We start from the raw sequence: 56,063 nt of genomic DNA on the forward strand, positions 1-56,063 counted from the left end.
TGCTTTGTTAGTAAATTATAGGAATGCCGAGGATTTGTGAGGGTTTATTTTATATCCTGCAACTTTGCTAAAGTTTTTTTTTATTATTTCAAGTAGTTATTTACTTGATTCCCTAGGATTCTCTAAGCAAATCATTATATCATCTGCAAAGAGTGATAACTTAGTTTCTTCTTTGCCTATTCTAATTCATTCAGTTTCTTTTTCTTCTCTTATTGCTAAAGCTAACATTTCTAGTACCAAATTGAATAATAGGGGTAATAATGGAGATCCTTGTTTCACCCCTGATCTTATTGGGAATGCATCTAGCTTATCCACATTACATATAATGCTTGCTGATGGTTTTAGGTAGATAGTCCTTATCATTTTAAGGAAGACTCCATTTATTCCTATGCTTTCTAGTGTTTTTAATAAGAATGGATGTTGTATTTCACCAAAGGCTTTTTCTGTATCTATTGAGATAATCATATGGTTTCTGCTAGTTTTGTTGTTGATATGATCAATTATGCTGATAGTGGTATTTAATTGGGGATTTTCAATTTGTTTTTTTTCTAGCTTTTTCAGTTGCTTGCCCAATTCATTGATCTCCTTTTTCTCTATTTTATTCATGTAAGCATTCAGAGATATAAAACTTCCCCTAAGAACTGCTTTTGCTGCATCCCATAAGTTTTGGTATGTTGTCTCATTACTGTCATTCTCTTGAATGAAGCTATTGATTATTTCTATGATTTGTTGTTTAACCCACTCATTCCTTAGGATTAGATTATTTAGTTTCTAATTAATTCTTAGTCTATCTTTCTATGGTCCTTTATTACAAATAATTTTATTGTATCAGATCTGAAAAAGATGCACTGACTATTTCTGCTTTTCTGCACTGGATTGTGCTCTAGTACATACATGGTCATTTTTGTCTATGTGCCATGTACCACTGATAACAAAGTTTATTCCTTTCTATCCCCATTCAGTTTTAGGAAGTTTTTCTTACACTGAAGTTCAATTTTCCTTTCTGCAGTTTCTCTTAATTTAGACCAATATGACTTTTGCTAATTTTGGCTACCAGGTCAAGCTTACTGAGCTTTCCTGACACATGGTCTGTGAATAATAAATTTCTATTGATTTCTTGTTTGACTGGTTAAAGCATAATCCAGTCCCATAAACATCCCTTACATACTTATTATGTGCAAGGCACTGGAGAAGCAAAGACGAGTTAAAAACATTCCTCAAGCAGCACATTCCTTCTGCTTGCAGATACTTCCAGGGGTTAGGGTTCAGAGATTGGGACTGGCTATGTGATTTCATTGGCATAGCATTTTCCCAGTGTATAGCCTTATATCGTTCTGAGGGCACTGATATTTGAAGTGACTAATATGTATCAGGTGGAGCACTTGATCTAATGCCTTCGTGGCTCTGAGGCCATCTCTCTACTTACTGTACCATAGTTCTTACTCTGTCTACTATGACAAAGAGCACAAAACAACTTCAGGGACAGCAAATTTACACTGAAATATAATAGAATCAGGAAAAGCTTCTTTTGGGAGATGGCATCTGAGCTGAATCTTAAAGGAAGATAGTGATTCTAAGAGTGGAGCCAAGGATGCAGCATATACCAAATATGGATGAGGAAGTAAGGTTATGCAGTGGATGGAGCATGGAGTCTAGATTCAGGAAGAACTCAATTCCAATCCAGCCCAAGATACTGAATAGCTTTGTGACCCTGTGTAAATCCCTTGGCTGCCTCAGTTTTTTCTACTTTAAAATGAAAATAATAATAGCAGCTACTCCCTGGTGTTGTTGAGGGGATCAAATAAGATAATCTTTTTGATTATTAAATGAATATTGTTTAATGTAAAATGCTTAACACTTAGAAATTAGCAAAGCCTCAATTAAATTAGATTTCATTTGTTTAAAGATGGTTAATTCCATGAATTGTACAGTAGATTGTTTTTTTACTGTTGCTTAATGCAAGTCCGATGGTAATGCATTAAGAACGGTATCAGCCACTGTATTCTTGGCTCCTCCTCTGGACTCTAAGGGGAAAAATCCCCAAACATTCATAAAATAAAATATTCTCCCCCTTCCTCCCTCCCAAAGACTCCCAACAGTAGTTACAAATCCATTTTTACAGTCGACTTGATAGACAGGCCTAGTTGTGGGTGGTTTCCAGAGCTCAATAAGAGGTAATCTTCTTACGTTTGGTTTAAAATTGTAGCAGGTGAGAAGTCCCAGTTTCAGGAGGCCAAGGGATCAGTGAATAGTCACTAGATATACACAGCAAGTGTTTGTAAACACTAGAAATGTACATTTATATTAGGAAGGCAGAATTTATGATTTCAAAGAGAATCTCATATGTGCCTGAAAGGTTCGGAACTGCAGGATACAAGGAATTCTCTAGGCAGAAGGCAAGAGAACTAAAGCATGTATTTACACTCCACAGTAACAGGCCCACAAACCAGTGTCCCCATTTTGATATTTTGATCAAAAGCTTCCAGGCCCAATAAGTCCGCCTCACAAGGGTAACCAGGAGGCCACAGAGAAGCCAGATAGTATAAGGCAAAATCGTATACATGCTTCTCCTCTATGGTAAGAAGATTACCCACTGGCCTCCAGTCCTTGCTCAGCACTCCTCACTCCGCACATGGGTCAGCTCTGCTACCGGCAGCTCAGCTTCGGCTGTAGGTGTCTCTGGCTCCAACCGGAAAAGGAAAAGGGGTCTTCAAGCTGTCCTCTCCCCTCTTATAGAGTTTTCTATATCCTCAAGCACCGCCTGAATGATCAGAGCCGATTGGTTCTTGACTTGGCCCCTCCCCCTAGTGTAGACCAGGTTAACTCCCAATAGGGCGTGGCTCTGGAGTTAACATCTCCCCTCAGCCAGCCCCATGACTCATCACACAGGAAGTTCTCCACTTCCCCGGAAGAGAAGCAGCAGCAACCAGCAGGCTCAATGAGGTAAGCTGAGTCACTCAAGGAAAACAAATACCACTCTGGCCACAACATTAGACAAAGTACCTTCTCAAGTCAGGCACTACTTAAAAAGGAGGATGAGGTAACGTGAATTCCAAACTCCCAACAGCTGCCAGTAGCTCAGTTCCAGTTAGGTTCTGGATTTAAGGTTTGCTGTAGCCAGATTCGTTGGCTTTTAATATTGCAACCACATCTTTAACTGAGTGGTAGATCACATTCTTCACCTGTAGCTTATCTTCATGGCTAGTGTGTGTCTGAGACAGACAGCAAAATTCCTGAGTGAGCCAGAAGCAGTGTTTGATACACTCTGGAGAAACAAAATCTTTGGCCACTTTTATGCAGCTGTATAAGTTATGAACCTGATGTGGGGCACCTGCTGGGATGAAGACCACATCCTCCAGAAACTGCACGATGGCCCAGCCCTGAACTCTGTACTCTTGGTGAAGACACTTTCTGAGTGGGCGGTCCAAATACCAGCTTTGGTCATGAATAGGGTCATAATCAGCAGGGTTTTCTTGACCTTGTTCTTCTGAGACCTTCTTAAGGAAGGATCAGATCTTCTCTGTGTCTTTAGAAGCAAAAATGTGCCAAAGAGCTCCTGGTTTCTCCTTTCCTTCAATAAACCGCTTTATTGTAAGTTCATCACAGTCTCCATCTTGGATAGTTTTAAGTACTTCATCTTCCTGATCAAGCTGTCCGGTAGGGATGCCCACATAGACCATTACATTAGATGCATCAGATATATCTAAATGAAGATTTGTTCTTCCATACTTCCTATCTTCTGGTGTGATTAACCCATAAGCATTATACATCTTGGGACCCAGATCTGGACGAACAGAGTAATTTGGTAACCTGGAAGCCAAATTCAGTTTGCCATCTCTCTTGGTATACTCGGGCAATGGGATGTTTGTCATCAAATCTTCAAACTGAGGAGGCATCATATCTCTGAAATCTTCTCCTGGAGGCCAGTCCATCAGTTTTAGTACCATTGGTTTGTCATCATTTTTCAGGCGACTCAGGATATCTTCAAATCCATCCCAGAAATCTCCTACAGTGGCTCCTGTAATGATCTCATTAGTTCTTCAGTTGACTAGATCCACTTCCTGCTCTCCAAACTCCTTGCAGAAGGAGTCAGATTTCCACAGCTCTGTGTTCAGTCTGTGATGCACTCCAGACACCACTACGGGTTGTCCCTGCTTCCAACACTCCCTGAAGACATTCCAGTTATTCTCATGGTTAGGATCCAGTAGACACAGCAAGCGGTTGTCACACAGCCAGTAGTGAGGAGTATCAAATCCCAAAATGCTGGGCTTAATAACCAATCCCTGAAGGTTTCTTAGGGATGTCACTTGAAGTCTTATTTTGAACCAATGAAGCAAAGATGTCATCCAAGATTTTTGGTGTGTTCTTGAGGCCACTTTCAGTCTTCTCTCCAGAAGAGTTCAGCAGATTCCAGAGAAAACCAGAGCTGTTGTTGCTGACAGGTGTTAATATTGTGCTGTTAAAGGTGTGTAGAACAGTAGGAAGTTTAGTCAAGGTGGGCAAAGACTGGAGAGGTCTGTTTTCATTTTTTAAAGTTGGCATTGTGCTTGGTTTCTCCTTATTTTCTTTGTTAACATTTCCACTGGTTAAGTCAGCTAGTCAGTTTAAAGGCGAAGAACTAACTGGACAGAGAGGCTTGGTGCCACAGCTTGGCTTTGCAGCAGGGTCACAGCTCTCATTTGCTGGGTCTAACACACAGTTATTTCACTGGAGAGCTGTTCCTAGATTAAGCTTTTCTCCAGCTAAAGAATTCTGTCTTGTGTCCTCCTTCGGGGCTGGCTTTGAGAGGAGCTTGATTTGCTGATTTGAACAAGGGCAGTTCGCCCTTTATTTATTCCTCACTTTGCTCTTACAGAGTGAACGATATCTCCCACATCATACAGAGCTTTCCCAGGAATGATCTGTGTGGGCGTAAGGTTTTCCGGTTTGTGGATTTGACTCTTCACACACTTAAGCCAGGAGAACGTCTTGTATGCACTACCTTGCTGGACATTTTTTTTCTTCATCCTGAAGCAGTCTACACACACCCCACACCCACAGCAAGGGCATACGCAGCTCAAGTTAAAGATTGTAGTGTCACACACATCACACATTTCTCAAACGCCTCGAACGGCACGCTTCCAAGCAACTTGTCTGTGTGGTTCAATGGTTGACCTCGCCTCCTTTTAGGATATCACCATTTGACAGAAGTGGTCTCCAATGTTGGTGAGGATATATCTTGCAGTATCCAAATCAGTACCCGCCACATTTTTGGCCAAAGGCAACCACAGGCCAATGGCTTGCATATCATACTTGTTTGGGGTCAAGAAACCTTCTACTCACAACACACCATGTTTACTAAATTGTAACCTCCTGAAGTGAAAGAATCTGCAAAAGACAGGGGAGTCCTTGTCCTTTCGGTAGCTATCCAGATGGCACTCATGGCACTTGGACAGATTTGCAGTAATAGCTGCACAGGCACCATTCTGTACAAAGGCCTCACCACTCTGCAGCAGTTTCTTGACCTTGGCTGGGTTCATCAACATCGATTTCTGAGAGGTGACACTCTGGACTTTGCTGCCACTTCCTGCATGCCAGCTGTCATTTTCATGCCTCACACTGGGGGCAGTCTCTTTCAAAGTCCCCCAGAAGGAAGGGCACACAAAGGAAGAGTTTTCAGGATTCTTGCCCTCAGCACTATTAGGCAGGCTGTTCAGAGGTGCTTGGGCTGCAGGCTTGTTGGCTGGGGCAGCACAAACATCTGATGTGGAAGGTTTACAATCCACGTGCTTCTGTAATTCAGAAGTCTCTGTCTCCTCCAATCCTTCCTGGGAAGGCTCCTGTGGCTGCTGGGTGAGTGGCGGTAAGTCCTTCCACAGGAACATCCATGGGAGATTTGACTAAGGATTCAACTGTGTTTTTCTTTTCACTTTCATTATAATTTTGTGTACTGAGCAAAGGAAGTTGGTCCAGAATCTTCAATTGAGTATAGTTCCCTTTGGGTTCACTCAGGTTTTTAAGTCCCCTGTTTCAGCTGTAGTGGGCTGCTGACAAAGTGCCTCCAGATCTGAGCTCTATCTTGGTATCTCTGTCTTTATGTTTAGACAGGAAGAAAATCCTTTGGGTAAACTCTGTGCATGATCTCCTTGAGGAGATTTAGCTCTGACATCTGGTGGAGAATTAGCTGCTTCAGGAGTGCTTTGCCTGAGGTTCTTACTAGCTGGAGTTGTGGCAGTGCATGCAGGGAGCACCTCCCGAAGGCCTGTTGTGGGAACAGGTCGCACAGGACCCGGACTGGAAGATGCCTCAGAGCAAGATCTTGGCTGCTTTGACACAAGACGACCTTTGTTCTCAGTGGGCTTTCGTTTTACTGCGCTCACTCTTTTAGCTTTTCCACAATTCCCAAGACTGTCATGTACAACTTCAAAATGAATCAGTGCTGGATCAACAATTTTTAGAGCTGGAATCTCTTCACAATGCACTTCGAGTGTTTTTGAGGTTGGATTGCCATTTACAATAGTTGCTGAAAACCACTGGGTAGATGGATCCAAAATATAAATTTTTACTTCTGAACCAACTAAGTTTTTGTTACCTTGTAATAAATGGCTTTCATCTAAATGTTTCACAATCAAGGCTTGAAATTCTTTACTGATATTCTGATGATCCATCAGAGAAAGTCAAAGACCATTTACATCCTGCATAGGTTTCAGAAGTTTTTTAGAAATGAATACTCTGCTGTCTTCTCCAAGAAAACAAATAGAAGTAATGGATCCCAAACCAGCCTTGTCCAATAGTATAGTATTGCAGGCCACTGCACAATCCCGGCAGACTTCTGCTCAGCCAAAACCAGGTTATGTTCTACTAAAAATGCCTTCCTTTGAAGACTACATACTTCGATCCATCTTCTCTTCTTCCATGATTCTCCATCAAATTCCACACATACCTTCAGATTCTTCTTGGTCACATCGATGTGGGACATGGCCTGGATGGTGCCCGATACCCAGGGCCACTCGTCCACGAGCTCTACCTCGAAGCTGTGGCCACTGCCCTCGCACTGCTTGGAGGCCGACACGCTCAGGAATCGCTTCCCGACCAGCACTGGCCAACTTTCTCCAACTGTGACCACCAGGTCTGCAGTGAGCGGGCACGTGTGGGGGGCAGGCTCCACGTGGGCTCAGCCGCCGCCACCCTTTAAAGGATACCAGAAAAACTAGGGGAGCTGGTTATCAAAGAAGATGATAATGACTGGAAGATATATAGAAAAATTGGTAATATTCACAAACAAATGACTTAATGGATTGATGTTTGTAATCCTTTACTTCATTCAAGGTCCAACTTAAATGATTGTTTGTGCATTGAGTGATCCCTGATACTCACCCTCTTTCCCAAGATAAAAAATTATTCTGCCTCAAATTCTCCTAGAAAACTTTTTCTGAATTTCTCTTTTGTTCTGATCTCATTTTACTTGTCTAAATGCCTATTTGTGTACATCTAATATTCATCCATACTATAATTGAGACAATGTTTCTTTTTTTTTGTACCTACAGCTGTGCCTTTTACTTACTTTTAGCACAGGACATAGAATGAACCCAATCACTACCAGTTTATAGAGAACTGTGACCACCAAAACACTATAGGTTCAATCACAGGGTCCCTAGACAGAAAGTTTTTGGAATTACAATGTAATAATGGGAAGTAAAGACTTTCTATTTGGGCTAGAAGCATAAAAGCTAGATGCTTTTTCCATGTCCTTGCACCTGGGTCCAGAAGTCTCAGAGCTCTTTGCTTAAGGACTTGGCTACAATTCCTCAATCCCCAGAGAGCTCTGGTAAAGAGAATGCTCTTGAGGATTTAAGGAAGGAGAGCAACTTCAGTATAAATATTGCGTTCTTAAGGCTGGACAGACATAGAACTGAGTTGGATGCTGGGCTACAGAATCTGAGACTTGGCTATAGCCAAGGCTGGTGAGTTGACTCTTATCAAGGGTATGAATCAACTATAGGATCCTGGAGAGGGAGGCTGCTAGGTGGAACATGGATCTTTGGGTGAAACAATGCTGCTGATCTCTTGACCCCAAGATTTTCTCCCCAAAAAGGAAAGGAGAACTTCATGGGATATTGAGAATCTAAAAGCTTCTTTGGCCTGAAATAACCATTGACCCTTCTCCTCACTCCTTTTGAAGCATAAAGGGATGAAGCATCAAGTAGCAATGGTTTGGGGAGGGGAGAGTCAAGCATGACCAGGGATAGATATTTCTGTAGCTCTCAAATTCTTTCACATTACAATTATTTAAATATAATAACACCTCACCTTTTTACAGATATGCAAAGCATGCTCTTATAGCAACTTTGTAAAATAGGTAATTTATTATTATTATACCCATTTTTAATATGAGGAAACTGATACAAGAAAATGTTAAGTGATCTAATATCATACAAAGAGTGCCAGTGTTGTAGCAGCGTGGGGTGAATGTTGGTTATAATGTATTGGGGATTAGGTGGTGGATTATATTAAATCCTGAGTTCTTAACCTGCACCTTTTCTCAGAATAATGTCCACTATAACATACATGAAATAGACCCTATGGTAGGAAAAAAAATCCTTACATTTTATATGTGTCTATTCTACTGACCATGAGATTATGTTAATGTCAGAGGACCAAAAGGCAAAAGAGAAGAAACTCATCCTATTTCTGTAAAATGGTTGTAGAGAGGATAATTAGTAAAGTATATTTTTCACTCAACTCTTTGGAACCTCTTCATCTTGCCCCTGGGAAATTCATTTGGAAATTTCATCATCCTGCATAATAGATGCATAAACCCTGCATCAGCTTTGGTACATGTATCTCATCAGTACTTCTGCCTCTTTGATTGTAGCTTGGAGTAATGAGCTCCAAAACCTTCATTTAAGGCGAGGACCCAATCCAACCATCTCTTTATTTCCAAACTGGATATGCTCCTTTGACTTCTCCATCATGGCCCCATGCCCAGATGCCTTCTTCCCTTTCCTCTTGATTTTCAGTTTCCTTTTGTGCATTGTCTTCCCCATTATATTGCAAGATCCCTGAGATCAGGGATTGTCTTTATCTTACTCATATCCCCAGAACTTAGCACAGTGTCTGTCACATAGGAGGCACTTAATAAATTTTTCTTGGTTGACTGTGTCCCTGAAGGACAAAACCTAGAGGAGATTTTTGCACACTGGAAGGGAGAAGAAACATGACAAAGTATGGCATAATTATTTACCACATTTGATCTATGCAAAATTTATTCATAAATATAAGACTATGTGTTGCCAAACTATATAGTTTGTCTCTTGAAGTTCTGAACTGTAAAAAATATGGCAAAAAGTTATGACATAACAAGGTATAGTTGTAAAGACATTTGGATTTGGAATAAGTTCTAGAGCAGATACCAATTTACCTTACTTACTACATGTATGACCTAGGACAAGTCATTACATCTTTCTGGGCTTTAGTTCTTCTGTAAAATGTTGCTACGTGACTTCTAAGGTTCTTTCCAACTCTACTAGCCTATGGCTGTTAGAATTAGAAAGCTGTGAAAGAAATATTCATGGCATTAGTCTAGCTAGTTTTTCTCCCCTTCTCTAAGAATCTCAGAATTTTAGAGTTAAAAGCCAAATAAACAAACATTTACCAATTGCATATGATGTGCTCAGCATTTTGATAAGCACTGAGAACACAAATGCAAAAGCAAGTCAATTTTACCTTAGTAGCTTCTTTTGTATACATCCCTCCCTTTCTCTCCTCTACCACCATCTTGATATAGGCCTTCATCACTGTACACCTGGATTATTGCTATAACCTGCTGATTGATCTGCCTACCAGAAATCTCTGCACACCCCAATCCATCCTCTACTTTGTTGATAATGTGATTGTCTTAAAATGAATATAAGAATATATGTCACTCTTCTTCTTCGCATCAAGCCACTTGATAAACTCCAATCGTTCCATATATGTTTCAGGATTAAATACAAAATCCTCTGTTGGCATTCATAATAACCTCTCCTTCATATTTTTTAAATCTTCTTACACCTTATATCCCCCCATGTACTCTGTGATCCAGTAGCACTGGACTCTTTGTGGTTCCTTGGACAAGATACTTTATCTCCTGACTCCAGGCATTTTCACTGGCTGTTTCTCATATCTGGAATGCTTTTCTTCTTCATCTCCACCTTCTGGCTTTCCAGTCTTCCTTTAAGTGGCAGGTAAATTCCTTCTTCCACAGAAGACTGTCCTGATCTCTTTCAATTCTAGTATTTTCCATATGTTGGTTACCTTTAATTTGTCCTCTCTATAACTTGTTGGTACATAGTTGTTTTAATGTAGTCTCTTCCTTAAGATGGTGAACTCTTTGAGAACAGGCACTATCTTTTGCCTTTCTTTGCATCCTCAGTACTTAGCATAGTGCCTGGGACAGAATAGGTGCTTAATAAATGCTTCTTGACTAACTGGTTTCAGGGAGCTTACATTCTAATGAAAGAAGGCAACATATAGAAGGAAGTTAAAAAGCAGAAGACCCAGGGAAGTAGGGAGAAAGATACATGGATAGGGGCAGGTGGTGAAGTTCAGTGTCAGTAGGGGAGCCAGTAAAGGAGAAAGGGATTTGCAAATGCACCTGGTTGAACTACTCATACAATCATTTATTTATTCATGTATTTGTTTATTCATTTATTTGAGAATTATGAAACTCAGGCACACATAAAACACAGAATTTATCAAAGGTCGTATAGTTAGTTAATGGTAGAACATAAATAGAACCCAGCTCTCCTTATTCTAATTACATCATTCTATTAGCTTAGTGTAAATATTCTCCTCCAGGAGCCAACAGCCAACCAGTTAATACTCTTTTTAATTCACTCTTAAGCTTGTTGAAAGTGACAGTAGAGGATGGGGAGTTGAAGGAATAATCTTCTATCCTTTAGGTTCCCAGGAAAGAATGGAGTTCATAATGTATTCTTTGTTTCTGCTTATTTCCATTACTGGGAAGACAGATGTGTTCATTCAGGACACCTTCCTGGGAGTTAAAGCCTCCTTGTAATGAGTGTAGCCACTGGAAGACCCTGGCAGGATGTCCTTTCTCAATGACACTGTATCCCATCCTTCCTCCCTCTTGCTGCTGGGCATTCCTGGGCTAGAAGCCATGCACATCTGGATTGGCTTCCCTTTCTGTGCTTTGTATCTGGTTGCAGTATTGGGTAATATCACCATCCTGTTTGTGATCAAGACTGAGCAGAGTCTGCACCAGGCCATGTTCTACTTATTGGCTATGTTGTCTGTGGTTGATCTGGGCTTATCTACAGCCACAATACCCAAAATGCTTGGTATCTTCTGGCTCCATTTAAGGGACATAAGCTTTAAGGGCTGTGTTACTCAGATGTTCTTTATCCACATGTTTACAGGAATGGAGACATATATCCTTGTGGCCATGGCTTTTGATCGTTATGTTGCCATTTGCAACCCGCTCCGGTATAGCACCATCCTCACCAATAAAACCATTGGCATCATTGCATGGATGGCAGTAGTAAAAAATTTTGTTTTGGTTGTTCCATTGGTGTTTCTGATTTTTAGGCTTTCTTTTTGTGAACACCAGTATGTCATTCCCCATACTTACTGTGAACACATGGGAATTGCCCGACTGGCCTGTGTTAACATCAGGGTAAATGTGATTTTTGGATTGTTTCTTATTTGTATGATGCTTTTGGATGTGGTTCTAATTGCTGTTTCCTATGTGAAGATTCTTCATGCTGTCTTTAGGCTCCCCTCCCGAGAAGCTCGACTGAAAGCTCTCAACACCTGTGGCTCCCATGTAAGTGTCATCTTAGCCTTCTTCACTCCAGCATTTTTCTCTTTCATGACTCATCGCTTTGGACACAATGTCCCTCATTATATCCACATCCTCCTTGCCAATTTGTATGTGATCATACCACCTGCACTCAATCCTATTATCTATGGAGTCAGGACTAAGCAGATCCGGGAGAGGGTTGTAACAACATTCTTCATATGGAAAGATCAAGGTTAATCAGCTCAGCCCTTTGAGAGCCCTCTTTCACCCTCAAGAGAGAAGAAATGCATGTGTATCTTCTCTAATGAAAGAAATATATTCTTGAAAAGTTAGTCACAAAGTAAATTTATATTAATTAATAATTTCATATAATTCCATAAACCATAAAATGAAATTGAAAATTTGTTTCAACAGAAATTGTACCATTCCCCTCAAATGAATAAAAGTTACATGGGAGAATATAAAAAACTTTTCTCCTATAAATGTGATTTTAAAAATTATGATAGAACATTGATAATGCTCAAGTCCCTAAGTACAAATAATCTAAAATTTAAAATGATACATTTGAAATTAATTTGGAGCTAAGATGGTAGATTAAAGCCTAATTGTATTTAAAATTTCATAAATTATGATATGATGATGATGATGATGATGATGATCTTAAAATCATTACCACCATCACTACCACCACCACCATCATCTCTTTGGAAGGATCCCATGAATCAAGGCCTGACAATGATTTGAATTTATAATACTGTGGTGAAAATATAAAGTATTGTAGTTATTCTCAACCATATGTTTGTGAAGTTCTATTTTTATTTCTGATTGTGAGGAGATTACTTCAGATGCAGGCTCATTCTAATCAATTGGAATATTGAGATATCTTAATTTCTCTGAAAGGTTACAGAAGAGAGAATGTCTGGAGACAGTAACTGTTCCATGTGGAAAAATAAATGGAGAATGAATTTCATAGTAATATAGTCAATGACAGTTATTCACAGTCCTTTGGACTTTGCCTTTAGAATTAGCATTCCAATTATTCACGACCTTTTTGACAGGCTTACTAGAATGGCAAATGAGGGAAATGTTATAGACTTATTATATCAACATTTCAGATAGACATGTAACAAAATTCTTAGATTATTTCTGTTGACAATCAGAGAAATTTGGGATAAGGATAGTACAGCTAAGAGATAAAACGAATAGTTTTGATTACATAAAACTAAAAGGCAATCAATGTTTTTGTAAAAACAAATCCAACACAGCTCTGATAAAAGGAGACAAATCAGAAAAAAATCATTACATCAAATTACTATGATAAAGGTCTCCTTTTTATGCTGTGTAGGAAATTAATTCAAATTTATAAGAACAAGTGTCATTTTCTAATTGAAAAATGATCAAAAATATTAATAGGTAGTTTTCTTTGGAAGAAACCCAAGCTATCAATAGTTTTATCCAAAAAATACCTTAATTTCTGGAGCCAAGATGGTGGAGTGAGGCAGGAACTTTTCTAAACTCTCCCAAATTCCCCTCTAAGCAAACTTGGGATAATTCATCAAAACCAGTTTTGGAGCAGTGAAGCAGTTTTCCAGCCTAGGGCATCTTGAAAGGTCAGCAGAAAAGTTCTGTCTCACTGGGGTGGGAGGGTAGTGTGGTCCAGTGCAGGTGAAGCCTGAGCAAGCCAGTGGCAGGCCACACTCTGGGGAACAGCAGAGAGGCCCTGGGCTGTAGGGCAAGCCAGCAGGTAAGCCTGAATTCCAATTCAAACCACCAATAAATCCTTGCCCCACAGAGCAGGTCAGCAGTGGGGCCCTAAGGCCTGGTTCAAGGAGCAAGGCCCCAAAGCTCAGCATAAGAAACTTGGGACAGTGCTCTCCAATCCAGGAGAAGAGCCCAAAATAAACATTAAGTGAAAAGTCATGAAATAGGCTAGAAAACGAGCAAACAAGACAAAACAAGACAAAAAGAACCTGACCATAGAAAATTACTTTGGTGACAGGGAAAGTCAAGGCATAAACTTAGAAAAGGACAACAATGTCAAAATGGCAGTGTGCAAAACCTTAAAAAAATGGAATTGATGTCAGGTCCAAAAAATAACTCCTGGAAGAACTCAAAAAGAATTTTCATAATCAAATAAGAGAAGTAGAAGAAAAATTGTTAAAAAGAAACGAGAGGAATATAAGAGAATATTGAAAAAAGCGTCAACAGCTTAGTAAAGGAAACACACACAAAAAAAGAAAAAAGGATACTTAAAAATTCACCAAAGGAAACAACTCCTTAAAAGTAGAACTGGCCAAATGGAAAAAGATGTTCAAAAACTAGCTGAAGAAAATAATTCTTTAAAAAGTAAAATTGGCACAGTTTTGGGATAAGAACTCACTACTGATAATAATGGCTGGGAAAACTAGAAAACAATAGGATGCAAACTAGTTATAGACCAACATCTCACACTGAGTACCAAGATAATATCAAAATGGGCACAAAATTTGGACATAAAGGGTGACACCATAAGTAAATTAGAGCAAGGAGTAGTCCATCTGTCAGATATATGGGGGGGGGGAGAATTCATGACCAAACAAGAGATAGAGAGAACTAAAAAATATATAAAATACATAATTTTGATCATACTAAATTAAAAAGATTTTGTAAAACAAAACCAATACAACTAAGGTTAAAAGGAAAGCCGAAAGCTGGAAAACAATCTTGACAGTAATTGTCTCTGATAAGGGCAAATATAAAGAGAACTGAGTCAAATGTATAAGAATACAAGCCATTCCCCAATTGACAAATAGTAAAAGTGTATGAACAGGCAGTTTTCAGATGAAGAAATCAAAGCTATCTATAGGCATATAAAAAGTGCTCCAAATCACTTTCAATTAGGGAAATACAAATTAAAACAACTCTGATACCACCTCACACCTATCAGATTGGCTAATATGACAGAAAAGGGAAATGACAAATGTTGGAGAGGATGTGGAAAAATCTGGACACTGGTGGATTGCTGATTAAGTTATGAACTTATCAAACCATTCTGGAGAGTAATTTGAAATTGACCAAACTGTGCATACCCTTTGATCTGGCAAAGCCACTACTAGGTCTATATCCCAAAGAGATCATAAAAAAGAAAATAAAAGGATCTACCTGTGTAAAAATATTTATAGCAGCCATTTTCATGGTGGTAAAATATTGGAAACTGAGGGGATGCCCATTAATTGGGAAATGGCTGAACAAGCTGTGGTATATAAATGTAATTGAATACTATTGTGCAATAAGAAATGATGAACAGGCAGATTTCAGAAAAAAACTGAAAGACATGTAAGATCTGATGCAAAGTGAAATGAGCAGAATCAGGGAAACACTGTACACAGTATCAGCAACATTGTATGATGATCAACTATGAATGACTCAGCTCTTCTCAGCAATGCAATGATACAAGACAAATACAAAGGACTCACAAAGAAAAATGCGATCCACATCCAAATAAAGAACTGATGGACTCTGAATGGAAATCAAAGCATACTTTTTCATTTACTTTTTTGTTTCTTGTGTTCTCTTTTATCTGTTTCTTCTTTCACAACTGTGACTAATATGGAAATGTTTTGCATGATAACACATGTATAAACTATATCAAACTGCCTACCATTTTCAGAAAAGAGGAGGGGAGGGAGGAAGGGAGGAAAATTTGGAACTCAAAATCTTGTAAAAATGAATGCTAAAAATTTTTCTTGATATGTAACTGAGGAAAATAAAATACTATTTAACTTAAAAATAAAGTACAAAAAAGCAAAAAAGTATATTTGAGCAAGTGGAAGCTAATGACTTCATGAGACATCAAGAAATGATAAAACAAAATCAAAAGAATGAAAAAGTAGAAAAAATGTGAAATTTCTCATTGGAAAAACTGAGCAGAAAAATAGATGGAGGAGAGATAAGTTAAGAATTATTGGACTACCCAAAAGTCATAATAAAAAAAGAGCATGGACATCCTATGTCAAGAAATTATCAAGGAAAACTGCCTTAATATCCTAGGACTGAGAGTAAAATAGAAATTGAAAGAATCTGCCAATAACATCCTGAAAGAGATCTCTAAATTATAACTGTTAGGAATACTATAGACAAATTCCAGAGCTCTCAGGCCAAGGAGAAAATACGGCAAGTACCAAAAAAAATAATTCAAATATTGTGGAGCTGCTGTCAGGATTTAGAGGCTTCTCCATTAAGATCAGAAGGCTTGGAAAATTATATTCTAGAAGGCAAAGGAGGTAGGATTAAAATCAAGAATCATTTACCCTACAAAACTCCTTTAATATTAGAAAAACTATGGATATAATTGATCATATCAATAACAAAGCCAAGCGGAATCATATAATTATCTCAATAGATGCAGAAAAAGCCATTGACAAGATACAGTACCAATTCCTACTAAAACACTAGAGATCATAGGAATCAATGGACATTTCCTTTAAATAATAAGTAGTATCAATCTAAAACCATCAGAAAGCATTATCTGTAATGAAGATAATCTTGAAGCCTTCCAAGTAAGATCAGAGATGAAGAAAGGATGTCTATTACCACCACTCTTATTCAATATTATACTAGAAATCTAGCTACAGCAATGAGAAGGAAAAGAAACTGAAGGGATTAGACTAGGCAATGAGGAAACAAAACTATCATCCTTTGCAGATGATATAATAATATACTTAGAGAATCCTAGAGAATCAACTAAAATACTAGTTGAAATAATTAACAACTTTAGTAAAGTTGCAGGATATGCAGTAAACTCACATAAATCATCAGCATTTTTATGTATTACCAACAGAGTCCAGCAGCAAGAGATAGAGAAATTCCATTAAAAATAACTGTAGACAATACAAAATACTTGGGAGTCTACCTGACCAGACAAATGCAGGAAATATATGAACACAATTATAAAGCACTTTTCACACAATGAAATCAGATCTAAACAAATGGAAAAATATTAATTGCTCATGGGTAGGCTGAGCCAATATAATAAAAAGTAAAATTCTACCTAAATTAATCTACTTATTTAGTGACATACCAATAAATCTACCTAAAAATTAGTTTATAGGGCTAAAATAAATAATAACAAAATTCACCTGGAAGAACAACAGGTCAAGAATATCAAGAAAATAAATGAAAAAAATGTGAAGGAAGATGGCTTAGGAATACAGATCTCAAACTGTATTATAAAATAGTTGTCATCAAAACAATCTAGTACTGTTGCAGAAATAGAGTGGTGGATCAGTGGAATAGATTAGGTACACAATACATTGTAGTAAATGACCATAGTAATTTAGTATTTGTTAAACCTAAAGATCCAAGCTTTGGGGACAAAAACTCACAATTTGACAAAAATGCTTGGAAAATTGGAAAATAATATGGCAGGAGCTGGATAAAGATGAACGTATCACACCATATATTAAGATAAGATCAAAATGGACATATGATTCAGACACAAACAGTGATAACATAAGCAAATTAGGGGAGCAAGAAATTTTACTTGCCAGATCTATGTATGAGGGAAGAATTTAGGACCAAACAAGAGATAGAGATTGTTACAAAATACAAAATGGACAATTTCTATTATAAAAAATTATAAAGTTTTGGCACAAACAAAACCAATGCAACCAAGATTAGGAGGAAAGCAAATTACTGTGGGGAAAATTTACAGCAAATACCTTGTATAAAGTCCTCATTTCTCAAAATATATGGAGAACTGAGTCAAATTTGTAAGAATACAAGTCATTCCCCCGTTGATAAATGGATTTGTTGCTCTTCTCATCAAAATTAGAATTGTGCCCAATCAGACTAAAGTGGCTTCTTTTTCTCCAAGAATAATTACAGGATCACAAGTCTAGAGCCAGAAAGTCCCAAGGAAGGTAATTGACTTGACCAATGGATGATAAACCTCAAAAGTGGAATTTGAACCCAAGTTCTCAGACTGTAGAGCTACTCTTCTTTTCCACTCTACTCTCAAAGGGATCTCATCTACTCAGAGTCAGAGGCAGATTTGGCAAATGGTGGTGATTGCTGATACATTTCCAAGGCACACCCAAGCACCTTTTTGTTTAGATCGTTGTTGTTTAGTCGTTTTTCAGTGGGGTCTGATTCTTTGTAAACCCATTTGCAGTTTTCTTGACAAAGATACTAGAGTGGTTTTCCATTTCCTTCTCCATTTCCTCCATTTTCCATTTCCTTCTTTATAGTTGAGGAAACTGAGGCAAACAGTGTTAAGTGACTCACCCAGGGTCACAAAGATAGTAAGTGTTTAGGCCAGATTTGAACTGTCTTCAGGCCCAGTGCTTTATGTACTGTGCCGCCTAGCTGTCTAGATGACTTTTGCTAATTAATAAAGAGATCTGCTCTCTTCCTGAAAGACATGTCGAAGATGTAGTAAAAAAAAATTCCTGGGCTTGTTAAGGCTGACTTTCACTTCTCACTTCTAATGAATCAAATGAAGACAGATGAGATCTCATGAAAAACTTACCAAGACCAACAGTAGCAGGAACAGTTACACAGTGCAAGAAATTATGAAGTCCTGGCAAGAAAGTGAAGACCTTCAGATCACAAGTGGTTCTAATCAATGTTGCTAAATGAAGGTAGCAGCTTCATAGGAGATAGATAGTTTTCTTTAATGATCAATTGGCTAGGAACATGGTTCTGAAAATCATATTTGGATTTCTATGTCCCACATTAAAATAGACAACCTATAGCCTTTTAATGAATGATAGAGTACAACGAATGAAGATTGGTAAAAATGGATTTGCCTGAGAGAATTTCCTTAAGGAGGTGGTCATAAGAATACAGTCAGATCTTCTCTTAATAACAGAAATGCTATTTACCTCAGTCCTTAACTTTCTCTTATTTTAGAATGTCCTCAGATCCCCACTTTCCTTGGTAATGTCTAAACTGATTGATAATATCTTGTAATAACTGTAATTGCTAGCATTTATACAATGCTTTAATGTTTGCAAAGCCCTTTGCAGACATTATTTCATTTTAACCTCACAAACCACCCTGGGAGGTAGGTACTATTCTTATTCCTATTTTACAGATGAGGAAACCAAGGCAGGAAGTGATTAAGTGACTTGCCCAGGGTTATACAATTGGTAAGTGTGAAGTTGTAGTTAAATTTAAGTCTTCCTGCCTCCGAGTCCAGTTTTTTATTCTTTTCCTCCTTTGGTTTAACCATCACCATCATCAAAACTCACTTTTCTATGATCTTTTTGGATTCATAAACCACTTCCCTCCAAGTAGTCCTACAAGACAATGTAGGACTCAGTGGTAGGATTCAAATGAATTAACAACCGATTCCCCATGGAACCAAACCAAGGCACTGGCCCTGCCTCTGCTAACAACCAGTTTGTGGAACTAAACCTAAAATTAGATACTGGTTCTGCCAAACCAGTGCAAATTGGTTGAATCCCACCACCGGTGTTAGTACATAATTATAAGCATTAGGAAATTGAGACCAAGAGAAGATACATGAAGGAAATTACTATAGAGATAGTGGTAAATGACAAATTTTTGATTGGATCTCTCCTTGCTTAGTCTTTCTTCTATATTATAATACTAAGGCAGAGGTAATAACTTTAAGGAAAAATTAGGTACCAAAGAAGTATGTGATTTCTCAAGCCATCAACAAGCATTTATTAAATTCCTACTATGTACATCCAGCACCGTGCTCAGCAGTGGGAATACAAGGAAAGGAAAAATAAAGATACTCCCTGCCTTCAAGGACATCATGATTTAATGGGAGGAAATCAAGTAAACAACTATGTACAGAAAAGTTTTTGTACAAACAAACCAATGCAACAAATATTAGGAGGGAAGCAGAAAATTGGGAGAAAATCTTTACAACCAGTGTCTCTGATAAATGTCTCATCTCTAAAATATACAGGGAACTGAGCCAAATTTGTAGGAATACAAGTCATTCCTCAATTGAGAAATGGTCAAAGGATATGAACAGGCAGTTTTCAGAGGAAGAAACTAAAGATGTCTATAGGCATATGAAAAAATCCTCTGAATCACTATTGATTAGAGAAATGCAAATCAAAACACCTCTTAGGTACCACAACTCTCCTGTCAGATTGGATAACATGACAAAACAGGAAAACAATAAATGCCAGAGAGGATGTGGGAAAATTGGAACACTGTTACATTGTTGGTGGAGTTGTGAACCAATCCAGTCATTCTGGAGAGCAATGTTGAACTATGCCCAAAGGGCATAAAAAAGTGCATATCCTTTGGCCCAGCAATACCACTTCTCGGGCTGTATCCCAAAGAGATCACACAAGTGGGAAAGGGACCCATGTGTACAAAAATATTTATAGCAGCTCTTTTTGTGGTAGCAAAGAATTGGAAATCAAGGGGATGCCCATCAATTGGAGAATTGCTAAACAAGTTGTGGTATATGAAGGTAATGGAATACTATTGTGCTATAAGAAATGGGGACGATACAGACTTCATAATAACCTGGAAAGACCTACTTGATATTATGCTGAGTGAGCAGAGCAGAATCAGGAGAACATTGTACACAACCACAGATATATTGATTCTGTGATGAGTAACTTCGATAGACTTGGCCCTCAGCAATACAAGGTTCAAAGACAATTCCAAAGGACTCATGATGGAAAGAGCTAGCTACATCCAGAGAAAGAACTGCGGAGTCTGAATGCAAACTGAGGCAAACTTTTTGCTCTCTTTTTTATTTCTCTTCTTTTTTGGTTTTGTTTCTTCTTTCTCATGATTCATTCCACTGGTCATAATTCTTTACAACTTGACTATTGTGTAAATAAGTTTAATGTGAAGGTATATGTAGAAGATATATTGGATTCGATGCCATCTTGGGGGGGAGGGGGAAAGGGAGGGAGGGGAGGAAAATCTGGACCTCAAAAACATGCAGAACTGAGTGTTGTAAACTAAAAATAAAAAACATCTTAATTAAAAAATATAGACAGGATAAATTAGAGATAATCTTGGAGATTTATTAAATTTAAGAAGGACTGGGAAAGGCTTCTTTCAGAAGGTAGGACTTCAAGTGAAAGGACTTGACAACTGATTGGATATAGGGAATGAGAGAAAGGAAGGAGTACAAGAAGAAACTGAGATTGTGAGCCTATATGACTGGAGGCTCATCATGTGCTACATAGTAATAGGGAAATTAGGAAGAGTGGAGGAGGGTGCAAGATAATAAGTTCAATTTTGGACATATTGAGAAAGCTAGGTGGCTCAGTGAAGATCGCTCTACCTTAAGTCAGTATGGTCTGGGTTCAAATTCTGCCTCAAAAATTTACTAGTTATGTGACACATCCTCTGTCTGCCTCATTTTCCTCAGCTGTAAAATGGAAATAATAACAACCTCTGCTGCCCTGGGAGGTTGTGAAGATAAAGTGGGATGATATTTATGAAATGCTGTGCAAATCTTAAGGCATTATATAAATGCTAGCTATGAGATGCCCAATAAGCAGTTGAAGATCTGAGACTAGAGGTGAAGAGATAGCATAAAACAGGAAAAATCAGAGAATTAATTTTTATAGATATGATAAGCTCACCAAGTGAAGTAGTAGAGAAGGAGAAGAGAAGTGGGTCCAGAACATAGCCACAAGGAACACTTTTAGTTACCAGGGGAAAACTAGGCTGAAGATGCATCAGAGGAGATGGAAAAGGTAGGAGGAGAAGCAAGAGAGAGAGTAGTGTCATGAAAACCTAAAAGAGAGTATCAAGAAGAGATTGAAATTTCTTATTTCACAGAGAAAAGAAAAGCGACATTGTTGACTGGGAGATTTAGGAAAGGTTTCATCTTGGAGGTGACAATTGACATGGGATTTAAAGAATGGGTAGTGTTTTAATATAATGAAATGATATCTGTAGGAGATGATTCAAAGCACAGAGAAAAGCATGTAAAAGAGGGTGGTATTTGAAAAAAAAGTGATGAAGGCCTGCCATTCTGAACCCTTACTGAAAATCAGGCCTCAGGAAGAACTGATCTATGGATGAAAGAGGCCTGCATAGCAGAAGGATGTGCCAGGATTACAAGGTCACAAATTCTGAAGGATGGATGTTTCAGGCAGCTCTGATCTGTTTGGACTCCACAGAACATCATGCCCTACCCAGGATAAGGTGATCACCTCAAATCTTTTCATCTAGCAGATTGATTAAATTTTGGATACTCAATAATTTCTCAACTCTCTCATCGTCCTCTCTCCTCTGATTGGAGAGCAAAGAGTAGGGAACACTAACTTCTTCCCAAGGTTTCCTTTATAGAGGGCTAGGATCTGAACTTACCCACTTACTCTACACTTTCCATGAGCAGTTCTGCTTGGTTTAGTCTCCACAGATCATCATGCCTCAGGTTTCCTCTCTCCCCATAATTTCCAGTTTCCATTTGTGTATTGCTTTGGACTATTAATTTTTTAAAGCTTTTATTCTCAACTTAAAAAATAAAACAAGCATTTCTATAACATAGTAGAATAGAAAAAAGATGCTTATACATTGAAACTGCAAATCTCTTATGTATAATTGCTATTCCTTTTAAATATGTAACAAAATTATCACATAACTTTTTTTCTTTCTTTCTTCCCTTCCACATTCCCATCCTATAGATGACTACCGGTAGATACAAATATGTACACACATGTAAAATCATTCTATACATACTTCTATTTATCATTTCTTTCTCTGGATGCAGATAGCATCTTCCTTCCTAGATCCTTTATAATTAATTTGACTATTTATAATAGTCAAAATGACTTAGTCACTCAAAGTTTTTCTTAAAATTATTTTACTGTTATATTATACAATGTCCTCTTAGTTCTGCTCATTTTACTCTTCTTTTTTTCCACGTAAGTCTATCCATGTTTTTCCAAGATCATCGAGCTTACCACTTCCTATGGCACAGTAGTATTCCATCACAATCATATATCCCAAGTTTGTTCAGCTATTCCCCAATTGACAGACTTCCTTGGAATTTCCAGTTCTTTGCCACCACAAACAGAGCTGTTATAAATATTTTATAACATATAAACTCTTTTCTTTTTTTCCCCTAATCATCTTGGGAAACAGACCTAGTAGTGGTATTGTTAAGGAAAGGGCCTAATTCTAGATTGCCTCCAAAATGGTTGGATCAGTTTATAATTCCACCAACAGTGAACTTGTGTCCCAATTTTTCCACATCCTCTTCAACATTTGCCACTTTCAATAATTTTAGCCAATCTGATAGGTGTAAGATGATGTCTCTCAGTTGTTGTAATTTGCATTTTTCTAATCAATAATGATTTGGAGCATTTTATATGACTACAAATTGTTTTTATTTCTTCATTGGAAAACTACCTATTCATATTTTTTGACTGTATGTCAACTGGGGAATGACTTGTATTCTTATAGGTTTGACAATGTTCTTTATATATTTGAGATTTATCCGAGAAACTGTCCATAAAAGTCCCACCCCTCCCAAATTTTCTACTTTCCTTATGATCTTAACTATATTTGTACAACAACTTTTTAACTTAATGTAATTGAGAATATCCATTTTGACCTCACCCTTCTATCTCTTGTTTATTCATAAATTGTTCACTTATCTGTAAGTCTTATAGGTAATATGTTCCATGCCTTTCAAATCTTTTTGTATTGTCTCTCTTTATATCTAGGTCGTGGTGTATCCATTTTGACCTATCTTGGGCAATGGTGTAAAATATTGTTCTATGTCCAATTTCTACCATATTGCTTTCCATCTTTCCCAACATTTTTTACCAAATAATGAATTCTTATCCCCAAAACTTAAGTCTTCATATTTTTCAAACACAAGGTTGCTAGTTAATTGCTGCTACAAATTTTGTTCCAATGTTCTACTCTGTTCCACTGATCTACCTTTCTATTTCTTAGCCAGTACCAGATAGTTTGGATAATTACTGCCTTAAAATGGTTTAAGATCTGGTACTGCTAAACCTCCTTCCTTTACATTTTTTCATTAGTTCCTTTGATATTCTTGACTTTTTGTTCTTCCAAATGGATTTTGTTATTATTTTTTCTAACTCAGTAAAATAATTCTTTGGTAATTTAACTGGGATGGCATTAAATGTATAAATTAGGTTAGGTAAAATTATCATTTTTATTACATTAGTTTTCTCTATCCATGAACAATTAATATTTAAATCTGATTTTATTGTATAAAAGTTTTTTCATAATTTTGTTCATATAGTTCCTGGGCTTATTTCGGCATGTGTAATCCCAGGTATTTTATACTGTATAGAACTATTTTAAATGGGGTATCTCTTACTATCTCTTCTTGCAGGGTTTTGTTGGTGACATATAGGAATGCTGATGCTTTATAAGGATTTACTTTGTGTCCTGCTAATTGCTAAAATTATTAATTTTTTAAACTATTATATTTTATGGTCTTTGAGGGCAGGGACTGTCTTTCCTATTTGCATCTCCAGAGCTTAACACAGTGTCTGACTGTATTTAATAAATGTTTATTTAATAAATGTTTATTTAATTGAATTGGTGTGCAGTTAGGGTTGTGTGGAACACTAAGCACATGTACCAGATCTGTCATCTCTTTCCAGTATCTGTGAGAAGAATGTCCTTTGCAATTTTGCTTCTTGACTTAGCTTTCTGGCTTCAAGTAGAAACTGGACAAACAAGCCATTTCCCTCATTTAATTGACTCTGGATCCTTAAAAGTCCTGTTTTCCACCATCTCCTTGTTGACCTGTGGTACAGACCATCTTGTAAGTCTTAGGTAATCTGTCCTGCCTCCGGTGTTTGTCTAAGAGAGTTGATGAAGCTATGTAAGTAAGCTATTTTCTTACTCTATATATCTACAGTACCTCAGTTAACCATGTTACTCCTCTTCCTTGGTCTCTCTTGAAGCTTCCCTGTCCTTTGTCATTTTCTCTGATTTCAGACATAATTGTATCCTCTCTTATTTGCTTCCCTTTGACAGAATTTATACTACACTTCAAATGCTTTAGATGTGTCATCTCATTGGCTCCTTGTAACAACCCTGTGAAAGAGTTGCTATTATTACCCCTGTTTTATAGAAGGGGATACTAAGACTGAGAGTTTAAGTAAGTTTATCAGGGTCACAGAGCTAGTAAATGTGTAAGGAAAAATTTGTACTTAAATATTCCCGACTAAAAGTCTAGCACTCTATCTACTATACCAGCTGTTGCAACAATCTGCTAGCAGCTGCTGTAGGGGTGTAAGACCCACCAACAACCAGCACACAGAAAGCTGCCAACACAGGTTCTTTTGATCTGCTTTACTAAGGAAAGCAACATTAAGGGGTTAACAATCTTACTTTAATCCAGCATACAAATATCATTCATTTAGTTCAGGGGAAAAAGCTAGCAACCTGAACTTCAGAGCAAATACAAATTACCAACATCAACAGACAGACCTTGTCTGATTCAAATCTCAATGCATAGTTACCAGGGTTTAACAAAGTCCAAACGTCTGGGTTTACAAGCTGGAGGGCTCTTAACTACAGCTGCCTGGAGTCTCCACATCAGCACACCTTCAAGAGTGAGAACTCTAAGCAAATATCTCTGTTCTCTCTTTTTATGCCACCTTTAGCCATCATCAAAAGTCATCTGAGGGACCAGAACTTAGGTTCTTACTATTGGCTCTGGTCTTAGCAACTCCCCTTAGGACTCTGAGGGCTTCATGCCCACATAGGCTTAGCACCTAATAGATAGGGGTTTGGGCCTGGGGCTTAGCACCTAATAAGACTCAATCAAAGACACCCAACTTAATTGATATTACCCCAGCATATAGTTAAATACCTTGGATTCATGTCTCATAATGGTAGATCAAAAGGTGAATGTGATCTATCTGTATTAAAATGGGCCTAATGTTTTAAATGAGGGGAGTAGTCTATCTTGATCATACCATTTATAAGGTATTATGTTGGGAAACAAACATTAGGATGTATTCACAAAACTGACTTTGCACATTGTAGAGGGAGGAGGGTATTGTAAAAATTTAGGGACTGTGGTAGGGAACCTACTCCTATTCTTCCCATATTTGAAGGGTTGTCATATGGTAAAAGACAGATTATCCTAGTTGGTCCTGGGGCGGCTGCTCTAGGATCAACGAGTGAAAGTCGCAGAGAGACATCTTTTCATCACATGTAAGTAAAACTTCCTAAAAGAATTATCAAAAAGTGTAATAGGTTATATGGAGGGGTAGTAAATTCTCCCTTCCTAGAAGGGCCTGACATAATTTCTAGCACATATCGGAGAGCTTTGGTATGGTTCATGACCACATGTCCAGAGTTCTATTTTGTTCAAATTTGAGTATATAATTTTCTGGAGTAACCAATTTTAAAAAATGTTGTTTTCTCTTTTGTCATAGTACATTAATATTCACCAATAAGTGAAGAATTAATTTGAGTAGAATGGAAATTTGTAGGCTAACTCTTGCATGGAGTAGGTAGCAAAAGAACATGTCTCTAGTCATCAATCCTATTGCTTTATGGTGAATACATGAACACAAAGGTATTCTCCATGCCTTGAAATTATTTCTGTGTCCTGGGAGAACAAACTACTAAGGTCAGGAACACCACAGGCACAGGGGATCCTCATTATGTAAAATTTTTCTCAGGGAGAAAAGGGGGAAAGAAAGCATTTCAGCTTCAATATAAACCTTTCCCAGTTGTACAGGAAAACTAGAGAGAAGTCAGTGAGGTGGGAGCTGGAGAATCCTGAGATTCCTGTAGAATCCTGTAGAATCCCTGAGAAAGGATTACTCATTTTCAAGGCAGGCGGTGAGTCTATGCCTTAATAGTTTCAGAGATTTAAGAGGGCTCTGGGTACTGAAAATAGTACCTTTGAAGAGAACAAAAAAAGGAAGTACCTGAATTGTAGGAACCAAGCTGTCATATCCTAAGAAGGATAGACAAGAAGCTACATAGAATGAAGGAAGAGGGTCAGGTACTTATTAATATCTGTCTCATTAATGAGACCATCTTTGTAGAAAGCCAGACGTGTTTCATGTTTGTAAATGAAGAATCAGACAGAGAAAGGCTAGAAGAAGAACACACATGGAGGGCTTGGAGGTGGAGTGAAACATGGTAAAATTAAGGAGATAGTGACCGACTATGAATGTGTGCTATGTGGCGCAGAGAACCTCAGCCAATGGAAGGACTGAAGGAATGAGTTAGAGTAAGATATGTAAATGAGGATAGGACCATAAAAATTCTATAATAATACCTTCATCCCCCACTCCCACACTCACAGTGTGTCTACATCCTTCAAATCATTTCTTGTTTACCATTTACAACTGCATTAGGAAAGGGGCTAATTCTAGTCACCTAGATTTTTTTAGATATTCTAAGGTACTATACATGGCCTGTAGAGATGAGATTATCCAGTGAACCACTTATTTCTGCCAGTCCAGAAAAGGGTCAAGAAAGGGGATAAGAGGGAATGTTAAATCAGGGGTAGGCTACAGGAAGGCTTTCGGAGAAGGAAAGGAATACTCCCCTTTTGTTAGGAACAATAAAGGCTCCAGATTTATACTTCAGTTTGATTGTCACCCATTTAAAACAAAAGGGCAATGGGAGCCACACTTTCTTATTACCCAGAAAAAATTACACATACTACTAATCTAATATGAGTTGTCATAGAAAGCGAGGCGCTCAACAGAGAGAAACCCCTTATAAACTGACCAATCCCTTCTGCGATGAGTGATCTGAATGATTTCAGTCTGACTTTTTGGAAAACTCCTTTCTCCTAGGAGACTGTAGGAAGAGTTAGCAAAAAAGGGAGGAGTGACTGAACTCTTGGTTATAATACAGAATGATGATGAATCCCTCACACTTTGTTAAGCCTTCTGTAACCCAGATTTGGAATGGCAGGGTCCAAGGTCACTATATGTGTTGGTAAACAAAATGGGCTTTTAGCACTCATTTCAACCAAGGGCCCTTGAAGAGTTTGGCCTTTGTTTCCTTCATTAGATTGAGAGTCCTTGGTGACCTCCTTGCCTCAGGGGAGGGCCTAGTTCACACATGAGTTTGAATGACGTATTTGGGACATCAGAGGCTTTTAGACCACGTGGGTTTAAGTCACCTCTTTGTGACGATTTTAGGTCACTTGGGTGAGTTGCATGTGTGACTCACCCTTGACCCTGAAAAAGATATAAAGCCAAGAGTTGGCTTTCTATTTTTTGGAGCTCTTACCCACAGCCATGGTGGTGTGTGTGACTCTGAGCCAACCCTTGTTATGAGCTCCTGGACTGAACCTACACGTTGGTAACTATGAATTGTATTTGGTCTGTCTGTTGATGTTTGTAATTTGTTTGTAATTTGCTCTGAAGTTCCGGGTGCTGGCTTTTTCCCCTGAACTAAGTGAATGGTATTTGTATGCTGAATTAAAGTAAGCCTGTTAACCCCTTAATATTGCTTTCCTTAGTAAAGCAGATCAAAATAACCTGGGCTTTGGCAGCATGCTTGTTGTTGGGCTTGTGTTGGTCTTTCACCCCCATAACAGCTGCTAGCCGGATTGTTGAAACACTATATGGCCTAAATACCAATTTATGTTTGCTATCTGGTCTCTATGAAATGATTTAAGCCTTGTGGAGATTTGGATGAAAAGTCCTTTTCCCCCTAATTGAATAAAATGAAATCCTGATCAGCTAAACCAGAGTTGAGTTGCCACATCTGGGCAGGGTTCTGCAAAGGGGAGAAACTGCAGATCAAGTGTGGAGAGGAAGAGAACAGGATTCTCCTGGTTATGGTATGGAAATCTCCTGGACTATGTTAAAGTGGCAGTTGGTAAAACATTTATAGACATCTCCCCCAAAGATATCTTCATTCAAGGCTGAGGACAGTACCCTTTACTCTACTAGATTGGAGAGGGGAGAGAAATACATTGGACAGGGAAAAGTCAAAAGCAGCAAAAGTTTAAAGATTAGTTATGCTTCATTTTAGTTTGTAAGCTGTCTAAGGGACCTTTCTACAGTTGAATGAAAATGATGAGTAGTTTCTTTGACCTGAAACAAAAAAGGAGGCAGTGAGCAGGGAAAACAGGTTAACAAAATCTGAGATCACAGTTTAACTCACACTTTAGCAGGAAATCTCTCAACACAAATTCTTACATATGATTATCTGCTTTCCACTTTAATCTTGTTTAGTGATACAAAATTCATCCCCACTTGAGAGACCCCATTCCAATTTGGGAAATTCTAGTCCTTAGAAAGTTTTTTTCCTTTATGGGGAATAAGAAACTGCCTGTTCCAGAATGAGGCTTTAGGTCCTTATTTGAAGAGGTTCAAATCCTACTCTTACCTAATAGATAACACAGATTGTGCCTGATGATCTTATTATTTTCACCTTTGAACTATAGGTTGTTGATTAGATAGAACATTGATATGAGGATAATAAGGAAGGTATAGTCTGTATGAGTAAATCAGGGAGTAAATAATACTCATGAAACATTTTTTCTTCTCCAGACTCTGGTAAAAAAAAAAAGTGGTATTCTAAAAAACTAATAATCCCTGACAAGATGCTGCCTTCCAATGACACTCAATTTCACCCATTGTTCTTCCTTTTACTGGGAATCCCAGGATTAGAAGAGATCCACATCTGGATTGGTTTTCCTTTCTGCTCTGTGTATCTGATTGCACTCTTGGGAAACCTCACTATCCTTTTTGTGATTCAGACTGAGCACAGCCTCCACCATCCAATGTTCTATTTTCTGGCCATGTTGTCTACAATTGACTTAGCCTTGTCCACGTCTGTCATCCCCAAAATGTTGGGAATCTTTTGGTTTAATCAGAGAGAGATTAGCTTTGGGAGCTGTGTTGCCCAGATGTTCTTCATTCACATGTTCACTGCTATGGAGACTTTTGTGCTTGTGACCATGGCTTTTGATCGCTATGTCGCCATCTGCCACCCCCTTCGATATAATATGATATTAACCAAGAGAGCCATTGCTGTCATTCTAGCACTTTTGATCATGATTAATTTCTTGCTGATATTTCCAGTGGTATTTCTCGTCTTGAGGTTGCCCTTCTGTGGGCACCACATCATCCCTCATACCTACTGTGAGCATATGGGTATTGCTCGGTTATCTTGTGCTAACATTAAAATTAACATTGTATTTGGATTAGTTATCATAGCTATGATATTTGGGGATGTGATCCTTATTATTATATCTTATATGAAGATACTCCATGCTGTCTTTCACCTCCCATCCAGGGATGCTCAACTCAAAGCTCTCAATACCTGCGGCTCCCACATCTTTGTGATCTTATCTTTCTTTATCCCAGCCTTCTTCTCTGTTCTCACTCACAGATTTGGACATAATATCCCTGGATACATCCATATCCTCCTGGCTAATCTTTATGTAGTTGTGCCTCCTGCACTTAATCCTGTCATCTATGGAATTAGAACAAAACAAATCCGTGAACTGGTGCTAAGACTATTTAAGAAAGCCTGGTTTTCTTCAGTGTGACCTGAAGAAACTAACATATTTTTTCTTTGCTCTACTTCAGATGAACAAATGCAATTATTCAGAATTTTATTATAAAGAAGACATATTTTACAGTGGCAGATAATTTAAACATGCCATTCTCATACTGTAGTTGGATGTTGGTGAATCTGGGAATAATGAACTTCTTCAGTCCTATGGAAAGGGACTATCAAAAAAAGAAACATCACTAAATGGTTGTCCCCAGTCTATGAAGCTTATCATCTTGTTCCTATCCAATTCCATTTCTATTCCTCTGATCTATATCAGGGACCCCTTCAAACTCACCTATCTTCCAGAGCGGGAATGACTGGCACCCCCTATGATATTCATCCATTGACTATAAGAAAGTTCGGTCAAGCATTAATGTGTATAGTATTGTTTTTAGTGACTTGTCTGTATGTAAAAATAGTGCATATTATGTGAATGTCAATGTCAAATGATGGCTTTTAGTTACAGGGAATAATAATCACAACATAAGACTCTTTGCTTAATACTAAGAACATTCAGCTATCAAAGAGGATAACTATTTTCGAGTGCCAACTCTCCTGCTAACCAACCTTTATCAGGTCTCTTAAATAGTCATAGAATTTGGAAATACAATGTACCTCAGAAATTATTTTGTCTTATGCCTTTGTTTTACAAATAAGAAAATTGAGCCTGTTTTCCAAAGTCAGAGTGATAGCAGGTAGAATAGCCTGATTGGAATCTGGTTTCTCTCACTCTTAATCCAGTGGGTTTTTTCACTCATGATATAGCCACCTTTCTGGAACAGTTTTCTGATTGGTAAAATGCAGGGTTGGATGAGATGTTCTATTATGTGCGTCCTGGGTCTAAGTAAAATTATGCAATTCCATATTGATTGTTTATCTTCTAACAGTATACTTTATTGATAAAAGAACATCATTACACTCAAAAGGCATAAGAAAATTAGACATAAAACATATGTAAGGCATCTTTTTCTGAAACATTTTTGTCATTGGAATCTTCTAACTCTGTGCTTTAATTGACTTAGTAAAAATTACCCTTTTAAATCTTCAAATTAAATGTTCATTTATTAAGATGGAGAAATCAGAATTGCTATGATTCAGTTCATATATTCAAATCAATATACTATGATACATTTCAAAGAATCAGAAAAATCATAGGGAGTGACAAAATATTTCAGCATTTGCCAAGCCCAAACCTATTTTCTACTATACCATCTTTAACAAGTGCCTATCAAGCCCTGTTGAGGATTTTATGAGAAGAGGAATTCTTGGCCTAGATGACTGCTGTGGTCTCTTCTAACTCTAAAAAACTCTCTGGTTCTTTGAAATGTATTATGTTGTATTGTATGGTACTCTTACATATATTGAATATATGGTCTGAGGCATTGAAACCCCTATTCTTTCTCTTAATAAAAGCATCATGTAGTTTGTAGGTTTAAAGGAGATAAGTGACACTATACCAGAGCTAAATTACTAAATGTAAGGGGATGGGAGAACGAACCAATTCCATTTCACAAACATTTTTAAATGTTTATTACATGCACTGTTCTAGCTATTGAGGACAAAGGTAAAAACAAGGCTATTCCTGAAAATCAGGGAGTATGCATTTTATTGAAGAAAACAGACTCCAAAAAAGTAAATAAGTAAATATCAGTATGTCTGAAGAAGCAGTATACAAATTTAGCAAATGGATCAGGGCAGTGGTCACTTGTGCTAAGTGGTCAATTAAGATACAGATTCAGATAAGTAGCATTGAAGAAAGAATATTTTTACAGGTAAAGGAATCAGCTTGTATACCCAAAGGAGACAGAATAATATGCTCCTTCAAGTCCACATGTTTACAGCTTTTAAAATACAGATTCCAAGGACATAGTATCTGAGACATTTTCTTCTTGCTTTATTAGGAACCACTTGTTGTCTGCTGATAGTCCTCGTTTTTCTTGCCATGCAAATGCTTCATTTCCAATTGGTAGCTGTGCTTCCCAAGAACCTGCTTCAAATTGTTCAGGTCCATAATTTTCAGTTGTCTCCAATAGAAAATAAGGGCAGGAGAATAGCCTGGCAGAAAAATCAGCAGATGTGATGGCCCATCAAAGTAAAACACACAAACTTATTGATAATGCCTTGCAGTGACACACAATTCCCCCCCCAAAAAAACACCTGCAGGGGCTCTTCCAACAAGACAAGGAAGAGCACAGCAGAAGTAAGGCATGGTGCGCTATTTATGATGCCACCTAGCTGTCCAATGTCAAGTACAGTGTAAACGAAAAATATTAATTTTAGAAAATTAAATTGAAATTAGTTAAGAATCATAAGGTTGCCACCTCTCATATATGGAAGGGACCTTGTACATGATCTAACCTGTAAATTCACAGGAATCCCTTCTGCAATATGTAGTCTCTACATGAAGATATTCAGTGATAAGGACACAGTAAAAGGGAACACAATAACTGATGAGGATCCCATCATCTGAAAATATGAATGGGAGGTCAACTCATGAGTAATTATAGGCTCTTAGAAACAACAGTTTGGGGATATTGAGGTGAATTCTTGGTGAGAAATAAAAGATAACATTGTCATTACAAAAGAAATCATTCAAAAAAATTAATGCTAATGATAACATGGATAATACATAGAATTTACCGTAGTCTAATGAAAAGGAGTAGCATGGTCCTGTGAAATTGTATTAGGAAGTTCAGTAGAACCTGTGGCTCTTGGTAAAAGAAATATTTTTACTGTGTCCATGATCTTACTGGTGTAAATGTTCTCTCCACCAGTGAAGATAACAACCCATCTATACCTTTGCATTCTATGATTTTTGTCTATTCTCTTAATGTTTTGTTCAAATCCATTTGTCTGGGTTTGAGGACAAAATTTAGAAGCTTGTGGTGTAATCAGTCCCACCTGCTCTCATTTACACACATTGTATAATAGATTCTGTTTCCATTTAGTTTTTTTAACTTTTGATATTATAAAAATAATAGTAATAATAACTAGCATTTATATATTTCCTGCTATATGCCAAGCACTGTGCTGTGCACTTTACAAATATTATCTCCTTTAATCCTCACAATGAGGGAGGTGCTATTATTATCCCCATTTCACAATGGAATAAACTTAGGAAAGGGCAAGTAGGTGGCACAGTGGATAGATCACTGGGCCTGGAGTCAGGAACATCTGAGCCTCAGACATTAACCCTGGGCAAGTCATTTAATCCTTTTCTTTTTAAAATATAAAGATTTTTCTATGACCTAATAGTCAATTTTTCTATACCTATAGAAACACCCATCTACATTTGAAAATATTTTCCATGTTTTGCCCATTTAGTTGCCTCTATACAGTTATAAATTCTAATTTATTAAGTCTCTGACTGGTAATGTAATATTAATCATTCATTTGACTTGTTATATTTTGTCTTAGAAGATAGAGGTGGATCTATTGCTATTACTATATATTTTTCTATTTTGTATCACTGATAAACTTTTATTAATTTAACTCACTGATAATTGCATATATATTGAGAATTATTATATATCTCTTATTTATTTTCCTTTTACCATTATGTATCAACAATGTTTGTGTTTTTCTTTTTTTAGATTCATTTGAAATCCAATTTATCTGATACCATTAAGTGACCTCTGCTTTATTTGAACTTAGAGTTTTGTAGTCTAATTTAGACCAATCTCTTAATCCTCTTATACAAAATATATTTCTGGTAACCAACACTTTGATGGCTCTTGTTTTATGTTCTATTCCATAATTATTTGTTTTAAGAAAAGAACTTAACCATTTATATTTATTTTAGCATCATTTTCCCCCTTATAGCTCATGTTGGATAGAGGGAGTTAAGTGTAGCTTAATTTTCTGTGCTAGTTCAGGCATTCAAACTAGTAACTCAAACAAGCTAAATTTCCATTTTTAAACTATCAAATCTTATTCTTCCTTCATATTGAACCACACTTTTATTATTTTTACTGAAGGTAGAGTGTAGGACTGAACTGTGTGCATACCCTTGTGTCTTTCAGCTTTTTTCAGGAGGCCAATGGGGAAAGGAGAAGTGGAGGGGTGAAGCTGAACAATGGGATTTCCCAATATTTTGAACTAGAGAGGGGTGATAAACATGATAGCAACTATCTAGATTTTGGTCAGCTAAAGAATAAGACAAAGGATGATATTGGCTTAGCTATGGATTGGGATTAAAAACTTGGAAGAAGTCCAATGTCTGAGGTCTGCTTATGACCCATTTTAGGCTTAAATCTAAGTTAGCATGTATGATAGAGGATCAGGCAATAGAAGTCTTCAGTAACATGAATACCCTCAAAGATGGGAGGGAGTTGGATGCTCCCTGTTTTGGGGCCCTGAGAAGGGAATACTATGATAGGTAAGATTTTGCCTTAGCTTTTTTAGAGCAAGGACACCAAAGCATTCCCTGGCCATTTCTAAATCAAGCCAGCTACTCTGACTATGCTCTCCACTTGCCCTTTCCCCAGATTTCTAGCTCATTGTTATGTTGTTTTAATTAGAATGTAAGCTTCTAGAAAAAATGACTGTTTTGCTTCCTTGTATTCCCTAATTTTCTAATTTAATGCTTAAGATAAATTAGAGTTCATTTTACTGCTTGTCACCAAAGTTTATGGGAAAAGGAAAGGAGAGACTGTGATAAAAGTGGAAGATTAGTAAATTAAATTCTTGAGCAAGCAGCTTAGAGTAAAAGGCTTGATAGCCTGAGTTAAAAACCCAATAGATGAAGTTATAGAGAGATGGAAGGGGTTATTTCCACCCATCCTTTGGACTAGATCTATTAAATTTAATATGAATATTGGTCCAGTATGTCACTTTAAACTGACCTGGTTGTAACAGGTGATTCAAAATTTTTTGTAGAACAATATGGGAATCACATAATTGTAAAAGTATATGGTTAAGTTAAATATAATTGCTTCATATGTGAATTTTCTCAGATGTGAAGTTTATGTCAATGGTTATAATACGAAGGTGGAAACACATCCAGCCAGACCGGTAATTAATTAATTATGGTTTTAAAAGGTTTAAACGCATGACATCTGTTTATGGTATTGTTGTATTTCTAAAAATTTTGTTATATTGTTTGGTTAACAACTGTTAAGATCATCTGTGTTGTTAGAGAGGCAATTTCTCTAAGCGTTGTTAGATTGACAATTGTACTGTTAAAAAAAATGAAGGGATTAGGAAACTATTAAGTTATTTTATATGACCATGTCTTTTAAAGAAGTTTAATTTAAGAAATTATAAACTTCAGGTTTTGTAGCAGCAGTACTGGAATCCCTATTTGTACAATAAGTTGGGAAAGCCTGGAAGTTGAAGTTTTACTGAAAGAGAGAGAGAACAATGGGGTCAGAAACTAGCTGACCTCTGAACCTGGCTTTTAAAGTCAGTAGGACTCATTTTTAGTAATTGGCTTTTAGGACATTCTTTTAAAAATTAAAATTTGATTGTGAGGTCCTTGTAAAGCTTTAAAAAGGAAAGATATTTGTCAGAAAATGCTATTATTGTCAAGTTGTGATACCCAAAGACCTAGAAGGTTTTATGGAGGAAAAAGGAAAATTTTTTTTAGTCAAATAATTGGGTAAATTGGTACTCTTGTATAGTCATGTGAAACTCCCCCGAGGCAGTTGGCAACCATGGCTGTGGTCAATGCCGCCGCCCGGGTGGCATCCCTCTTGGACCTTGCCCTCCTTCTTTTTGTTTCAGACCCCCTCCACTCTGCCACCCCTCATCCCTCCTATTCGCCCTTGCATGATTCCTTCGTGGCTGAAAAAGGGGGAGAAGAAAGAGTCCGGGTGGTGGGTTTTGGGAGATAGCCAGAGGGATTGGGTGGGAAGGCTCCATCAGATCATGCCTGGTGTCACGAAAGCTTTGGGAGCTACTCAGGGACAGATATTACATCCCCCACCTAGATAACATCCTTACCAGCGCAATCACCAGAAGCCCATCCTGCACCCAAGTGAACGCAAAACAGGCAAAGACAGCACCGCTGGGGATAAGGCTGTGGGGAACACAACCTGAGGAACATTGGGAAGTAGATTTTACTGAAGTCAAACCACCAGCAGTAGGTTTTAAATGTCTCTTGGTCTTTGTTGATACCTTCTCAGGTTGGGTGGAAGCCTTCCCTTCTAAGAAAGAGACAGCCCCGGTGGTTGTCAAGAAACTCTTGAATGAATTGATCCCCTGTTTGGGCCTTCCCCTTAGCATTGGCTCAGATAATGGCCCTAGCTTTGTTGCCAAAGTTTCTCAGGGTGTGGCCAGAGCTTTAGGGGCGGAATGAAAGTTGCATTGTGTCTACAGGTCCCAGAGCTCAGGTTAGGTTGAACAAGCAAACTGCACCCTTAAAGAGTTTCTGTCTAAATTTATCCTGGAAACCCAGGAGAACTGGGTCACTCTGCTCCCTCTGGCCTTGCTCCACAGCAGATGCACCCCTAATAAACTAGGTTTGACCCCTTTTGAAATTATTTTTGGGCGGACCCCTCCTATTAATGCTTCCCTCATTAAGTTCCTACAGGGTCTGCAACATACCCAGTCTCAGCTTCATAAATCTCTCTGGGAAGCCCTGCCTATTCCAACTTCTGACCACCTCCACCCCTTCCAGCCTGGGGACTCTCTCCTAATCTGAAAACACACAACCTCTGGTCTTGACCCTAGGTGGAAGGGCCCTTATACGGTTATCCTGACCACCACCCCATCTGCGATCAAGGTTGACTCCATTCCTGTCTGCCTCCACCACAGCCATGTGAAGGCAGCTGCATCCACACAACAGAAGGCAGAGCCCCTCATGGACCCTCAAAGGCTAAGACTGTCCCAACCCTCTTCTTGATTTTCCTATTAACCCCTTGCATGGACCCTTGCAATCCCCATGCCCCCAAGCAAAGCTCTACTTGGGTAATCACTACAAGGAACAAAGAGTCCTGGACTTTCCAAAACCCCGAAGACATACACTCCCCAACTCCCGGCGACTCATCTATCAAGTCCCCTTGTTTGCCCTTTTGTCGGCTGTTCATAAGACACTTAACAGTTCTAACCACATGCTGGGCAAAAATTATTGGATCTGTGTTATGCCCCAGCCTCCTTACTATGTAGGGATGGCACTAAATGCCTCCATCACCCCTACCTCCAACATGGAGAACTGCAAGTGGGACCAACCATGGCTCACCCTTGGGAACAGGCCTTTGCCTCACATCATCTAGCACCACTTTATCCAGTTCTCAGTATGGCTCCATTTGCAAACAAACTCAGGAGATTCAGGCCTCCAGCTCAGACTACTTCTGAGCCCCTCCAGGAGCCTGGTGGGCGTGTCATGACGGCCTTACCCAGTATATCTCTGCTACTGTGTTCCTCAGGCACCAACGACACCCCGAGCATCCCCTGTGCATCTTGGTGGCCATAATTCCCCAGGTCTCCCTCCTCTCAGGTGAGGAAGGCTGGTGCTATTTTTCCCCCGAAGGGCAACCAAGTTACTGTCAAAGGTGAGCAGTACTGCTCCTCATCCCCATCTTAGTGGGCCTGGGGCTTGTGGGCTCTACCGCCACTGGGACAGCAGCCCTAGTCAAAGGGGATCTCAACTATAAGGCCTTAAGTGTACAGGTAAATGTTGACCTCTCCCACATAGAGCAGTCCATCTCAGTCCTAGAGAAACAAGTGGATTCTTTGGCAGAGGTGGTCCTCCAGAACTGCAGAGGCCTTGACCTCCTTTTTCTCAAGCAGGGTGGCCTATGAGCAGCCCTTGGAGAGGCTTGTTGCTTCTATGCTAACAACTCTGGGGTAGTTCGGGAAAGCCTGAGGTTGGTACGCCAAAATATTGCCAATGGACTAAGGGAGCTGGAAAACTCTGAGAACTGGTATCAGTCCCTGTTCCGTAGATCCCCTTGGCTCACTACCCTGGTGTCAGACCTGGCTGGCCCCCTCCTCCTCCTCGTTATAGCTCTGGTTGTGGGCCCCTGCTTCATTAATCATTTTCTGCAATTTGTTAAGTCCCACATAAACTCTGTTAAGCTGCTATTGGTTAGGGATCCCCACTACCGGTTTGCAAATTCCAGTCCCCCTGATTCTTGTGATGGATCCCCTGAGAATGTGTCAAGGGATTGACACACTTTGAAAAAGAACTGTTGAATGTTGTGCCCTGTCCCCCAGTTTACCCTCCATCTTGCCCCAGCTTGCCCCACAGTTTGTGCTCCCATCTCCACGGAAATAATCCTGCCCCAGCTTGCCCACTGTTTGTGTTCCCATCTCCACGGAAATCAGTTTGTGTTTTTTTCCCTTTAAATACCCTGACCCTACCCCTGCTCAGGGCTGTTCAATTTGAGTCTTTACTCCGAATAGTCACATGCTTGAATAAATACACATCAAAATTTATATCTGGGTCTCCCTTACTTTTTTCAATATAGCACTTGTTTTCTGTTCATGCTTACATAATTGTTTCTTACCAAATAGTTTTCATTGTTTTCAGGTTGTATTATCCTATGCGTAACTTTGAAATCATTAACTCACTGTCAGTAATATAGGAAATTCAAATTTGTTGTCTAGCCTTGATAGTGGCTTCTTCTAATATGGAAATAGGTTCTTGTATTCTATATTCCAGCCCCTGGAACCCTCAGAATGTATTCTGTGATCAAAAGAATTGAGAGAAAAATTTCTTGCATAAAATTCAATGGCCACTCCGGGCACTGAACTGAAATTTAAACCTTTGTGGTAACTGAATGAATCAGATCATGAATTACAGGCTTCTCCCCAGCATTTTGAGAGAAGGGTTAAAAAGAGGTATATACTTTACAATTAGTATGACTATTGTTCTCCCCTGGAAGATACATACACCACAGAGCTAGTGGTGGGGGTAGGGAATAAAATTGATTTGTATTTAAGCCTTCTGCATCCAATTTATTTTGTCCTGGAGATGCATATGGTCGGGGGAGGGGGGAATATAAAGTCTAAGGATTAAAATTATTGCTGAGTATCAGGACCTAAAACCATTCCAAAAGACTCATGATGGAAAATGCCATCCACATCCAGAGAAAGTATTATTGAGTCTGAACGCAGAGTGAAGCAGACTATTTTCTTTTATTGTTTTTTTTTCTTTCTCATGGTTTCTTCTATTCATTATAATTCTTGATACAACATGACTAATGTGAAAATATGTTTAATAGGAACGTATATATACAACCTATATCAGATTGCAGGCTGTCTTGGGGAGGGAAGGGAAAAAATTTAAAACTTATGGAAGTGAATGTTGAAAACTAAAAATAAATAAACTAATAGAAAATAACGCAATACAAAAAAATTATTGCTGAATGTCAAGACATAATAAGTACATCTTTTTCCTGCTCTCATATATTTACACTGGAGTTGACACAAAAGTAATGGCTATATTTTTTATTTTTTAATTGCATTATCCCTGAGAAATTGGTTTCCTATTAATTGTGAGATTTTTTTAACTATTAGAAATAGCACAATACTCTGTCCTTCTACAAAAGTTGTTTTCCCAGTAAGGAACACAATGGAATAGTTTGGACTTTTTCATTTAACGTTAGTCTTTCCTGGTGAAGATTTGAATGAAACATTCTCGGATTTGCTTGGTCCTGACTCCATAAATAACAGGATTGAGTGCAGGAGGAATGACCACATATAGATTGGCCAGTAGGATATGAATATAATGAGGAATATTGTGCCCAAATCTATGGGTGAGGAATGAAAAGAGAGCAGGAGTGAAGAAGGCTAAGATGACACAGATGTGGGAACCACAAGTGTTGAGAGCTTTGAAACGAGCATCCTGAGAAGGAAGTTTAAAAACTGCTTGAAGAATTTGGATATAGGAAATGGCAATCAGGGTCATATCCAAAAATATTATACAAATAATAAACAAGCCATAAATGATATTTATATTGATGCTGGCACAAGACAATCGGGCAATTCCCATATGCTCACAATAGGTATGGAGAATGATATGATGACCACAATATGGCAGCCGGAGGACTAAAAACACCATTGGTGTTACTAAAGAAAAATTCCTCAGGATAGCTACCCCTGAAATAATGACAATGGCTTTATTAGTGAGGATCATACTATACCTGAGAGGGTGGCAGATGGCAACGTAGCGATCCCAGGCCATAGCCACAAGCACAAAGCTCTCCATACCAGTAAAAATATGGATAAAAAACATCTGGGTGAGGCATCCCCCAAAGCTAATCTCCTTCAAGTTGAACCAGAAAATGCCCATCATCTTAGGAATAGTGGCTGTGGAGAGACCTAAGTCAACACTGGCCAACATAGCAAGAAAGTAGAACATGGGTTGGTGGAGACTTTGTTCAGTATTGATCACGAAGAGAATGCTGAGATTCCCTACAAACGCAATCAGATACACAGTACAGAAAGGGAATCCTATCCAGATGTGCATTTCTTCGAGTCCAGGGATTCCCAGTAACAGGAAGTTGGAGGGGTGGAATTCAGTGTCATTAAGTGAAGACATCCTCTGCATGCTGTTAAAGTCCACTCTTGTTAGAAGAGAAATCTTGGCCCCTTTAATGGAGACATTAAATTCATCCCATTTTTCTGTTATCTGGAGAACAATGAAGAAGACAGTGTCATTTTAAAGTGACTTATTTCATTACTCATGTCCAGTAAATTTATCTTGGTCATTTCCCAAATTAACACTAACAAGATTGGGCCTTCAAATGAAAGGTTGAATATGAGTTAGAGTATAAATGCTGTGAACACTATAAATGCTCTAAATACTATAACTATAACCTCCAGAATGTGTCAGAAAATAAATGTTTTAGAAAGAATTAAGATAAACTTGTAATGTAGACCTGTAAGTTACAGCCAATAAACAATACTCAATTTTATAAATAAAAGGAAAATATTGCTATTAGCATTTTACAAAGTAGATGCATCCCCAGAATTAAATAAAAAAAATTACTTGGGACTGGCAGAGCAGCTTCAGGAACTGGGGACACTAATTCCAAGAGGAGGTGTCTTCGTACCTTACTGAGTTCAAAGGATATTTAGTCCAACATTTCTGTAAAAGAGTTACTTCAATTATACCCTTGGACATTGGTCATCAAGCTTTAGCTTGAATTCCTCTAGGCACAGTGATATGCCTCCCTCAATAGGTAGTCCACTCCATTTATGAAAAGCCCTAATTGTCAGGAAGGTTTTTTCTTGCTGCAGTCTAAAATTTGTGTCTCTATAATTTCTGCCTATTGGTCTCAGTTCTGTTCTCTGGAGTCAAGGGAGACAATGCATGTTGTTATTTGACATGTATTTTCTAGGTTTTCCCCCAGTAGAAAATAAGCTCTTTTAGAGTAGGAACCATTTCATTTTTTACTTTTTATCCCTAATATTTAGTACAGTCGATGCCTGGTGCATAATTGATACTTAATATATCTTTGTTAAATTGGATTGAATCCCCTCCCCATACATTCCTTCTTTTGCCCAAAGTTTATATCTTTACTCATGCTATGCCCTATTGTGAACCACCTTGAATATACTGCCTTTTCTGTTGAATCATTCTTTAAAGCTCAATTCGATGGTAACATGTTCCATGAAGTTTTCCTTGAGTCCCTTTGTTGTGGATGGCCCTTTCCTTCAGACCTCAGAGAGTTTTATAACTATAATGGAGTAGAATTGATTACATTGCCTTATGTACCACAGCCAATCATTTTTTCATGTGAGTTCCACACTCTGCTGTGAGCTAAAGCAGGAACTACCATTTATTCAAACTTTAATTCTCATCCAGAACAAAGGCAATGTTTCCAAAAAATAACCATTTCATCTATGTTTGTTGAATGAAAGAATGGATTGGAAAAAGTAACTTCTAAGGTATTTTATTCCACCGCTGAGATTCTGTGATTCTATAGTAAGCTAGAGTGTTTTTAGATGATGTAGACAAAAATTGAGGGAAATTGAAACCCCACAGCATATGAGGATGAGTTGAAGGAATTAGGAATATTTACCATAAAGAAAAGACACCAAGAAAACAAAAGAAAAATGTCTTCAAATATTTGTATAGTTATCACTTGAAAGAATGAATAGATTAATTTTTCTTTCTCCCACTGGTAAGTTGAATTGATGGATGGCAGCCAATGGCAGGTTTCGTTTAACAAAAAGTAAAAAAAAATCCAAATGATCTGAGGTTTCAAAATTTTAAATGAGTTACCATGTATGGTAGTGAATTCCTCAGCACTGGAGGTATCCAGGCTGGATGACAACTAGTCAGGGATATTTTAGTCAGAATTGATTATTTAGTTTAAGGATTGACCTAGATAATGTCTGAGGTCCTACCCAGCTCTGAGATTCTCTATTTTTAATGTAGACAAAATGCCATTTAGCTCATGGGTGACATGTGGGACTTGAAAGAAAGTGTGGAAGAGTGAACTGAAGCCAAAACCAGGTGTGCTAATCAAACCAGAATTTTCTGTCCAGAAAAGCCAGCCTAAGAGTCACTCTGTTGGCTCATAGCAGTGAGTCACTGCTGAATGACTAGGCAAGACTACTTACAACTCTCTGTATTAAAATTCATCACATATTTTAGCCATTTGTAAGTCTTTTGCCCTAGGCTTTTGGACAGTGCTCCAGATCTCAGACTGATTCTTCAGGACTCTGTTTCATTTATCTGGTCCTTGAACAAATTTATTTCTCCTCTGAGATGCTATTACTGTGCTGCTTCTTCATTCCACTGATTATTTACACAGTCAAGACCTTATAATTTCCTAGCTCCTCCAATCTACTTAGTTTGAAGAACTGAATTCTTTACTAAGTACTGAAGAAGCCTCTTGTTCCTGCCCCTGAACTTTTGTCTAAGCTCTATTCTTTGCCTACATAACCCCTTGACTAATCCAACCTCCATTGCTACCTCAGAGGACAGCCATGCCATGAGCTCTGACCCTGGATTGAGGCTCCCTGGAATGAATGGTTCCCTTGTTCATCATTTCTACCAAAATCATTTGGCTCCTTTTCCACCTATCGTAAGTTCAGTAGCACAAAAACTTCATTCTGATATAACTCCATCTAGCAAGTAACTCTTACTAGGCAGGGCACTTGTATAGTATCTCTGCAATGAGTACTACCTGCCTCAATGGGGCAGTACTGGGCCACATATTCTAAAGTATAAAATGAATAGGCTTCTGAGCTTTACCTATGATGAAGATAAATATGCTGATATTGTTTTATAAAATAGAGTACTTTATTAAAATAATTTTACAATATAATACAAGAAAGTAGAAAACATAGTATAAAGCCATGTTTTAAAGAAAGAAAAACAGTAGAATTTTTATCTGAGTCTTGGAGATAATGTATATCAATATTTCCATTTTAGAAATCAAAAAACTGATAACTCCAGTGGGGTTTACATGGGTTATTAGTGATAGTATCAGGAAGAATGAATAAAAATGTATCTATGATTTGTTGATTTTCTCACTAATTGTCAAATATCCTAAAAATAGTATTAATGATCCTGGAACATAATAGATAAATGATTGTTGAATGAAATAGCATCATCATTTATAATTTTTCCCTCTTTCTTGTTCAAGAAGAGCTATCTTCTATTCAAAGGCAGCTAGGTGATAAAATGGTAGAGTGCCAGGCCTGGAGTCAAGAAGACTCATCTTCCTGTGTTCAAATCTGACCTCAAACGCTTACTAACTGTGTGACCATGACCAAATCACTTAACCCTCTTTGCCTCAAATATTTTCCTCTGTAAAATGAGCTAGAGAAAGAAATGGCAAACCACTCCAGTATCTTTGCCAAGAAAACTCCAAAAGGGGTTGTAGTCAGCCACAGTTGCAAAATGACTGAACAACAATAAACCTTTTATCGACTTGATTTCTTTACCAAGTCCCAGGCTTCTGCATAGCTCTCTCTCATGTTAAGTATCTGTCACTTCTTCCACATCTTCAAGTAACAACTACTATTTCAATTTTCTTTAGGATAACTACATACACACACACACGTTCCAAAATAACTTAGTACCCTAACAAAAGCACAGATGACTTGACTTTTTTTCTAATCATAAATCATTCTCGTAAGAGGGAGCAGAGATGAAAGGATGAAAGATAGAGACAGAAACACACACACACACACACACACACACAGAGAGAGAGAGAGAGAGAGACTGAGACAGTGAGATAAAGACAGAGAGAGAAAGCTATTCTGACTGGCAGCTAAATTGCTAAGTAAACTAAATCATAAGATTGATGTTTTACACATTTACCCAAATTTCCTTAGCGATAGTTCTAATTCACATTAACTATGAACATACTTCTGCTATTATTTCTTCTATTATTTCAGAAGTCACAGAATATTATATGCAAAATAACATTTTAAAAAGAAAATTTTAAAATTTTAAATTTGAGGTATAAACTAAGTGTGGCAGAACTGCAGTTACAGGGAGAAAGATGTATTTTGACTCAGAATAAAAGGAAAAAAACCCAAACCTTTCTAGTACTGCTACTGTAGAAGAACAAAATGGAGAGCTTTGGGGGTAGTAGAATCTTTAACAATGGGCACCTTCATGCTGAGTTTTAATAGCCCCCTTTAGGAGGTACAGATAGGAAGTTGGATTGTGTAACCTCCATGCTGCCTCCACAACTCCAGATTCCATAACCATTCAAATCATTATTGTTCCCAGCTAAGTATATTAACCATCCAACTTTGTAATCTTGTTTTAGGCTAACAGATTAGGAACTTGTTCTCTGTTTGGTAATAGAAGAGGACACTTGGTGGAAGGGCACTCAGGGTTTGGTTTAGAGTAAAATTAGATGGACCTGTTGTAGATAAGAAGCAATTGTACCATTTATTTCTGACTCTGAAGTTTATGATGATTTATTATTTAGACCTTAATGCGGTCACTCTGTGCATTCTCTTTCTCCCAACCACCAGCTTCTTGTTGTCCATAAGGATATATAGTCTGAGGGTACAGGAAGGTTTTCTCCAACCTATCTATAAATGCTAAGAGCCTTAGAGGAATACAGAAATTCCTCTGTTTATATCTGGGATGCTATTACCTGAATTTCTCTCTCTGATAGATCCAGGTCCTGGCCCAGGTAGAAGTCTGGTGTTGTGAATTCTCTCTCCTTTGTGACTACCACTCCTTCATCTCCTTTAAACTAAAAATAGACTCACCAGTTTTGGTTGTATACTGGCTGGATATGGCTTAGTGGAGAAAGAGATGTTTATACTGCAATGGAAGCCACTTGGGAATCACCCCTTGAGATCAGGTCTACTATAGATGGGAGAGTCTAAACGTCAGTGTCTGAACATCTGAAGCTGCCTGACACAGCCATGCTCAAGGAGACTTAGGATCATAGCATGGTAGTTTTAGAACAGGAAAAGGCCTTAGAGGTCACCAAGCCCAACCCCCACATTTTATAGATGAGGAGACTTTAGCACAGACTTCTATATTCATACAAGTAATGATTGTCAAAGAATAGATTAGTAGTTACCTTTGTGCCTGAGACCTGTGATAGATTGGAAAACTATTTCTTTCTCTCTCTCTCTCTCTCTCTCTCTCTCTCGATATATATATATATATATATATATATATATATATATATATATATATATATATATATATATATATATATATTTATACATGTATGTATATTTAGGCAACTGATTCTCATTCTGAAAAATCATGTATCAGAAATCTAACCAAAATGGTAGAGTAGGTGAAAATAGTACATCCCTGATTCCTGTCTCACCCCTACTACTCCAGGAAAGATTTAGAAATAGCACCAGTGTCCAGAATGGGAAATTCAGAGAGAACTTCACATTAAATTTTTTTGAACCCAGGTCAGTATAAGGAGATAGAAGTCTGTGGAAACCAGGGATCTATGCAGGAGGATGCCAGAAAGAGGCTTCCATTATGCAGACTAAATTGATACCTGTGGCAGTGTATTAGGATAAAAAGAGATCTCAGATCCAGCAGGGTTAGGCTTGATATTGCATAGGACCCAAGAAGAGGAGCCAACTGGCAGCTCTGTTGGACTGACCCCTGAGCTGGGTCACAGATCTAATGTGACTCCAGGCCTAGGGCTATTTACTGTGCAAGAGGCATGAACAGAAGTGAGCAGCATTTATGTGTTTCTGACCCTGGATTTGGATTTCAGATTCAATCACTAGTCTAGTCTGAGGACTGAAGGTGAGTAAACAAGGCAGAAATCACAAACCAAAGCATCTGAAGTCCTGGTGCTCTGAACCTACAGAGCTTTCCACTTAGCTAACAGAACATAGGGCCAGCAGCAATATACTGGAGATTCATTCAGGGCAAAGCCTACAGACCTAAACCAGAGTCAGGGGCTTGCAAAGCTCAGATAAGGAGGTTGAGAATCACACTTTTACTTATATTAGACTACTATGGGTTCACTAAAAGCCAAAAATTCTCCATTATGAGCTCCCCTTGTGATACTTGAAGAACATAGCACTTAGTATATGGGTAAGAAAGAAGTAGGAATCCAGAGAATACAAAACAGGACAAAACAAGATCCAAGCATTCCTTTCACGAGTTGATAGAATTAGTCCCTAATACAAATTCAGAACTTGAGAAATTAGACTGGAAGAATGAGTAAATAAAAATATAAAAAGACTATCATCCTAAAGAGTTATGGTGCCAGGGATTTACAGGACAGAAACTCAAAAGAAGAGAAGGACCTTAAAACATATATAAACAAAACTGCAAAGAAAAACAGAGTTTTGACACAAAGTTAACTAAAATTCTTAAATAAATGAATCAGGAGTTTAAAAATAGCTAAAATCTCGGGCGGAGCCAAGATGGCAGCTGAAAAGCAGGGACTAGCATGAACTCCCCACCGAGTCCCTCCAAAAACCTATAAAAATAGCTCTGAACCAATTCTAGAACTGCAGAACCCACAAAACAGCAGAGGGAAGCAGGGCTCCAGCCCAGGACAGCCTGGATGGTCTCTGGGTGAGGTCTATCCTGCTCGGAGCTTGGAGCAGAGCGGAGCAGAGCCCAGCGTGAGCGGCACAGACCAACCAGACCAGGAGCCGGGTGGAGTGTGCCCTAGCACCCTGAATCAGTGAGCTGCGGCAATTACCAGACTGCTCAACCCACAAACACCAAAGACAACAGAGAAGGTTAGTGGGAAAAGCTGCGGGAGTGGAAGGAGTTCGTGGTTTGGCCACCACTCCGGGGCAACAGAGGTGGGGCAGCTACAGAAGTTCAGCTGCAGTTGCTTCTGGCCCCAGGCCCACCTGGTGGGAGGAATTAAGTGGCAGATCAGGGCAGGAGTGAAGAGCCTGCTGAAGATCTAAGTCCAGCCTGGGTTAGGGGTTCTTGGGGAAGGAGGAGTGCTGGTGTGGCAGAGCTGGCGCATCCCCCCAGGCGAGGAACATAGTTCTCTAAACTCTACAAGCAGTCATACTCCACTGAAAAACACAAGGGTCAAGTTGGTTGGCTGGGAATATGGCCAGGCACCAAAAACACACCCAGATTCAGTCTCAGACTTTGGATTCTTTCTTTGGTGACAAAGAAGACCAAAACATACAGACAGAAGAAGTTAACAAAGTCAAAGAGCCTACAACAAAAGCCTCCAAGAAAAACATGAACTGGTCCCAGGCTATGGAAGAGCTCAAAAAGGATTTGGAAAAGCAAGTTAGAGAAGTAGAGGAAAAATTGGGAAGAGAAATGAAAAGGATGTGAGAAAACCATGAAAAGCAAGTCAATGGCTTGCCAAAGGAGACCCAAAAAAATGCTGAAAAATATAGTGAAGAAAACAACACCTTAAAAAAAAATAGACTAACTAAAATGGCAAAAGAGCTCCAAAAAGCCAATGAGGAGAAGAATGCCTTGAAAGGCAGAATTAGCCAAATGGAAAAGGAGGTCCAAAAGACCACTGAAGAAAATACTACCTTAAAAATTAGATTGGAGCAAGTGGAAGCTAGTGACTTGATGAGAAATCAAGATATTATAAAACAGAACCAAAGGAATGAAAAAATGGAAGACAATGTGAAATATCTCATTGGAAAAACCACTGACCTGGAAAATAGATCCAGGAGAGATAATTTAAAAATTATTGGACTACCTGAAAGCCATGATCAAAAAAGAGCCTAGATATCATCTTTCAAGAAATTATCAAGGAGAATTGCCCTGATATTCTAGAACTGCAGGGTAAAATAGAAATTGAAAGAATCCATCAATTGCCTCCTCAAATAGATCCCAAAAAGAAATCTCCTAGGAATATTGTCACCAAATTCCAGAGCTCCCAGATCAAGGAGAAAATACTGAAAGCAGCCAGAAAGAAACAATTTGAGTATTGTGGAAACATAATCAGAATAATACAAGATCTCGCAGCTTCTACATTAAGAGATCGAAGGGCTTGGAATATGATATTCCGAAGGTCAATGGAGCTAGGATTAAAACCAATAATCACCTACCCAGCAAAACTGAGTATCATGCTCCAAGGCAAAATATGGATTTTCAATAAAATAGAGGACTTTCCAGCTTTCTCAGTGAAAAGACCAGAGCTGAATAGAAAATTTGACTTTCAAACATAAGAATCAAGAGAAGCATGAAAAGGTAATCAAGAAAAAGAACAAGAAAAAGTAATTGCAAGGGACTTACTAAAGTTGAACTGTTTTGTTTACATTCCTACATGGAAAGATGATGTGTATGATTCATGAGACCTCAGTATTAGGGTAGATGAAGGGAATATGCATATATATATATATATATATATATATATATATATGTTTATTATATATATATAAGTGAATGTGTATGTATGTGTATATGTATATGTATGTATATATATAGAGAGAGAGAGAAAGAGAGAGAGAGAGTGGGCACAGGGTGCATTGAAGATGAAGGTAAGATATCTAAAAGAAATAAAAACAAATTAAGGGATGAGAGAGGAATATATTGAGAGAGGGAGATAGGGAGAGATAGAATGGGGTGGATTATCTTGCATAAAGGTGGCAAAAGGAAGCAGTTCTATGGGAGGAGGGGAGAGGGCAGGTGAGGGGGGAATGAATGAATCTTGCTCTCATCAGATTTGGCCTGAGGAGGGAATACCATACATACTCAATTGGGTATGTTACCTCAGAGGAAAGAAGAGGGAAGAAGATAAAAAAGGGGGAGGGGATGATGGAAGGGAGGGCAGATGGGGGTGGAGGTAATCAAAAACAAACATTTTTGACAGGGGACAGGGTCAAGGGAGAAAATTCAATAAAGGGGGATGGGTTGGGAAGGAGCAAAATATAGCTAGTCTTTCACAACATGAGTATTGTGGAAGGGTTATACATAATGATACACATGTGGCCTATGTTGAATTGCTTGACTTCTTAGGGAGGGTGGGTGGGAAGGGAAGAGGGGAGAGAATTTGGAACTCAAAGTTTTAAAAACAGATGTTCAAAAACAAAAAAAAAAAGTTTTTGCATGCAACTGGAAAATAAGATACACAGGCAATGGGGTGTAGAAATTTATCTTGCCCTACAAGAAAGTAAGGGAAAAGGGGATGGAAGGGGAGTAGGGTGACAGAAGGGAGGGCTGACTGGGGAACAGGGCAACCAGAATATATGCCATCTTGGATTGGGGGGGAGGATAGAAATGGGGAGAAAATTTGTAATTCAAACTCTTGTGAAAATCAATGCTGAAAACTAAATATATTAAATAAATTTTAAAAAATAGCTAAAAACTATTTTATAGATGAAATAGCAGCACTGTAGGAAAGGAGAGAAATGAAATCTGTGGAGAAAATACTTTCAAGTCAAATTGACAGATTAGCACAACAGGTACAAAAATTTACCAAAGCAATAGACTCTTTGAAAAGTAGAATTGACTGATTAGAAGATAATGATTTCCTGAGACAACAAGAAATATTGAAAGGAATAAAAAAAGCTGGAGAAAAAGAAGGTATTATATACTAAAGGAAGCTGACTTGGAAAATAGATCAAGAGTCACAAATTAAGTAAATATTTAAACTATTTGAAAACCATGATAAAAAGAAGGAAGGAAGGAAGGAAGGAAGGAAGGAAAGATGGAAGGAAGGAAAGAAGGAAGGAAGGAAGGAAGAAAAAAAAGAAAAAAGGAAAAAAAAGGAAAAAAAGAAAGGAAAAAAGAGCCTTGATTTCATATTTCAAGAAGTCATTAAAAAAAAATCTCTACATCTCTTAGATTCAGAGGGAAAAGTAAAAATATAAATAACCCACTCATCACCTTTTAAAGCAAGCACAAAATGAAAATTCCCATGTACATTATAGTCAAAATCCAGAGTTTCCTGCTTTGAGAAAAAAGATGATAATGCAAGCAGCCAGAAAGACAGAATTCAAGTATTGAGAATTATAGTAAGAATTACATGATATTTAGTTGCTACAGACTTCTGGTCACCTGGCCAACAAGATTGAGGACTAGACTTTTTATTCTCTTAACCTCTCAATTCTCTTTAAAATAAGAATTATATGCAAGAGATCATACGGTTTCATCTTTCTCAGTTATTTAGGATACCAACAACCCAAAAGAGGAACTGAATCATTGAACTAGTGGCTGAGATGGCTAATCCTTAATTCTTAACATTCACTTAGCATCCCATCCACACTGCCTAGCATTCTATAGCAGCAGGGTTTTATAAGCTGAACTGTGTATGTGTAACAAGAATCAGTGATAGCAGAGTAGCAACACTCAATATTGAAAAACAGCTCAGCCAAAGAACTGGCAAATAGAGAAAATTGGGGCAGAACACCTGTATAGCTCTGTGGCACTCCACTAACCCTGAGGGAGAAATCTCAGCATTTAGCTGGGGCCAGTTCTGTTCCCCCAGAAGTCACTTGGGATAGAGACCTAAGCTGATAAACCATGAATTGCCCAGCATGGAGGGAAATGAGACAATTTTAAGGTCTTGCCCCCAGAACAACCAGACTGAGCAACATGGGAAAATAAGGGGAAAACACCAAAATTATCAAAAAAAACACATCAGGAGGAAGAAAACTCAAATACCTTAAGAATAAGAAGGTAAACACAAAGAACATATCAATAAAAGAAGGGAATATGTCCTCCAGATCAAGTGAAAAAGCCAAGAATTCCAGGAATAAATATTGTAAGACAGAGGCAAATGAACTAGAACTTGATGATGAAGAGGATCCTATGAATTTTCAGGAGGGCATTGAACCACATCAGGATTTTCCTGAATAGTTTAAAAGATAAATGTTAATTTTGAAAGTGTGTTATGACCCACATGGCAGAAATTATAGACAGAAGTCAAAGAAGAAGAAAAAGGAGGAAGATAAACTAGCAAAAGAGGAAGTAAAGGCAAATAAAACAAAACTACATATAAAAAAAGACTGAGTTGAAAAATTTGAATCCATGGCGGCAAATCTCACCAAAGATACAAAATAGATTAGGAATACAAATACAAAAAAAGTGAAATATAATTTGGAAGAAGCAAAAAGTAATAATAATCAAAGAAGACATGATCTTCATATAAACAAAACATATTGATGCTGAAGACAGGATGCATCAAGAAAACTTAAGGGTTATAGATCTCCCAAAAGAACAAATAAAACTTGTTGAAGACCATAATTAAAGAAAGCTTTCACAGAACTTCTGAACATGGAAAACAAAATTCCAATCAAAATACTCTACCTGTATTCTGGAGATAAAAGATTTTCTAAAATAAAACCCCAAAACACCTAGTCTGCAAACTCTGGGACACATAGAGGTTAAATTTAACAGTATCTCTGGCAACCAATAAATTCTGCAAGCAACCAGGAAAACAATCTTTAAATAAAAAATAAAGGACATTGAAATAATGCAAAACTAGTCTGCAACCATCAGAAATCACAAAAGAAAGTGGGATAATGTGTCCTGAACAGCAAAGGTGCTCAAGATGTGAATTGAGATGATTCCTAAAAATCTGAACATAATCATTAATAAAAAATTATGAATGTTAAATTTAGAAGATATGTTTAAAGTATTCCTAGAAAAAAGAGATCTAAAAGAAATTATTTGCTTCTCAAATATCATCAAAAACAAAAATATAAGAGTAAACAAACAGAGCAATCAAGGACAACAACAACAAAATAACAAATCATCAAGACATTTCTTTCTAAGTGCACACGAGGAGACAAAGGTGAAAGCAGACGTCAAATAGGAGTAGTGGTGGAGAAACAGACCTGCTACATCATGGACTAGACCTCACAACACCCTGCCTACACCCAGCCACTCCATGTCAGTCACACATTATGAAGCCTTTGAACTGGCAATATCCCACAAATGTACCATTTTCATGTTCGTGAACTCTGAAATTCCCTTCTTTTATCACAATCTATTGGCATTCCATCTGTCCCTCTCCCTTCCAATACAGCTCTTCATTCATGTGGTGACCACCAATCTCTTGATCCGTCAGCTGTCTCCTAGGCCATCATCCATGAACTAGCTATACTCAAACTTCTCTCCATATCGACACTTTGGAGAATCCATTTAACTTTACACTGTCCTCTTTACTTGAGGCCCTTGACTCTTTATTGTACTGTATTGTACTGTACTGTATTGTACTCTTTATTGTACTATTGTACTGATTGTGCTCTGCCAATTGTGCCTTTTCTGAATGGGTCTACTACAGATTTATGTTATATAAACTCAACTGGGCCAACACTATTTCTAGTCAGTCTTCTTCTCTAATTAATTAGCTATCTTACTCACTATAGCAACTCTTCCAAATCTTTTCATCCTCCTTCAAATCTCTTATGACTCACCCTCTTCCCATCTCAGTTAAGAAACTTGCCTCATATTTTACTTAAAAATTTTTACTAAAAAAAACTTTGCCCAGAACTCCCTTTTCACCCTTCCTCCTTAGCTCACATTACCCAGATGCCCTCTGCTACTATCTTCTCCTTCACCCTTGCCTCATATGATGATGCTTTGCTTGCCAAGCTACATGCACAAGTGATTTCATTACTAGCTTTGTAACTTTAAGCAAGTCACTTAACTTCTGTTTTCCTCACTTTCCTCAACTAGATAGGGAAATAATAGCACCTACCTTGTAGAGTTATTTGGAGGATCAAATGAAAAAAAAATGTTAAATGCTTACCACAGTGTCTATCACGTAGCTGGCACTATATATAAATGTTTATTCCCTTCCTCCTTTTGTTCCATCTTCTCTCTACCAGCAGATTATCTCATGTAAAATCTTCACTGTTTCATTTATCTTCAACCTATCTCTGCTTACTGGCTACTTCCTTACTGGCTAAAATAAGTCTATTCTCTTCCATGCTCAAAAAACTCTTACCTTATTATCCATTTACATCCATCCATCCATCCCTGTTACCATCTTATATTTTATAGCTGAATTCCTTCAGAAGGCTGTCTACAACCAATGCCTCCACTACATTTCCCCCCACTCTTGTCTTAACTTTCTACAGTCTGACTTCTGACCTCATCTTCAACTAAAACTACTGTCTCTAAAGTTACCAATGATCTCTTGCTTGAATGCCAAATTTAATGGCCTTTTCTCAACACCAATCATTCTTTATCTTTGAAACCTCTGACACTGTCAATCATCCTCTTATCCTTAATACTCTCTTCTCTCTAGGTTTTCAAATCACCATTCTCTCCTGATTCTCTACCTAGTGATTTGACTGCTCCTTTTCAGATTACTTTGCTGGCTCTTCACTCAAATCATATCACCTGGTTAGGGGTGTCCCACAGGCCTCTATCCTGGACTTTCTCTATCTATTTCATTTGATAATATTATCTTACATGGATCTATTTATCACCTCTATATTGACAATTTTCAGATCTATTGATCCTGCTCTAATCTCTCTTCTGACCTTCAGTCTCACATCTCCAACTGCTTGTTAGATACCTAAAAATGGATGTCTTGGAGTTATCTTAAACTCAACATAAACATAAATTAACTCATTATCTTTTCCCCTGAAACCTTCCTTCCTTCCAAACTTCCCTATTACTATCAAGGGTACCACCAGCCTCTTAGTCACCGATGCTCACAACCTAGATGTTATTAATTTCTCACTCTACTTGACCTCTCCCCACATAAAATCTGTTTCCAAGGGTCTTTATAACATCCCTCAAGTACCTCTCCACCTCTCTTTTTGATACTGTTTCTACCTGCATGTGAGTTCTCATTTCCTCCCACCTGGACTATTGCAATAGTCTGCTAGTTGGGTCTGCCTGCCTTAAGGTTCTCCCCACTTCAGTCCGTCTTCCACTCAGTTGCCAAAGTGATTTTCCTAAAACATATATACAACCATGACAGTGTCCTACTCAAGAAAGTCTAGTGGCATCCTATTACCTACTAGTTCAACTACAAAATCTTTTTCTCATTCGAAGACTTTCCTAACCTGCATGTTACAAGTGAGGAAACAGGAAAACAAGTTAAGTGACTTGCCCAGGTTCATTGTTGTTATTGTTCAGTCATGTGTGACTCTTTCTGACCCCATATGGGTTTTTTTTCCTGGCACAGATACTGGAGTACTTTGCCATTTCCTTCTCCAGCTCATGTGTTAGATAAGGAAACTAAAGAAATCAGAAGTTAATTGACTTGCCCAGGGTCACATAGCTAGTAAATGTCTGAGGCTGAATTTCAACTTGGATCATTCTGACTCTGGGCCAGGTGCTCTATCCACATGTAACACTGAGCTGTATTGTCCAGTCTTTAAGTTGTCCTCTCTGCAACCTGTTGTTAATGACTCCGAAAAGCTAAGAATATGCCTTGGTTTTTTTCAAGACCTTACACCAACATAAAATTTTTTTTATTTTTATTGATTTTAGCATCATATCAAATTTATTTCTGAATGAATCACTTCCTCTCCCATAACCAGGAACCCATACCTTTCAACAAAAAATAAAAAAGAAAGTTTAAAAAAAGCGGTTCAGCAAAACCACCCAATCCAGTTGTTGTGTTTCACAGCCCATGGTTGTATCCCACCAACTATGCAGAGAAAAGGACCTTGTCTTAACTTTTCTCTTGGGGCCAAGTTTCTTCCTATCCACCTCTGCCACTTATGTATGTTCTTCAGGTATCCACATGACTTCATTACATGTATAGTACCAGTGTGAATTTTAGCCAAGCTACCCATTTGCCTTCCTTTGGGAAAAGGAATTTTTTTCTCTCAGCACTTCTGACCAGTAACATGGAAAAATGCCAAAATGAGCAAAGTACAATGCCTGTGAACCTCCCAACTCTACAAAAGAGTGTCCTCTCATGGTTCTTCCAAGTCATACCAGATCTTGATAATTCTAGTACATTCCTTTTGATTGTGTGTGTGTGTGTGTGTGTGTGTTATACTTTGCCATTGCTTTGCTGTAGTCATTGTGTAATTTATTTTCTTCACTATGCTTTCTTCATTCTTCATCAGTTCATGGCCTTGTTCAGTATTTCTCTGTATTCATGACAGTCATCATTTCTTGTAGTGCAATAACCCTCCTTTATATTCTTATAGCACAATTTGTTTAGCCATTAACCAATTGATGGGTATTTGCTTTGTTTCTGATTCTTTACTATTACAAAAAGTGTTACTATGAGCATATTGGTGTATATGGGGACCCTTCTTATAGATGCCTTCCTTGGGATATAACACCAGTAATGGAGGAAAAGGGACATTTCTTAATATTTTATATCCCTTTGTATCTATTTAACTATATATTTGTAATTTATATCTATTTAATAATAATAATAAAGCATTTACATCATACGTTAACTCTTTCACTGCATCATTTCATTGGATACTCACAAAAACTCTGAGAGATGTGCTATTATTATCCCCATTTACAGATGAGTAAACTAAGGATGCGAATTTAAATGAGTTG

At 38.0% G+C, this 56,063-nt stretch overlaps 3 protein-coding genes and 1 pseudogene across 3 annotated transcripts; 2 read left to right on the top strand and 2 right to left on the bottom strand.

Moving 5' to 3' along the window:
• Positions 1–3,021: 3,021 nt before the first annotated feature.
• Positions 3,022–9,659, bottom strand: LOC118836512 (annotated as a pseudogene).
• A 1,409-nt stretch (positions 9,660–11,068) lies between these two features.
• Positions 11,069–14,125, top strand: LOC118838429 (olfactory receptor 52E4-like). Its single transcript, XM_036745726.1, has 2 exons — positions 11,069–11,980; positions 14,105–14,125. Exons 1-2 carry the CDS (start codon positions 11,069–11,071, stop codon positions 14,123–14,125), a joined length of 933 nt encoding a protein of 310 aa, XP_036601621.1.
• Positions 14,126–29,303: 15,178 nt separating this feature from the next.
• Positions 29,304–30,260, top strand: LOC118836514 (olfactory receptor 52E8-like). Its single transcript, XM_036743778.1, has one exon. It carries the CDS (start codon positions 29,310–29,312, stop codon positions 30,258–30,260), a length of 951 nt encoding a protein of 316 aa, XP_036599673.1. The 5' UTR covers positions 29,304–29,309.
• Positions 30,261–39,815: 9,555 nt separating this feature from the next.
• Positions 39,816–41,354, bottom strand: LOC118838357 (olfactory receptor 52E4-like). The gene has a single exon (XM_036745628.1). The coding sequence runs from the start codon at positions 40,761–40,763 to the stop codon at positions 39,816–39,818; it is 948 nt and encodes a 315-aa protein (XP_036601523.1). The 5' UTR covers positions 40,764–41,354.
• Between the last annotated feature and the right edge of the window lie 14,709 nt (positions 41,355–56,063).

The sequence above is a fragment of the Trichosurus vulpecula genome, chromosome 2 (assembly GCF_011100635.1).
Source record: "Trichosurus vulpecula isolate mTriVul1 chromosome 2, mTriVul1.pri, whole genome shotgun sequence".
In the NCBI taxonomy this organism is placed as follows: Eukaryota; Metazoa; Chordata; class Mammalia; order Diprotodontia; family Phalangeridae; genus Trichosurus; species Trichosurus vulpecula.

Excerpts from the sequence above, each read along its gene's own strand:
- LOC118838429 (XM_036745726.1), top strand. The coding sequence starts at position 11,069 with ATGTCCTTTCTCAATGACACTGTATCCCATCCTTCCTCCCTCTTGCTG. Across the intron at positions 11,981-14,104 it reads CTAAGCAGATCCGGGAGAGG|CTGAAGAAAATAATTCTTTA; the intron begins GTTGTAACAACA and ends TTCAAAAACTAG.
- LOC118836514 (XM_036743778.1), top strand. The coding sequence starts at position 29,310 with ATGCTGCCTTCCAATGACACTCAATTTCACCCATTGTTCTTCCTTTTA.
- LOC118838357 (XM_036745628.1), bottom strand. The coding sequence starts at position 40,763 with ATGCAGAGGATGTCTTCACTTAATGACACTGAATTCCACCCCTCCAAC.